Source organism: Lathamus discolor, chromosome 12 (assembly GCF_037157495.1).
Source record: "Lathamus discolor isolate bLatDis1 chromosome 12, bLatDis1.hap1, whole genome shotgun sequence".
Classification (NCBI taxonomy): domain Eukaryota; kingdom Metazoa; phylum Chordata; class Aves; order Psittaciformes; family Psittacidae; genus Lathamus; species Lathamus discolor.
Genome location: NC_088895.1, coordinates 10630977 through 10694204, shown reverse-complemented (window position 1 = coordinate 10694204; position 63228 = coordinate 10630977). Strand labels below are relative to the sequence as shown.

Genomic DNA, 63228 nt, shown 5'->3' with positions numbered 1-63228 from the left:
AGCCTGCTACATTTTTGGCAGGCCAGAGACATTCTGGGCCCCTCTGTTCAAGAAGGACAGGGAATTGCTTGAAGGAGTCCAGCGCAGAGCCACAAAGATGATTAAGGGAGTGGAACATCTCCCTTATGAGGAGAGGCTGAGGGAGCTGGGTCTCTTTAGCTTGGAGAAGACGAGACTGAGGGGTGACCTCATCAATGTTTACAAATATGTAAAGGGTAGGTGTCAGGATGATGGAGCTAGGCTTTTTTCAGTGATATCCAGTGATAGGACAAGGGGCAATGGGTGTAAACTGGAACATAGGAAGTTCCACGTTAACATCAGGAAGAACTTCTTTACTGTAAGAGTGACAGAGCACTGGAACAGGTTGCCCAGGGGGGTTGTGGAGTCTCCTACACTGGAGATATTCAAGGCCCGCCTGGACAAGTTCCTGTGTGATGTACTGTAGGTTACCCTGCTCTTGCAGGGGGGTTGGACTAGATGATCTTTTGAGGTCCCTTCCAACCCTTGGGATTCTGTGATTCTGTGATTCTGTGAGACTTTGAGGTGGAACTTAGCCTAAGCGAGAGTCAGTGACTTACCAAGCCACTTTGTGCCCAGTGTGAAACTATGACTTGCTCCACTGAGCATGACTGAACACAGCTTTAGTTAACATAAGTAGGTTTTAATAACCAGGAAGAGCAAAGGGGTGATCATCAAACACAGAAAGCAAAGATATTTATCTGAGACCATGAGGTGAAACATCAATTCAAAGTTACTCTTTTACTATCTTTTCCTGGCAATTACTAAATGCTTTAATATAACACATGCTTCTAGTAATTTAAGGTTAAAAGGAAGTTTTGCTGATGCATTATTTAAAACAAATAAATTTCTAAAGAATATTAAATACCAGAATTAGTTCTTGATTAAACTTTAATGGTTCCAAAACAAGCTTTCAGACTCTAGGAGATGTTTCTTCAGTTATATTAACTCAGGTACAATGAACACTGTATTTATTGATGACTTAAACACTTAGCATTAGGCAATATAAATGTCTTTTTCAATATAAAACTCAGAGGATGAACTGCTTTGTTGTCATGCTACCTATACTCTGGAGCCCTCCTTCAATCACAATTTATGCCACATGCAAGTCCTTTACTATACTCACTTCATGGATGTCTCTCCTTTGTCACAGACTGGGGCAGCACATATGTTATAAAATATATCAGCATGTATAACACAGGAAGCATTTGTTAAAGAAAACAAACAAAACCACAAACACAAGCTGACAGGCTTCCCACATAGCTTGAGCTACAGATTTGTCTTTTTCTTTTCCTTGATATAGAATTTCTGGAGAGCTCACAGAGACATCTTGTGCCTGGATAACATATAGCAAGTACAAAAGAGGGGTCATGGTCCTTCTCTTTGCTCCAGTCCTCTTGGGACACCAGAAACAGCCAGCTGGCACTTACCAGCATCATGGCTGGAAAGTGCAAAGTTGTAATCTCCCTTATCTTTAGGTGGATTGAGATAAGGTGGTGGTGGAAGCTCCTGCTGTTGTGAACCTAGATAGGCTATAGTAGCATCCAGCTGTTTTTCATCAGGTAATATCTACTGATATTTTTGAGTCCTCATGTCTTATTCAATACAATGTTTTATCTAATGGCTACGGGTAGGTATTGATTTTTGAATCAAACATCACTGTGTTACATGCTGGTAACTGCACTGAAGCAATCTTTGGACAATACTGCTGAGTTTTGAAACCTAACAGTCAGATTCCTACCTGAGTGCTCTTTTTTTTCTGTAGGAATTCTTGGGTTTAGTTACAAAACAGGAGTTATACAGCACACCAGTATTTGAGACAGTGTTTAAATGTTTCAGGTAGTGACAATGAGAAGAAGTGCAAGTGTTATGAGCCAACTGGAGCACCCTGAGAGTGGTTTAGCTGCAGGCAGCAAGAGGGGCTGTAGGCTACCTCAGAGACATCAGAACCAGACTTAGATTGTTTCCTGTACAACTAATTCCTCAGAGCATGAAAACATTTCCCATTTTGCCGTGTTAAACACCCATCTCCCACTCTAAATACTATTCTATAAAATATCTATACTATATTGGGAATTCAGGGTCAAATCATGCTGTCCCTTATTCTTCAACAAACCTTTTAGAAGATGGCCTGATTACACTCAAATAATTAAAGCATTTGCTGTTTCTCTAGGACACTCAACATAGTTGTAGCACTGGTATAACAGCATTCATCTAAGGAGTTAAAGAAAATGAGGTCTACGGGGAGAGTGCAGGATGTGACATACCCCAGGGCTGCTCCATACCAAGGGGCACTGTACGTACAATACTATAGAAAGCAGTGTGGGGGAATCAGCCCCAAGGACAAAATAGCGGCCTGCTGACATTACCGGCCTGTAAGAGCATGCTCAGACTGGTACAACTTCAGCTGGTTTCTCAGAGGACTTGTATATCCGAGCATGCTGGTTCCCAGAGGATCTTTTGAAGTATCCCTGCTGTTAGGGTAGGCACCAGGACTTTGTGCAACCTCCAACTACCCTGGAGCATCCTCTCCTAGTGCAGTTGATTGAAGGGCCATTGTGACTTACAGACTTTCATGAGCTACATTTTACTCCATTTTCTCTCTGGTTCATTATTTACTTCATGGCTACTCTAACAGATTATCATTTCCCTCTATCTATCTGTATTTTATTCACTTGCTGGGCAGTGAAGCTAAGCCATGTTCACTGCTGCTTCAATCCCTGGCTACCCACTTTGAGGAGATAAACAGCTTCACAGGGTACTTCGAGTCCTGCAGGTCTGCAGTTGAAGTCCATGCAAGATGCCTATTTTCCTCATGCAACCACCAGAACATACAGTACCCAAGAGCTGGACAGCCCATGTAACATGCAGTGGGGATGGATAGGAAGATTTCTTGTTCACATGTAGTACAATTCACAAATACTCCTTAAGAGAGCTCTTCCTGATGTCATTTGTAAAGGCGATCTATAAAGTTCTATTATTGTTTGCTTAACCACTAGCTGTGAAAGCAAAGTGACTAGTAGAGATGTGGCGTACAGTGTGCACCAATGAACATTACAACAGCTGTCATCACACAACCTCTCTTATTTCATGGCAATATTGCACCAAGGCTTAGAGGAGCTATTTTTGTTCTCAGTGTTACTGCCACACAGGATGATAATTAAGAAAAGCATACACTGGGCTGGAAGGAAACGTGTAAGAAGCTCTGGAAAAGTAGCCCTGAAGCTATACTAGCAATGGAAATGAAGTTCTGTTACTCAGAGCCAAAAGAATTTGACAACAGAAGATAAGCAGAATTTGCTTATCCTAAGCACTCTCACCACAGCAGGGTCCTCAGGATTACCGCTGTCTCAAAGGTACATTAATCTTTCAGAGATGAGAGAGGAATGAAAGTGACTGACTTTTGAGGTAGACATGTGAAGTACTCATTCAGTTTGTCTAGACAAGAAAATGCCACATGTGCTGTCCTTCTCTCTTTTGGAAAGAAAAAGGACAACACCAGCCTCTTCACTGAATGTGGCATGTGACGGTTCCAGAATGGCTCTTGACCCATCTGGTGAACTTGTCAGAGAAAAAAGTAGGAGAGATGCTGGATAAAAATGTCTGAGTTCCAATCTGGGGACTGGTGACAATGCAGCCAGCATTCAGGGGAGCAGTAACTGTTATGATGTAAAAGCAAAGAAAAAGAAAGAAAACATGAACTGGGAAACACTTGTGCATGGTTGGCATTTTGGACAGATGCAGAAGACAACAGGTTTAATTCCCATCTGTGTAACCACCTTCTCTGTAAACCCTTGGACAAACACATGAATTTCTTTGCACTTTACTCCCAAACCTCTGGAACAGGCACAGTGATATTTACCTTTCTGTGATCTAACCAAAAGCTCTTTAGAAAAAGAATTGTCTCCCACTACTGTCAATGGAGCAGATAAAAACATCTGCCAGCTTGTTTAGCTTATGACTTGATTTCAGAGTGCCACATGTTGAGCTGTTGCAGTCTTTTTTAGAAACTGTGGGTCAGCTTTGCACCTCAAGCAGCAGCCGAAAAACTGACTTATCCAGCTCACCTGATCCCCCTGGGGTAACACATAGGTATCTTTTCTCTTTCATGGAAGGGGAGGGATAGACGTAGCAGCAAGGATTCATAGCCGAGGCATCTTTACATTCCAGTTGGTTCCTACAGTAGCCAAACCCCATCATTTAGACAGAGTAACTATTGAAAGTTCAAGGTGGTATAAAAGAGCCTGGAGGATACCACTGTTCTGCATCAAACCCAGCTTAAAAAAAAAAAAAATAGGCAAAAAAAAAAAAAAACCCAAACCACCCCAACCCAAAAAACACTATACCCCTTCCTCACCGCCAAATAAACCCCAAACAAACCCTCCCCCAACCTCTAACATGAACAGTATTCCTCAACCAGTTCCTCTTCTATTAGTTGAGAACACCATCTTTACAGAAAAAGATGAGTGGTATAAGTCAGTATAACTTCAGGTGTTTGAGTAACTGTGCTTAGTTCCCAGTTGCCTTTTCAATGCTGCTCTGATGGCGATGCAGAAGCAGAGTCCTGTCTCTGGGATGCAGCCATTTTCATGTGTCCCTTTATATCTAGTGTCTTTTGCTAATGCAACAAGTAGGTATAGTTTAGTACTATGTTGCCACTGATGTGCAGCAGGATTGAACAATTTGCAAGCAGCAAGTACCCATCTCCTGCCAATTCCTGTGGTGAAAAAGGACCCTAGAGAGTCTATCAGCTTTGCTTAGTCCCTCTACTGAGATAGAGACTGCATTTGCTACATGGAAAAGATGGAGAGCAGATGAGAGGCGAGCAAGCATGGAATGGGGAGGACACAAGAACCTGACAGTTTGCAACCACAGATCACCTTTCTGTTGTCCTTGGGGCACCAAGAACATGCTTTGCCCACAAAACCAAAAAACTCTGAGCCAGCCTGGGGTATTCACCTTTCAGCACTTCATAGTAATCAAGTATTCTGTCTTTAAGTAACATGCCTAGCAATGACATGCCCAAATAGTCCACTCATGGTCACTGCATGTCTGCTTTTGTGGCTGGCTTATAAACCTCAAGGTGCTGGGCAGCAGATGAGTTTCAGCCACAGCTGCAGAAGCTGAAAAAAGTCCCATCCAGTGAGTACTTCTGTACTCTAAGTCAACACTAAGTCTGTGTTAGAAAAAACAGAGTTTAACTTCTCCCTGGGAAACAGTTCCCCCCCCCATCTCCTGCAAGTAGGGCAGTCTTGAAATATCTCTGAAGTTACATCCAGGCCAACTACAGAAGCTACAACAGATAAGTTGGGAAATTTGTAATATGATCAGAAACTGCTTTGAAACAAAGTATGTGAACGTTTAAGGCGAGTACTAGGGGTAGAGCCAAGTAAGAGCCCAGCAGTCTGCTGTTGTCAAGAGCAGTCCCACTTCCCCCACATGTAACCATGCCTGAGGTCTCCCATTTTTTTTCATCCCTCCTCGTATATGTACAGCATTTGCTGTTTTCTAGCACGCTGGAGCTTACAGAATGTGCCAACATATGCAAAACGATTTCTTTTCCCAGAAAAACAAAATTCCAAAATTTATAAATCCAAAAGACATTAATCCTGAGGATGGTGTAAAAGAGGTGGAAAACAAGTTATTTAACAACAGATCTTCTCTCTCTTTAACCCCCAAATTAAAGAGTTTTCAAGTTCCAGTCCTTTGCCTTTCCAATAGCAGCGACATTTGTGTCTCTCTGCTGTCTTTGGTGAAGAGTTTGCATCCAAAAAGCTCACCCATCTCACAGCACGCTGCAAGAAACTTGAGTAGACGGAAACAGCATTTGGATCAGTTGGTAATTTACTTTAGCATGAGAAGATTAAAAGCATTTCTCTTTTGCCTGCTTTTGTATATTCATCTATTTTGTAGTTCCCATGCTATACAGTTTCCACTTTGAGTAGAAATCTGCAAAACATAAACCTCTATGCAGAAAAAAACACTGCACTGACGAAATTAGACAGCTGGATACATGTAGATTCCCCAGCAGCCTCTCACGGTCCTTGGTACAGAATTCCTAAAACTCTATGACGTTGGAAGTATTTGAAAGGCACAGCGACCTCTGCAGCAAAAGCAGATGCATCTGACAAAGCATACCTCTTTCGGAATGAGTAGCTCAGTCCACACCTAAGCTGTTGGTCGGCAAGAGCTGTTTTATATCAACAGGATACCTAATTATGTTAGCAAATTTGTTTCAATAAATGCATCATATTGAATACCATTGTTCCTTAATTTAAATCCAGACTGTCTCATCACAAAATATATGCTGTGTAGCTTTGCCATTGGCATTTGCTCACAGCTCTAACTACCTCATTCCTCACCTGCATTAACTCCTGATGGGCCTTTTGCCCTCCTGCTTTAAAGAATCATTCCCAGCATCACACTGCATCCTTAGTAGCAAAATCCCAGCACATACACTGCATTTGGAAAAAGGTAAGTGAGCTAGCATGGCTAGACAAAGCTCAACTGACTCTAATTCAACTGCATAACACAGCTTGTGTGGCAGGGCAAGAGTCTCACCTTATTCCCTTTTGTTAATAGCCATGTACTGCTACATAACAGTTCAATAATGATAACGGACCTTAACTGTAAATGTTGCATCATGCCTAAGAAACTACCCCACAGAATTAAGGGGAAATTGGCAGGTACTCAATTAGCTGCCATTCTTGTTTATTCTGTGAACTCTACATTTGAAGCCATAGCTGACTGTAATATTCTGATGGTCAGTCCATGCTTCTCTACCATTTTCCATTTATTACACACTGAACAAAAGGCGAGAAAGTGCAGACATCAAGAGGAAAAATTCTAGTACCACTACAGTAGCTAAAGCTGTTTGCAATTGAAAGCAATGATAGGTAATCTATAAAATAACTTCAACAGCTCCACAGTAAGAGAATCCCACTATTAATAGTACCAGTGGCTGGAAGAGATTTTATTCAACAGTGAAAGTCAGTCCACTAGAAAAAAATTGATGCTTTTATAATATAAGCTACATTGTTTTATGATGTACAGACCAACATCTTCAGAAACTACTGTGGAGGAATTAAAGGAGTTTCAATCAAGATCAAAGTTTGGGTGATAACACAAGGTTAGATATGAAGAATGAAGCTTTCCACCAACAAAGGCACACTGTCTAAACTAAATTTAAACACACTTTGACAGTATGTTTTTGATAGTGTGTGTCCTGAGGACAAGGAGCCCAACTAACTTAACCCACTGCATTTAGAATAAAGTACGTTTTCAAGTCACCCTCCATAAAAAGTCAGATTTGTTTTTTTAAATTTTGTTTTCTCAAGCATAACCAGAAATTCAGAACTCAGTTCCTTGCCATCTTTTCCTTTTACCTTTTATCACCTATCTTATCACCTTTTTATGCTTGGTGATCAACCACAACAGAGATTAGGAACAAGTCCCTGTGGCTATTCTGGCAACCAGCAGAGGCACTACAGATGTGCATCTTCAGCACACCCCTTGTTCTTTCAGATCAGTGCAGGAAATGTTAGCTCTGTGATGCCCAGTTTCCTTATGGTAGCATATTCCTAGGTTGGAGGAGCTACACAGATCATTTATGATGCAGAGCCAATATAAAAGCTTTACACAGAACGCCAAACCCTGCCCTCTATTATTTAGTAAACTGGGATTTCTTCTGAATGCTGACACAATCTATGAAATTAAAGGACCTGCAACAGCCTTTATGGTAAAACTTGCAACAATATTTATGACCAAGCCTATTATTAGAGATTTTACAGTGAATTAAGGACTTGGCAGTGTTAGGTTTAGGGTTGGACTTGATGGGGTCTTTTCCAACCTATATCATCCCCCATATACTTTCCAGACAAGTATGACCATATAAAGTAGTAATTAATTATGTTATATGGTAGGGAATCAAAGCAAAGAGAAATAAGATTGAGTTTGAAAATGTCCTTTTGTCCTCTGAAGGATTCATTTGTTGGCCTACCACAGTGTTACCCACTATCATTAACACAATGTAACTATGAGTATTGTTACTGTGGCTGCCAAAACCTGGCTGCATCATTCCTGGGAAAATGGAAGAAGAATGAAAAGCGAATGAAGAAGCAATTCTAGCATACTTGTTTAGTTCTAAGAGACTCATGAGACTGGAAGGGTTGAAGTTGTGTTTTGTTATATAAGTAGATGGTATCTGGCAACTAGAAACTGAACCACACTCAAAGGAAAGCAAACAGAAAAACAATTGTGTAAGCAAGGCATGTAGAGAATGGAGCACCACCATGCTCTACATGATTAATTGTTCCACAGCTCTGTTCTCCCCAGGGCTCTGAGTCAAGATGGATTCAGAGGCTGACACAGAATTGGACTGGAGTTTTCTTCTGAAAACTTCTCCAGAACGACATATACAAGCTACCTACGTATCTGCTCAGCACACAGGTTGCCAGTTGGCAATGCATTTGCCTGTAAGCACTTGGCCATGAGTTTGCATGTCTAAACAGCATGCACAGTACTGTGTGGAGAGAGACAGCCAGGACCAGCTCTAAACAAGCCATGCGGTGCCTACCCAGCGCATCTCAGTGCCATACAGATGCACTGGCCTGAGCTGCAGAATGCAGGGAAAGGCACCCAGGCTGAGCTGACAGGACACTGATGGATTCCAAGTGGCTGCTTTCTGCTTTGACAGTTCTACAGAGCGCTGCATTACACTGCATAAACGTAGCCTGACACAGCGTTAAAGACTCTGGAGAAAAAGAATCACAAAGATTACCACAAGTTTTCATTTTAACTTTGCTTATTGAAAGAAGCTTTTTTTAACTGCAAAGAACATTTCTCTACTGCTCTAAATCAGGAACTAATGCTAAGTCAAATGAGTGAAGTGAGAAAGTTTGGTGTCAGATATTTCTGCCATGGCTTCCTATAAAGTCAGAAACACTTCCCTCTGGTTTTGTGCAACTAACTGAACAGTTATACTCCAAGAATTTCACATGGTAGGTATAAACGAGGCAGCCCTGTTAATCCAGGCTGATGTGAAATTGCCCTTTAAATAGTTTTAGAATTCTTTTAAATAACTTCTCACAGCTGTATTTCTATTCTTCAGTTAAACAGGCTGGGAAAGCATTAAAATAGAGGGTGGGTTTTTTCTAATAATGATCTCTTTTATCATCAGTCAAGATAGTTTCTGAAGGGTTTTATAAATGATTTTGCTCCAATTCCAAATAAATGCCCAATTTTGATATTACAATAGAGTGACTCATCATGCTAAGTGAAAATCACTTCCTACTTCTCTAACTCAGGACAAAGAAGAGGCCTGCAAGACCAAGGGAAGATAGAGCTCAAAAACGGACAGATTATCACAGCATGAAGTGCTTTAACTCCTGCCAGAGCCCATGTAACAAATCACATAGGTAAAGGCAGTAACAGCACAAAACTTGCCATTATTGTTTTGACTGCCATCCATTTGTACATTAGTCATTGGTACTATCAGCTTACACCCCTACAGCCAACTGTCCCCCTTTAACTGCTCCACAGACAACAGGAGCTCCAAACTGCAATACTGACTGAGTCCAGTATAGCCAGCCTGTCCAAAACAGAGCAGTGGAAGAGTTTGACTCTGTTCTCTCCTGCATGAGACTAACCACCAGGTAAAGCACAAGTTTCAGAGCTGAAGCAAGCTGTTCCTCATTTCTGGTTCTCTTGGCCTGCACGGAAGCTCTGGGCAGACAGATTAAAGTGACACAACCAGATACCAGCTGACAGGGAGGTGTGGTTGAACCTCCCATGTTGAACTTTTTCCATGGCCTCCCCCCTCCCATCTGCTTTCTTGTACATTGTTTCTTGCTCAGCTCTGGGCAGCCCAGATTTGGTGGGGCTTGAGAGAAGGGGAATTACAGAAAAGCAATGACACCACTGCAAATGTAATAAAGCATACAAAGACATTTCTGGCTATATATACTCCATTTACAGGGAAACAGCCAATTCAACAGCCAGTTCAATTTAGCAAACTGAGGAATCCAGCCCTCTGCTTCCCCATCTGAACCTCTGCAGAGTCAAACATTAAAAATGATTCAAGGCAGAGATAACACCATTTCAGTACTGGCAAAACCTCTTCAGCAGCTCATCTTTCGGATGCACTTTTTAATTCCTGAGCAGTATAGGAAGCAGCAGTAAAGCCTGTAGTTTATGCCTGGCCCAGTTACAAATAGAGACAAGCTATTACTTTCTCTTTCCAAGAATTCATTCAATTGAATCCAATTTTGAAAGCTTTGGAGAATAATTTGAACTATAAGGAATTTTTGGTTCCTTCTGAGCCTTCACAGTGCCCCGACACTGGCATTATTCATCCACCATTTGTCAGTGGCTTGGAGGCTATAAATTCAAGCAGAACTAATAGCAAAACAGCTTCTTTGATTACATTGTGAAAGTGTAGTTTGTGTAAGCAAGTATCTTGCAAACATTCCCACTTCTGTGAAGCTCTTACATACTTCAAGTGGAAGTATTTTTAGTATAATTGCCATTAAATGAAGTATAGGAATCCAATATAATTTTATAACTGATAAAAAATATTGCTACTTTGTATCATTAAAATGATTTTCAGAACTGCTGCAAATGATTTTCAGAACTGCTGCAATCACATTTTGCCAATACATTGTCTGTCAATGTATGTGAGATTCATAAAAACAGGCCAGTTTCATAGAACACTTGAAATACAGTTTATGTGCAGCCAGAGACATTTTATATCCCACAATATGTGATTTTCATTCTTCAGCGTGTGCTCATCGTACCATATACAACACATAGTGGGAATACAGAGCTTTTCCTTCTGCATTTACTGCAATGTCATTTACCAATGACATTGTGTCAGGTATCCAGGTCTTTAAACACGCCTTTCAGCCAAGACATGGTGTATACGTGGAGCTACTACAAAACCTTTGGAAGGTCAGCACGAAGTTACGCTGAGATGTTCTCTCCAGTAGCCCTTTATCTGGCACAGATCATTTTCTCTGTCAGAACCACCAATTCCTGTTTTCAGGGCAGACAGAGTAGAAACTCCACACACAGCCTGTCCTTGCCTTCCCACTCGCCACCTGCTTGCTTGATAGGGGACACAGCAGCCATGAGGAACTTGCTGCCACTGAGAAGCCGTCCCTTGTAATGAAGCTAATCAGGCCAGGGACTGACTTTTCTACCTTATTTCCCTGCAGAAATGCCAAATGCAAGTTACCCTCGCACCCAATACAATTAATTAGCAAACCAGTGAGTCTGAAAATCTATACACGACGACAGATGGTGGGGCTCCTAGAAGCAAGTAAATAGGACTTTCTTTCCTTTTTGTTTATTACTGGAAACAATATTACCAGCCTAATCACATCCCCAGAAGACATTACTCTACAGTTAAAAAGGTCTGTCTATAGCTGCTGCAATGAGTCCTCTCACAGGCTGGCACTTGCATGCTGGTAAGGGTCTGCATGGCAGACCACTTGTTCTACCCACATAGATGTTGGCTGCCTTTTGCAAGTAACAGCTCAGCAGTATGTAGGGAGAGCAACAGAAGGCAGCCTGGGAAGAGGAGGAGCTTAAGCAAAAGCAGACCCTTTCTGAATAATCAGGAGAAAGAAGTGGCAGTAAAAAAAACCCATAGTCTAACACCTACTGCTCTCTATCATCCAAGATGACCTATAAGTCTGTTCATAAACTGTGCAGAACTTATTTTCTTCAGTATTTTTAGACTGGTCATGTACTGTTGGCTCAATTTGACAGTTTTAATTCACAGGAGAAAAAGGAGGGGAAGAAATCATTCCAGAACACCAGTGAGTGCTGGGAGACATGGGATTTCCATGAGTGGCTCATTGTTGGTCTTGCCATGTTGGCAAAAGGGCAGTCTCAACAAACAAGCATAAACTGATTTGAGGCACTAAATGCAGCAAGAAAAATAAATTTGTGTTATTTTGCAGAATAAAAAGCTTAAAAGAATTAACTTTAATATCTAAGCTCAGCACAGCCGAGTTTGCATTTGTACTCTTCTGGTGGGGAGTAATCATCTCGCTTGAGCAGTCAGTGGAAGAAAAACAACTGACTACTGTCATTGCTTATGTAAATGACTCTAGCAAAGACTATAACAATTTAAAGATGTGGGACATCAGCAGGCAAAGAAGGGCCCAAGCCATGTCCATAGAATCAAAAGCCAAAAAAACCCACCCAAAAAACCCAAACAACAAAATCACCCAGTAACCTCCCCAAAAAACAAGCCCTGAGAATAAAAATAATGCATGTTTTTAAATCAAAAGACCTCTTCTCTGCTGATGATTTCCTCTTTGGCTCTTCAGTGATTCTATTATCAAGCTTCCCTAATGATAAAGAAAAATAAATTCTTGTTGGCCGTTCTTTACTTCAGATAATCTACTTTAATTGGGTGCTGAGCAACAGATTGTACTTCACTCGCTTTCCTGAACTTGAATGACAGGAGTGAAAAAGCACTAGCTAGTTAAGACTATGCTGTTATCCTAGTGTTAGGATGAAGACCACACTGGGCAAAGAATTCCTTTGCAGCATTTAAGCCCTATGCTGCGTAGTGAGAAATTCAATCTTGTCTTCGTCTTCTGCTCAGAACTGGAGCGATCCATTTTTAACAGCCACTTCTGGGTAGCTTTGGTGAAGCTGACATGATCACCCATAAGGATGACATCTCACACACAAGCATTTTAAACCAGATGTGGTTTTTCACATCCAAGAGAAGGTGGATGAGCTATTTATTGTAGCCATTGAAGAATGAACTCTTGCAAAAAATGTCAGGAAGCATAATGAAAACAAGAAGAGTGAAGAAATAGCTAAAGTCCAATAGAGTTTTGCTATATAATTTAAATAAAATACACATCACACCAAAGATGCCATATTTATGATTAAAGAGTTTACTATTTTAAAAGTTAGATTTAGCTTCTGATGCATCCTATTAGCCAAGCTGCAGCGCGTTAAGATAATGTGCAAAAGCATTTTTAATATTGGGTCTAGCTACAATTTACCATGGAATGAAATGGAGAGAAAAAGAAAGATATTGTAATATATGCCACCACAATTGACAGTTACAAAGTCTTTTGTAGCTCTCTTTCAATGGAAATATCAAGTCCACAAGTAAGCACCATAACTGTGGGTAAAAGAGCAATATATGATATCACATAAAGAACCAGAATAAGTTTCTTGGTCTCAGAGTCATCCCAATTTGTTCATGCACTGCGTAATGTAGTGTGGTAAATGATATTTGTCTCTCGTTGCTACCAGAAGCCAGCCAGCCAAGTTTTGCAAATGTCAATTTAAACATTTGCCTGAAACACACATGTAAAGCCCAATGTTTGGTTACATCTGCAGCTACAAGACCAAGCACAGCCCCCCTCCTCCCCCCCCTCCACGACTGGAGGATCAGAAATATAAAGGAAACTGAAAATCATACAGTAATCACAGAGCTGGTAAAACACTGGTGGCCAAAACTTCAGCTCTTGCAAATCTGTATTGCTATGGTGGCCAACTAGAATTACAGAAATGACACTAATTCTCTGACCATTGTCACACTTTGCAACCTTGATGTATAGAAACCCAGACCCTGGCTTACATTCCCAAGAACACCTCTAAGTCTTATTTAGGCACTTGATTTCTAAGAATTACTATGGAATTTTTACATACTTCATATTTTTTAAAAAAAATACTTAAAATAAAAAAGTTAACGTAGTTACCCATATCACATCTCAAATCTGATAACCCGTATCACATCCCAAAAGACAACAGCATAGACTAAGGCTGAACTAGCATTTGAATATTTCCTTGCACCTCTAGTGAGGAAAAATACTTTGCAGTTCAATTTGAACATACATAAAATCCATTTTGATGTGGAAAAAAAAAACCCAACAACCTTAACTCTGCATCAGATAAAGCAGAATATGAAGTTTCCCCTTCAGCTTAAAATAATTATAGAAAACTTATAAATACCTCTTATATTGCTCAAAGAATTCATGCATGTGGTGATGGCTCCACACAGTCAGTGCAATATTCCAGTCATTATATGGGGACAGGTTGGTTTGAAAGGCAAAGTTTAAAATATATTCATACAGTAAGACAGTGGGGTTTTGTCTTGGTTGCAGCGACAGCTACTGAGAGACTCAGAAAGGTTAAGTATTCTGTAAAATTTACTACACAGGGCTCAGCTTGGTGTACCTACCATTCTAATGACAAAGCTATGTTTTCATCTTCACCTTAGAGATTCAGTGTGTTGTCTATTATTCCACTGCTAGCTCTGGAATATTCTGGAACACAATAATCATTGTGGTTACAAGCAGGCTTAGAAGAAGCTAATGCCTCTCAGTACATATTTTGCATTACAAGGAAAGAATATTTGGTTTCTTTCATTTAGTCCATTTGCCTCAGGCTCTCTGGAAGTCCGAAGAAGGAAGGCATTTGCTTTCAAACTAGCAGATTTGAATGGTTAAATGGTATGGAAACTATTTACAGTATAATTTTACTTCTTTGTGCCTGTGTCTCCCGCCTGTTATTACTGGAATCTCTTTCAGACATGGACTGTATCTTATCATGGTGTCTACTGTGAAATACCAGAGGTAGAAAAGGCATGACACTTGCTACAGCAGCTCTCCAACAGATTCTCCACTTTCCCTGTTTTTCAAGTGTCCAGGGCAGCAAGTTCAGTGTCTCTAATAGATAGTAATTAAAGGTAGGCGTAAGGAGGAACAGAAACAGGAGACATTTTGCTCTAGAGAAAGGAAAGGACAATACCATCCCTTTTAAAGCAGGTGTATTAAAATGATACCTGCTCTGGCTTTATACCAAGCTGCTAACAGACTTATTTAAAAGGAGCAAGTAATTTTAATTAGCTCTCCCTGGACTCATGAACATGTGGGTCCCAGGTGGTGGGGGAGCAGGGAGAAATAAATGTATATAAACTTAAATGAAGAGCAGGCTGGCCTTGTTGCAAGCTATCTCAGCTCTGCCAGTAATCACTTTTAACAATATAAGTCCACAGTGACCTCTGTTGTTCCTTTCATATTGGAGATAAAAAGATGAAGCACTCGTACTGCAGCTGGTGAACATGCTGCGAGCTGGGAAATCAATGACTCTTTCAGACAGGTCTCTGTGCAAAAAAGGTTATCAGACATGAAATAATTAATTTTAATTCAACTGTTTAAAAATAGATGCTGCAAAAAGAAAAATGGCCTTTCCTGATAAACCCAAGGCTACCAGACCTTTTCAAAACTAGTATTTCCTTCATGACATCAGATGCCTCTCATTTTAGAATAGAACATGAATTATATTTTTTTCCACATTTCTTTCCTGTTTATGTACTGTAATGCATTAAATGTGCTTCTGGCAGAAGAATTTCAAGTAGTTCCCTACTCTGATGTTCTACAGTTTCTCAAGGGTAGCTATCTCTATCACCATACCACATAAAGCCTACGAGCAGTGGGTCTTCAGAGACAAGAATCTATCCAGAAAGGCAGATTCACGAGGTGGTAAAGTATTAGAACAGAACTGTCCCCAAATTAGTTCTGAAATGTTAAGCAACTATGTATTTCATCCTGGAATTTACCCTGTTACTTCTTCTAAAGACTGTTAGGAAAACATGCAGAATTTTCCTGTATTACAGATACTGTTCTCTCCTTTGAAAGACACTGCAAAGTTGGTGGTATAACACCCAAGAGTCCCATTTTCTGTAGGAGGCAATACATGGGTAGAGGGAGTTGAAAGCTTTCTTGCCTGTACATCAGGCTTACTAGTCATGCTATGAATGCAGTGTGCCGAGGTTGAACACTCATCTGCACAGATGTGAGACTGGTCTCTGCCATGTGAACCTCCCTTGGCATTTGGGTTGGAGTAATGTTTTTCCCATAGCCTAAGACCTTCTGTTCTGCTGAAGTTTTAAAGTCAATATCATCTGAACTTGGAACTGAACCAACATCATTTGAATGCTGTAGCCATGGTCTCTGAAAGGGGGACCTTTGAAGGCTTGCTTGCCTTCTATATTGTATCAAGCTGCTAAAGAGTGATAAGCAATTCAGCATGAAAAGAAGCTCAAGACAGCATTTATTTTTCCTTCATGTGTAACAATAAAAAACTGTATATTGATCCGTTTTTTTGGAAAATAGCCTCCATCTGTGATTTAGGAACAGCAGCCAGGTTAATTGCACCGTGCAGTTTGTTGTTTGACCTTCTTTTTTTATCTTTCCTGGCCATTTCTACAATTCCTCCAGAGAGCACAAAATGTTTTGAGTGAATGATGCGCCATAAAACTGGATAGAGAGGAAAAAACAGCAGTGAACTTCTGTGCACACTCAGAATAACTGAGCAATGTAAGAATTCACCAGCAGTCCCCAGGCTGCACCTCATATACCCCACATTGACAGAGCATAATTTCTTTGTTTAAACACAGAAACATTTACAAAGACCATTAATTAAGCAAAACGCAATAAATAAGCCACTGTACAAATAAAAATGATGCCAGACACAACCAGACACCAGGACCATGAGTGGGTTTCCTACTATCTACTTCTGTAGTGGAAAAGCAGTGTCTGTTTCATAATGCAAAGCCTGGAACTCTAACAGGACAGTTTATACAATGCATTACAGAAGAAGGTATCAACTGATTCAGCAGATGCTTCTAAAAAGAGTGTTCAATACTGAACCTTAGGACTTCAACCCAAGCATATTTGCCAGTTCAGTTCATCCCACTTTGAAATTACCCAAAGATTTTAATCTTCTCATGTACCTGCTCACTAGAGAGGTCTTCAACCTGTTGCTTATTTCTTGCAGCTTTTGCTGGTCTAGATGCGATGCTTGTTGCCTAACCCCCTCTCTGGGGCACAAACTGTGCTATGAATATGAGAAGAGAACCAATGCGACTTGGTAACTATTTGAGATCGTCTGGCATCAACTATTGCTCAAATCCAGTTATATAAGATTCTGAAGCATTTAGAATGTCTAAAAATTCCCCCTCCTCCAGCTGGTTCCTCTGTGAACCATTATCATCTGGCATAATAACAATGGTGGGGCAGAGGTTTTTCTCGGATATAGCCTGGGTGGAGGAGGAGTGGAGGGCTGTAGAAACCCGCTATATAGGGGGTTTATATACATATATATATAGGGGACATATATATATATATATATAGGGAACAGACCCACTCAGGAAACACAGAAACTCTGTAATGGGGTTAGCAGGTTGATTGGCAAATGAGGTCATTTAGACAAAGCTTATCTGTGTGCATGGCAAGGATTTGAACTCCTTTTAGGTGACAGAACACTCAAAATTACCACCTGGTCGCCAGTGTTACAACTCCTTTAGTAATTAATGATACTACATAGAGGGCTTGAAAGAATAGCAATCAAGATACAGCAGTCTCCAAGACAGTTAAAGTAATGAAAACATCCAGGAAAAGTATCATTGTTCAGCATTTCCCACCAATATTGCAGCCATACCCTTGGCCTGCTTGAGTCCTACCTTACTTTCATAGAAGTTAGACCTTTCCTCCTGTAGGCATACGTGTTCAGGTTCAACACCCAGCTCTACCAATGAATCATGCAATTCTAGGTGGACAGCTTCAGCTGTCCCTCTCCATGCTTTCACCTGGAAGACCACAACTTACTTAGAATGAGACCTTCATTTCACTCTGCACTTCACACAGCAACAAATATAGTTGGACAATCAAACTCAAGAGGAACTTCTAGGAATCGCCATCATACAAATGGAAATGGTGGCAAATGGCTAATACTATTGATTTTACAGCAAATGAAAAATTACACAGCATACAAAGCCAATTCATCAGTAATTCGCTATATGGGAGCCTTCCTTAGTTCCCATAATAGCTTTACAACATAACTACACTTACAAGCCATCAGGACCAACATTTGCCTGAATTTTATTCAGAATAATAGTCTGGGGCAAAAGCTGCAGCTGTAATGTGAACAGTTCAAATATTCACCCTCATGCAGAGCTCTGGGACAAAGCTTTATGCACAGACATCTCCTATTTTGAATATGAGCTGTGAGCAGGTCTATTCCACCCCAATGAATTGCACCCTTGGTGATCATTGAGAAGCGAGAAACTGTTTGATTACTTAAATGATGGGAACTGAAGAGGTATACTCAAAGTCAGGAAGAAATGCTTGTTCCTTTTGATATTAGTTTTATTTATTAATGAAAGTCATCATGATCTAATGTCTTCTAAATTAGCCTCAATTAATTTCTGAATTAATCAGGTGTGTTCCTGGTAATTTCTTTCTCCTATTACACTTTTCAAGAATCTTCAAATGATAAAAGGAATTTCAGTACAAGGAAATTGAGAGGTTTCTTTTTAACAGACATTCAAGATAGGAATAGAATAGATACAGAAGTCATGAGGGTGAATCTCATCAGACTGCTTTGAAACCATAGATTAGAAGTCAATTATTTTATCAAAGTCACCACAAATCATCAAATATCCTCATTAGCCACCATTTTAGTTTTGTTTTTAATTTTCAGAAGTGAGAAAGGCTAAAGCAATTTCAAGTTTTTCACTCAAACTCCAAACCATTCCTAGCAGCAAATCAGACAATCTGGACACTGAAAAGGAGATGTGGGGTAATCTCTCTCAAGACATTGTGTGTGCGCCTTGGCCTCAATTATAGAAGCCTTTGAAGACAAATTAAGTGTCTTCTAACTCTTGTTAAAACTTTATTTGCACCTGCAGAAGATCAGACCTATATGGATTGTTTTGTGCTGTTATATTGCATCAGAGTGGATTTGAGCAACCAACTTTACTTCAGTCACAACAGGAGCAAAACTAGTGGTGTTGAGCAACTTCAAGAAGCTACCCACAGGATGAGGGAGTGGTCACTGCTCAGGAAGATTCAAGGCAATGCATTTTATAGAGGAAGCAGTCCATGTCCCAGAGGCTGGGACGCACCCCTCGAAATCAGAATTCTTCATTGCTTTTCATCAGCACCAAGGCATCCAGCCCCACTTTCCTTTCTCCACTGCAATATTGTGTAGGAACCTGCTCCCAAGGCTTGAACTGCTGGGTTAGTGTCAAGGGCAGGAATCAAATTAGTATTTCTCTCTTCACCTTGTGAGAATTGCCCAGGAGGAGTCTTTGGGGCTGCAACTTACATACACAGTGAGAGTGTTTTATCTAAATCCCAGACTGGTTTGGGTTGGAAAGGACCATAAAGCTCACCCAGTTCCATCCCCCTGCCATGGGAAGGTGGCAGCCACAGCTTCTTGGGCACCCTGTGCCAGTCTTACCACCCTCTAAAAATTTATTCCTAATATCTAATCTAAACCTTCTCTCTGACAGCTTAAAGCCATTCCCTCTGAACTTGTTCTAACATGTCCTCGTCCTTACTGTGGGGGCCCAGAGCTGAACACAGTTCTCTACTCACAAGAACAGAGCAGAGGGGGAGAATCCCCTCTGTCAATCCTGCTGGCCACACTGCTTTTGATGCAACCCAGCATACAGTTAGCTTTCTGGCCTGTAAGTGCACATTGCTAGGTGATGTTAAGCTTCTTGTCAACCCCAAGTCTTTTTCAGGGCTGATCAACTTGCTACAGTATATTACACATTCCTTACCATTACTTTGATGTTTCCAAAAATACAGTTATGAAGCTGCATAATGTGATATGAAATTACAGCTTTACAAAAGGAAGAGTGATGCCACTGACATGTTCGAGAACACATGATCTTTTTTGATAGCACATTATATTTACAATGCCTGTCTTCAGGCAGGCTGTGCTAAAAAGAATTTGGAATCAGAAGGCATGTGGTCAGGCTAACTGCGAATAACTCTGGTACTTTTCTTTCCAGCAGTACAGAAATGACACAGAACATAAAGGATCCAAAGCATGTATCCAAATATATATGCTCAGAATTTAATTAGAGTGAATTATTCTTGTCCACCTAGGATAATTGCAACATTATGCTTTGATGGTTGTTAGCATCACATACACTTACAGATTAATAGTGTTTCTTCCATGTCTCCTTTTGATTTAATCAGGCCATCACTCATTACAACCATGCATGGCCGGTTCTACAAGATGAGAATGTATAAAAGACAACTTGCATTTCAACAAGCAGGCTTTGAGCTACATGTCTCTGACATGCTGCTTAACTGTTTTTGGTGCTCAACTGCAACAGTGAAATCAAAGCCACTGCCCAAATCCATACCCAATCTGAAAATATGCATCAAGAGAGGGTTCAGTTAGGCGTGCTGATTCCAAAGCATTTCTGGCTTTACCTACACTGAATCTCCAAATCTCCTGGTGCCTCCTTTACTCTAGGACTCTGATCCCACTGAAGGCAGTGAATGTCTCATTCATGCAAAGTTCTTCGGAACATAGCTCCTGAAAGGGTCACTGAACATACACGTGGATGGCCTTGGAAGGAAATCACAAATGACTGGGTATTTGTCAACACACAGCCAAGCCACGGCCATGGGTGTGTTTCTTGAGTAAGCCCTTCTCAATACTTGGTCAGCCAAATGGTCTGACACCTGATCATTTCTGTGCTGGGAACAGTTCTAGATTTTTGTGGTCCATATATATCTGTATATATACACATATATCTGTATATATACACATATATATGTATAAAATATATATTTTATATATAGATATAAAAGCACAAGTATGTGACTCCTTTTAAGCATAGGAGTGGTCAGAGTGGGACTAGTTTTATGTATAAAATTAGACATAGATTTAAGCCACCAGAACAGAGACAGTATCTATGCTTGATAAAAACACTGGAAGTCCTGATCACAATGGAGCAATTCATAATGGTATTTTTAAGAACAATAACAATGAGAGATATATCACTAAATTAAAGATTCCCATACAATTCTTCAAACTGTACAATATCATCAAGGCATTGACCTGATAACCAGTCTCAACGCACATCAAGTAAGCAGATACAGATCTAGCAGATCACCACAAACCCCATCAAAAGTCCAGGGGATTACATAGCAATGACATTTGTAACCCAATTTTCATATGACAGATGCAGCAGCAACAATTGCCATGGATTTCTAAATGAATAAAATAATGGGGCTTGGGCTAGTAGCTAATTCACAAACACTGGTTGATTAAGCTTGTCTTAAGCTCCACACTCTGTATTGTTTGGGGATAGTATGCAATTGTGGAACTTGCTTCTCTCTCTTCCCTTCTCTTCTCCTTCCTTCGTTCTACAGAAATGTAATCCCTCCATAATTAAGCATCAAAGCCCAAGACACACATTTTTCAATACAATCCAGGGGCCACAATCATACCCTTAGAAACAAGCAATCCCTAACACAAAATACACTCAGTGCCTGAATGCTAATGCAGCAATTAATCATTTTGATATCCTTGTTCTCTCTCCTGCTCATTTTCTCTCGATTTTTTTGATGTCAGAACCAACTCAGTATAACACTATACCTTTAAAAAATCATCTTTCAAGCAGCAACATTAAATACTTCACAGTGGAAAACAAACAAATCAATACATATTATAGCACTCATGGCATAGCAAGCACTATAGTTACGGTTGCAAAGACACTTGTGTGCTAAGCTCTTTTTTTCACTCCCTCTGAAAGAAACAAAACCAACCTGAAACACAAGAGCAGCTTTCTTCACAGAACCTGCTGCTCAGCTGAGCTGCCAGGGGAAAAGGCTGTTAGATCTTCCTGGCACGAAGAACAACCACCACTGTAACTGTGCAACTACACACAGATATTTGGAGAGAAACAACCCCTCTGCAATCCTCCAAAAGCACCACATGATCACAAAGGGTGAGCTGTGCGAGGCAAGGCTCTCCCATTAGCCCAGACTGGCACAAAAAGTACCACTGAGGAGGCCAAAAGCAGCTACGAAGCAAGAGAAAAACATGATCTTTTTAGGTCCCTTCCAACCCTTGGGATTCTGTGATTCTGTGATTCTGTGAAGGGCAAGAACAATGTCCATCAATGATAAGTATTTTTGAGGGGTCTATGCAAGTTTTTGCTGCTTATCTATGGAAGCATTATTCATTTTCCCTTATCCATGGAAGCATAACAGGAGCACAACACAGAGCAAAACCCCTCCTTCTGCAGCAGACAACAAGAACCTGTTCTACCATGTTCCAGCATCCCTCCCCAACACCTGTGAAGCTAATGAAAACCGTCTCACTAGCTCCACATGGGGAAGGCTGCTCTGCCTGCATGGCCTGCGGCTGTGCAGCAGGTGCACAGCTTACACGTGGTGCTTGCTTGCACACGGGGTGCACTGCTACTATGTGAGGCACGCTTGCACATGGGCTGTGCAAGGGTGTGCCTTGCCTGCACAGCTTGGACATGGGGCACCCTTGCATGTGGGGTACATTGCTTGCATGTGGGGTGCATTGCTTGCATGTGGGGTATATTTATACATGGGGTGCACTCGTGCGGGGTGCACTCGTGCATGGGGTACAAGGCTCACACGTGGGGCAAGCTAGCATGTGGGTACACCACTGGCAGCAGTGCCACCCCAAGAGATGGTGAGAGTGCTTGGAGTTGCTAAGTGACAGTGTCCTACCCTTGGGGTACGTTCAGCCAGTGAAGATGAAAAATTCCCACCTAATATTTTAATACATTCAGCATGTAGATACACACATGGCAATTAACATTCATTTATAAGAACAATGAAATGATTAATCAGCTGGGATTGCAAATGACATACTGCCTCACTTGAGGTTCATTTCTGTTTTGCATTGTGCATGGTATTTAGCCAAATCTATGATTAAAGGCCAACTTCTGAGGTTCTGAAGAATAAAATTCTGCTTTGATGTTGCTGATAAAAACAGGATTTTTCACAGATTTAGATTTTGTGGGGGAGTAAAAAGAAATAAAGGGTTTTTTGCCTTTTTTTTTTCCCCAGTGATTATGAAATCCACAAGCATTTTTAATTCAATGGAGATTTGTCTCTTCAATCACAGTGCTTCAATGCAGGGAACAGTATTTATTTAGCAGAGGAGGGAAGAGGAAGAACATAGGGCAAGATTACTGGAATGTAGAAATCACAGCTACAGGAAAACAGAGTGTTTTGCTATTTTGAGTTTAAGGAGATTATGCACTGTAGTACTGATGCAGTGTATCCAGAGAATACCATGCATATGCCATACTAGGTATGGAAGCAATGAACATAAATCATCTCACATTACTTAGTACTTGTTTCTAATTACATTTATCACTGTTTTATTATCACGGATCTCTGATTTTTGAACAAACAGTTTATATTGATTTATGGACAAGAAATAAGCCAAAAATAGAAAGACTCCAGTGGACCTGGCTGGACTTTGAGGGCAGCCCACCTGCGGTAGTTGTGCATACTCATCTTCAGTCACCTCCTATAATCTTCCTTCCCTGGTGCTTCTCCCTATACAATTTGCTGCCTCACCTCTTTGAGCAAGCCTGATACTCTCTGCCATGCCTTTGATTATTTCCCCGTGTTACTGCTGAGTCATTCTGTTACCTTTTGCCATCCAAAGTGCTATGTAACCAAATACCAGCAGTCGCTGGTGTGATTTACACTCCTGAGTACAGCAGTTGCAGAGGAATCCTTGGTATTCAGGTCATAACTTGGAGCCACAATATACTGACTGCAAAAGAGGCAATACTGTCTTTGGATGACTAAGGGTAAGTAAATAAAACAATTCCTTAACTGAAGTGGTATTAAGCTACAGCAATAAAGCAGAAAGACCAGGGTTCTCATCAAGGTTTCCTTCCATTACCTTAGGTCTATCATTATGTTTATTAGCTTGAATCTGTTGCTTATACCTAGGGAATCAGCATTTGTCACCAACAATGTGATCAAGAATGAAATTCCTCTGCCAGTGCAGAAAGCAAAACCAGATCCATGATCACTTCTATCTTTCCTTCACACACTGTTGATATCACCTCACTGTACCATTATCATGCTTTTCCTGGCAGTCCTGCAAAGCCATTTCCACATGAGTTTTTATTCTGTCAGAGTATGTTAAATTGGCAAGATTTATTCCCAAAAAGATTTTTAATGGGAAAATGATAACGTTCACAACAGCTATTATTTGCATGAGATCACTGAACTAACCTGCATGACATTTGCTTTGTCAACCATCAGTTTGTGGATGAGCAGCAACTAACAGTCAAGGACTTCATACTTCAGTCTGAGCCTTGCTAAGAATAGTTCTCCTGATAATTAAACACTAATGTTCTTTCATGAGTACATTATAATGAAATAAATTGCTTCAAGGGAACAATAAACTACAGGCAGCATCTGAAGCATTTTAACAGCACAGAGCATTTGGCTGCTGCAAGATTCACTTGAAGAGGAGAAAGGTAATAACATCTCAGAAACAATTTAGAAAACAATCTTCTGCACTTTCAGTGTTTCTAATCACAAACTGGGACACTTCAGGGTGTGATTTTACTCATTCTCAATCACTCAGTGCCACCTGGAATGGAAACACATACATGATACGACTGTGCAAACCGCTGCACTGCTCCCGCAGACCCCAAAGCTTTGAGATGCAGTGCTTCTTTCCTGAATGCAAACACTCGGTTCTTTATAAGATTAAACTTAATCCGTGTGATGCTTGCTACTTAGAACTGGAAGGAGTTGTTCACAAAATTCAGCATATTTTTACATGACTGCAGTTTGCAGATTGAGGCCTGACTGACTCTGAAGGAGTAGGTGTTGAGAATCCCAGTGCTGTCAGTGAGCCTGCCTGGCCAGGAAGGCTCTGTGCAACTGTCGAGCACTTCATGGTGTCTCTCAGGAGACGGCTCACATGAACTTCAATACAAGAGACGGGCTCTGCACACAGCAACATTTACTTGTCTTCTTAAGCAGAATAAATGAAATGATCATTGTAGCTTCCTAATACTGAAAGTGTGTTGTAGAAATATTTATAAAGGACTGAGAAAGTGTATTGCCTGTATGTTTCCAATGAAATGAAATTGTGCATGTACCATCGAATTTAAGATATTATCACGCCATCTTAATACATACTAGATGTAAGCAGTGAGCAGTTAAAAAATTTTATCTGCCTGTTCTCTTGCTGCAGGGCAAGAGTAAAGGATTTGTCTTTCTATCTTGGCTATTTCAACATTTAATGCTGGTGGAAAATACATATTTCTATCATGCTGCTTTTTTAGAGTAACTGGGTAGAGTTCTCTCTGCTTGAAAATTGTTAGCTGCTACAAACACGTTACACTATGCATGTTTTAAAAGTATAAAACATATTCATCTTTTTATAGTGCAAATTCCAAGCAGTGATAAACATTCTTGCTAAAGTATCGTATAGTGATGTGAACGTAAGCTGTTCATGTTAAAGACTATCTGGCATCCTATTCAGAAAAGCTATTGTGACTGTTGCTAGTAATATAAAAGCATACAGAGATCATGTTGAGTCATGTGGAACATGGAAAAGAAATCTTTTTCCTACTGCTCTTTGAAAGTGGCACAATTGCTTGCGCATTGGCCTTTATCCAAGACAGATGGATTACCACTAGAACAAATTTCAATAAACCCTCCTTGCATTTACATGTAGAGTTTCTAACATTTAACCAATTAAAAGAATTGGTGCTTATAGCTTTAAAGAACTCATATGTTAATTATGACTGTCTTTGTGAACGTGATGGAAGTGATAAAATAAAGCTCTTTGGTAGTTAAGGAACCTGCTCACTAGTTTACACTACATGGAGACAGCTACTTGGCTGAAGGAACTTTTTTGCGTGAGGAAGAATCCAGGTTGCCCAGGGGGGTTGTGGAGTCTCCTACACTGGAGATATTCAAGGCCCGCCTGGACAAGTTCCTGTGTGATGTACTGTAGGTTACCCTGCTCTTGCAGGGGGGTTGGACTAGATGATCTTTTTAGGTCCCTTCCAACCCTTGGGATTCTGTGATTCTGGGATTCTGTGATGATCTTAAAGGTCTTTTCCAACCTAGTTGATTCTGTGATTCTATATGGGCTGAAGTTCAGTTTGCTTTTAACACATAAATCCCTATCAAATATTCTATCTACACAAATCCCACAATATTCTGTCAGTGGAAGTCTTGCAGAATGAGACTGATTATCTAAAGTTATGAGGATACTGTTTTGTTTCATACAAAGAAGCTCAATAAAGTGTTTATTGACTGTATTCTAGATTTGAATTGTTTAATCAAACTCTGGCATGTCCTTACACTTCAGATAGACAGAGGTTCTTTGCAGGAATCTTCAAACCCTTGCAGAACAGAAATTCTGATTTAACCAGTATCACATAGAACATCATATTGAATCCTTGGCTAAATATGTACTGTTTCTAGAAAGGTAACACCCCATGGAAATGGCAAGAAGCATTTAATAGGATGGCATTCCCTGAAGCTGTAGGTATGGGAGGGGACAAGAGTACCACTGAATGTAAAGGTTAAGCAATAGACAAACACAACTCTCTTTCTCATACGCCAGCAAAAACAATGGCAAAGCTGTGATTTGGCTGAAGTACTGTAACTCAGTATAGAATAAGCTGAGAAAGTACTTAAAAACTATTTTAATTACTTTTTTTCCCCTTCTCACTGTGTCTCATTTCATTTTGAAGACACTTTTTCTTTCTATGGTAAAAAAGCCATTAAAACTGAAGAGTGAGTGAGTTCTGGCACACATTGTTCAAATATAATGAAAAAATACAGCAGACAACTAAATTGTATCACAGAGAAGCTTCAGTGGATTCTACTGTTTATACTGAATCAGGGTTATGACAAAAGCCTGCAAAATTTAACTCATAGTTTGCACTACTATAGCAGTATTCCAGTTGTCACCCACTAATATCTAGAGCAACTCTTGCTGTGCTAGGTGCAGTACAAAGATCAAGTAGGTAGTTAATAGTAATAAAAGTAACCAAAAAAAGAAATCATATCAGGGAAAAAAAAAAAGTGCGTGTGTGTTATGATTTATCAGCTGATTTATCCAAGGACGTTCAGAAAGTCTCCAACTCGAGCATGCGTTTAAATTCCAAGCTCTGTAGTTCTATTATTTTAGTCAGAGAATCATAGAATAGCTGCGGTTGGAAAGGAACTTAAGATCATCTAGTTCCAACCCTACTGCCATGGGCAGGGACACCTCACACTAAACCATGTCGCCCAAGGCTCTGTCCAACCTGGCCTTGAACACCACCAGGGATGGAGCATTCACAACTTCCTTGGGCAACCCATTCCAGTGCCTCACCACCCTCACAGGAAAGAATTTCTTCCTTATAGCCAATCTAAATTTCCCCTGTTTAAGTTTTAACCCATTACCCCTTGTCCTGTCACTACAGTCCCTGATGAAGAGTCCCTCCCCAGCATCCCTATAGGCCCCCTTCAGATACTGGAAGGCTGCTATGAGGTCTCCATGCAGCCTTCTCTTCTCCAGGCTGAACAGCCCCAACATTCTTAGCCTGTCTTCAAGCAACCTCCTGTCTACCCAACTTTGTTACTTTAAACTACAAGATTTTTTTTCTAACCAGAGAAGTTATGCAAAACATTTAGAGGACACTTTGTTTTTGTATGTAAAAAACAAGTATAAACTAACTTTAAAGCTCCATCTTTTGATTTCTCTACACAAGATCAAATTTAAGACAATATTAGGCAAAATAAAAGTAATCTTTTTTTCTAACCAATCCAACTCTGTTTACTTTCTTTTTTCCCCCTCCTTTTCTATTTTGTTCTGTTATATAAAAATAGGCCTCCTGGTAAGTAATACCAGTTAACAGTAATTACTTAGAGTGTATTTTGTTTAATAGAGAAGCAAAATCATCCTTGATTTCTTGTCACGTTCTGTAATGCACATCATATGGATGGCTCCATAACTCTTTCTAATGTCTAATAAAATATGCTACTGTATAGCATACTCATTACAAATTAAACTGAGAATTCTGTTGTACAAGCACTGGTGTATGATTTGAAAACAATAAAACCAGCATGGAGTTATGAATTATAATAAGGTTTCTGCTTTTCTGATTCATAAAAATACATTTTTATGCTGTCTCCTTAGCAAGCAGTTGAACTTTTCCTCTAGCCTGTGCCAAATGAACACAATCAAAACATACTGTCTGTATTTACTGGTACATAAGAAAATGTCTGTTTCTAAATCTGGCCCCATGCACATGTTCAGGAGGCTGTTCTTATTTCTTATTTTGTTTTGCTCTTCAGGTCAGAGCTCAAAAAATTCTAATTGCTTCCTTTAAGCGCCTCTGAATTACTTATTGCTTCCCTGTGTCCTGTTTGGGTATTCCAAATACATAAATTTGGATTTTACATGTATTTGTGTTTGTCTTGATATTCCCACTCCTCTCCCTCTCTTTTCATTTTCTTAGAAGAGATGCTTACATATGGAACAGTCTATTTAGGAATAAACACAGCAACCACGCTCTTTAAAAACTCTATTCTTTTCCATGATTTCAACATTCTTTGAATCTCTAGAAGCACAAGATATCTACATACAAATAATTCTCTTTCTGCCCTAAAGAATGTAATCTGTAAAAGGACCATAACAATAGTAACTTTAGCATTGTATTGTGAAAGGGGAAAGTACTTGTACAATTGACGTCATCTAATGGAGTGTTAAAAAGCAAAATTATTAGCATTTATTGTCACCACTCAGCATTGTTAATCCAGATTAACAGTCAATAGGCTCAACACATGGAGAAAGAATAACAAAGAGGCAGTTTCTGCTGAATGGCTTGTGATATGAAAGGGAATTAGCTCACAATGCTGTTATCAGCACTGCAGCTACTTACTGGGCTTGGCAATCACAGAAGAGATTGATAGTACTTGGTAGTGAACTAATTGCTTTATTGGCATGTGTCTGATAAATACACACTAATCCATTAAATCAATGTCACAATTGATTCTTAGGTAGAATGCAGAGGAAAATCCAGGTACTAATCACCACTAACTATTGTAAAGAAAACACAATGGCTTATTAATGAATTCCATTATGATGGGATAAATTTAGCTAATGCCATCAAATCTATTATATACAGAATGCTACTCCTAAATATCATAGCGTTGGAAGGAAACAATTCAGCATGTGTCTCTGCTGATTTCTCTGTGCTAGATTTCTACAGACTCAAAGCTCAGCAGCTATTTCAGTTTGAATGACTTTGACATGAACAAAAGCAAAAAAAGAGAGAACAAAAATGGGATTTTCCTGCCAGCATTGCCTGCAGGTGGGTGTCTCTGCCCCAGGCTGTGCTGAACTGAAACACCCATGCATCTCTGGAGACAGCAGAGCCTTTCAGAGTGTAAAGGTGCATTACACAAAAAATAAAGGCAAACAGCTATAAAAATAAGTGCAGAAGAGTTTGTTGGAATAAGGCATTCTATACATCTTCTTAATAGTCTCCAAGGAAGTCTAAAAGAGCCAAACCTTATGACTTCTCTTTGCAGAACAAGAAATCCTGGATTTCTTATTTAATAACGTTCCTGATGGCTTCTGCTAGTCCATAGGTACAAGCGAGTATCACTGATTTTTAGGTCTTACCCCATATGATGATTGACACAAGAATGATTTTTACTACTTTGCAGTTGTATTTTTCTTGCAGGAGAGATTAAATGAAAGGTTATTGATGAGGAAGAGATATTTTCAAGGTCAGTACCTCATTGGTACTCTTGTCCTCAGATGTAAGATAGATCATGCACATCCATTTTCTGTAACACGTGTTCTAGTATTATTTTAAGTCAATTCAGTAACTTACACATCATCAAGAGAAGCTGTTGTAAGGGATTGCAATAGGCTACTGAGTTCCACAATAACTCGTAACTAGACTAACACAGGTCAATCAACTCCCATTGACTTCCTGAGCTCTTGGTGGGACCTTATCAAGAATGGAAACAAAGATGCAACTTTGACACTGACATCCTGCCCGGAATTTATGGCAGTGGCACCCAGTTCATGTAATTGTGTCCTTCCATCTACCATCCAGTTGAGAGGAGTATTGGAAAAAATTCTGATGAGAAAGAATATGAAATAATCTGTTATGTGGAAAGCTCCTCACTAGCTGTAATAGGAGCTGATGCATTTCCTTTTCAAAATGCTAATTTTTTTATATGATAGAGGATACAGGGATTCGAGGAGGAGGCTAAGAAAAGGTTAATATAAAGCAAGAATAATAAAAAAAATCTAATTGTGTAAAATAAATATTTCAGGTTGACTCAAAATTAAATTTGTGGGATTTATATTTCAGCAATAAACCAAAACCTATTCTACTTTAGATTAATATAAGCTAATTTATTTTAATACAATTTTTCATTTCAGACAAAATGAAAAATGCACTGTTCATCCAGCTCCATTGGAACATACTTCACTCCGGCTTTGAAATGAACCTTGAAAGTAGAGCTTTTAAAAATTCAGATTTTCATTACTACGCTATGTGTGGCCATGTAACAAGACTACTTGAATATGTGCTGTAAAGTACTGAAGGTTGTATAAGAATGGAAATCCCATGTTACACTTCTGCTGGCCTCTATTAGAGCTGAAAACTCCATTCTTCAGAATGAACACTCGGTGCAACGTAGGCTGATGCCTCCCAGAGAGTCTCCAGCAACAGTCCTGTGGCTGGAGATCCCTCAGGCTGCCTGCAAAAACTTCATCAGATCTCACAGGCACCACAGCAAAATATTTTGCTGCAAGGAAATGATGCAGCCAATGTTCTCTACTATAAGGACAAGATCCATCAGCTCAGCAAGTCAGCCTACACCAGACTGCCAGGAGGCCATGCCAGCTCTTACCCTGCAGTAAACTGAGGTCTAACATGGTAGCTTATGTCTCAAAATAAGTAACAAGGGGTAACATGCTTCATTTTAGCTTTGCAACAGGGTACGACTATGCACCTAGTCAGTGAATGATTACAGCTGAGCTGGTGGTGCACAGTAACAAAGTCATTAGCTTGAAGACCAAATCAACTTCCCCAGCATTGAAAGAGGTCTGTGGCACAGCCAGAAGCAGGGCCAGTTTTCCTCAGCCTTGTCCATCTTGTAATCATCTCTTTGACAGTTTTTCATCTTCTCCAATTTAAAGAGCACGATAACTAAAGGAAACTTAGTTATTTTAGAAAACTTGAACTAATTAACAAAAAAGGAGATTCCTTACAGCATTAAAATAGGTCCAATATTACTTTTTGGGGGGCTATTTCAAGGCAAGACAAAAGGTAGGTTAAGCTTTTTAGCTGAAAAGATGGAATCACTTCAGATTTTCCAACCACTGTCCATTAACCTAAGTCCACCTCAAACACCATAGTGGTAACAGTGTAGGATGATCAGTGCTCAGCCTAAAGCAAACATGAAGTTTGTGATGGTAAAGTACATACAAATCTAGTTTTGCAAGTACAGGTTTTAAAACATCTCTTAGAGCCCAATGACACACATTTCTGTCAGGACCTGTGATTTTAAATGAAAAGGTATCATTGTGCTACTCAGATAATAAAAAATATATTAACATCAGGAACAGCGGTTGAAATACAAGATACTTATCCTAGGATTTTTTTACTTCATGGAGGATCCAATTTTTCTTCTCAACTATACTGATGTAGATCAGGAAAAGTTTTGCTGAACTGAATAAAGTTTGCCATTTAATGCTCATAAAAGCAAGAAAGAAATAGACTTGTAATCTTGTAAATAAAAAGTGCATAAATAATTTACGCAACCTGAAATTATCTAGCACCACAGATAGGAAAAAGGAGATAGAAAGGTTTACTGTTACAGGAGGTTGGATCCAAATGATGTGATATTTTACAAAATACATCTGCAAATACTTAGAGGACCTAAGAAATATACAAAGTGGCATCTCACAGACCATTTCAGTCTGGAGCTGAATGTTAAGCACATCTGATTTAAAGCAAGGCCTGGAGTTGGTGACAGCCTGAAGGCCCCTGCATGCTAACAGGTGCTGGAACTCCCTGGATAATAAATGAAAGCACTGGGTAGTGGCATGTTTGTCACAAGGGCCCAAGGGCTTACAATTCACCATTCCTATTTGTCTAGCAGAGCTTGATTTGTTAACCTCGTAGTGGCCTGTCTTTTCTTCCATGTTGTACATGCAGTAATTACAGGTTTCACGCTACAATAGGCTGCCAGGGGACTTTTCCAGAGCTTGAAGCAATGATTCAGACATGAAATTACAGACAGATGCCTGCAGTTGTGATGGCTACATTAATTTGCTGCTTTCACAGGTCACAACGTTGGGTGCTTTATTACCCAGACTCTGCTCAGCAGGGGTAGGCTCACTGGGAATCATTTGCTGGAGTTCCCTCCTACAGACTGATATTAGTAGAAACCCATTTTCAGTGCTAAAGGATTACTTGGCATGGCAGATCCTAACAGGAAGGTTTTGTATTTTCTTATGTGCTAATCTGCATTGCTGTCCTTGCATCTGATAGGAAGAACTCAAACTAGGTGCAACTGTACAATTTGGAGGAGTAGGTTTAAGCATAAATCAGTGCTCCCACCTCTGCTGAAGCTCATCTGCTAAGGTGATTTTTAGACTGCAGTTGGAAGCAACAGACAGGCAGCACAGTCAGAGCAAGCGACAGTTGTAAGAGTGCCTCAGGAGTTCAGGGGCCAGGTCTTTAGAACACTGTGTCCTAAACATGCCAGGTTGCTTTTGAAAATGGAAAGTACAAGTGCTAAGTTATAGCCTGTATAAAAACCCCTCTCTATAAATTTTGTCTCTCCTGCTTAATGCAGTGGCCAATGAGGTCAAACTGAGTCCAGTATCAAACACCTGCGTTAAAAGTCTGTGGTCAGTCAGTGGAATCTTCATCTATTCTTGCTGTCTCTGAAGTAAAAGCAGTACTCACAGTGACTGAGGTGTTTCAATGTATTATCAAGTCTGTAGCTCAGCCCACAGGCTATAGTTTTAACTTCACAATACTTCTGAAAGGAAAACAAGCTGGCAGAATCACAGTCTAAGAAAAAAAGGTTTCCAGGATCTTGAAATCAAGCAGCTTGGATATTTCTAAGAATTGTCTTAATTTTTATAGGCACAGAGGAATTCTGTCACAACACCATAAAAAGTCAGATCATTAAATGAGCAAGCAGGACCATACATGCAGTTATGGGAACTTCATCTAGAAAGTATCTCCCCAACTTCTGGAATGAGACACTTTTATTGCAGCACTATCTCCTCACTGTTAAACATGAACAAGTGAAAACAGTACCCCTGAACTACTCCTACATTTTGGTTTCATCTAAGCATGATGCTGCTCACACTATTTATGCAGTTCAACTTTCTTGATTTTACAACATGGCTGTGGCTTCTGACAAACAGCTATGTACAAAAGACAAGAATCAAGCCCTATCATTTTGTACTAAGAATAAAAATGCATGATATTGCATCTTCTGTATTGAAAGGATGAATACATGAGTGTCTATTATAACTGGAATATAATGGCTTATTGCAACTAATTGACATTTTGACCAAATATGTAATGTGGATTCAAAGAGAAGTGCAATACAGCCAATATGCTCAGTATAAAAATATTATACAAAATAGAAACAACAAGAAATCACTACACATTCTGCTCTTCTTCTCACAACTCTTAACAGAGCACTGTAAAGCCTGGAGAAGGCTGGCAATTGCTCTAGTAACTTTCCATAGAAAACTGCTCTAGGCAGACACTAAGCACACGACCTTTATGTCCCATTGGTTCATATTCACTTAAAATTTAAAGGGCTGAAAAAAGAACTCAGAACTGGAGGCTCTTGGCAAACATTAGAATAGTTGCCACTGTTATCCCTATCTATTCTGGTTTTCTCTATGGACAAGATTTCCCTAATAAAAATCTGGAAGAAAAATTCTGAAGTCAGTTTCATATTTAATATGATTGCAGAAAGCTGAAAAGCAGGTTTATTCAACTCATTGAAGAGCCTTGACATTAGGTGAGACTCAGAGAAAGTATCTTTCCTTTTAAGCACAGCCAGTTAGTTCTGTGTGATTTAATGAAATTCATGCATCAATCAGTTTTTGTTTAAATATGAATGTATATAGAATCTAAGAATTAGAATTTAGGTTTGTCTGGCTTCTGATTTGACTCAGAATATGTGATGAAAACGGGTGGACTAATTTAACTTACCTAGGGTAAAACTGCATACAAGATTGTAATAAAAATCATAGGGGTCACATAGGACTAGCAAAGCTCTGAGCATATGTTGGTATGCTTGAGCATACCAACATAGAGAATATATTGCACTATTCACTGAGGTACATGGTGTACTATTTCGGCATCCAGGCACATCTTAATCTTGAAAGAGAGCTGAACACATCACAGGGAAATCAGCTGTGACTCTGGTGATTTGCCATTATGTGAAATCAATTCAGATCAAAATTTCTTGACCTGGAAAATACTGAAACAAAGCAAGTAAATGCCTGAATGCCATAAATAAAAAGTTAGCAGCACTTACTGGCTAGATTTATAGCCTCTTGCTGGTGCTAAGAGTCTCATTATATTGGTGGAGGCATTTAAATAATTATATTTATGATAATATCTACAGCTCCCAAATGCTATTAGACTACCATAGTTACTGTCCACACAATCTTTCCTTAAAGACCTTACAAACAAGGACACAAAACATGGGAGATAAGAGTAGTGTTATGGGAGTTGGATGACAGCCAAAATTGCTGTTGAAAACAACAGTACTGTAGGAAACAGCAAAAATGTTATTTTCCTATTTCCATCTGAAAATAAAATGAACGAGACATTTCCTGGAAAACCTAATGCAAAACTACAATTAACCCCTGCACATATTTTGATTATTTGTAACACTAAATTTTAATTAATCTGAAAATGAAAAGCATAATTAAACCAAATATTAAAATATCCTGTTAAGAAAAAGGTCAAAATAGAATACTTCATTTTATTTTACAGTGGAGTTATCTGACACGGATGTAGTCAGACAGAGCCTATAGCTTTTTTTTCCCCATAAAGTTAAGATTTCTGATGGAAACAGTGATCCATCACACAATGTTTAACCTGCTTGGATTATGAGTCCTGACTAATAAATACTCAGCTAGAGCAGAATGAAATTCTCAGAATCACAAAGAAAGCATGAAAGAGAAATTCAGAGACTGAATCCTGCTTGTTTAGAGCTGCAGGACCGAGACGTGGCAGCTCTCCCCAGGCTCTGCAGTGGGTGCTGGCATTACAGCTGACACTGCTCGTGATTCAGTTTCTCAGCGTAAAAAAGTAAAGATGTCTGAAAGTTAGAATTGAAGTTCATCATAGGATTTTCAGGATTAACAGCAGTTTTCATCTCCCAGCTCTTCAGTCTTGCTTCAGTTAGTTAGAAGAAAACTGGCTAGAATTTATGGAAGAATTAGCATCTTGCCTGGGATCACTTTGGGTTTAAACTCACTTTGCTTTACAAGGTTTTTCAGCAGTGAGATTCTTGGTTACTAAAGGAAAAATTATGTAGAAGCTTGCTAAACAGCAAGTCATCTCACTTGTGCACATTATTTTCGCTCCAGTGGAAGATGAGAGATAGAAGTGGTTGAGTGAATGCTGTCCACCAGCAGGGAGGGAAGGAAAGAGGACTGTGGTAGCAGTCTGGAGCTGTCCTACATGTTATGTTAGAGGATTCAAGAGCCATTAAGCTCCAGACAAGAAGGCAAAGAGCCAGTGATAACCACATCCGATATGGGAGGTGTGAAGGGCCACAGTATCCCTTTCAGTGGCAAATTAGCTCTGTAGATCTCCATGAAGCTGGGATGCCTGGCATAATTAGTGACATGTCTGAATAGTTATTGAGTCAGATACACCTTGGGGTGGATTTTTCTATCATCACTGGCAAACAAAAGCTGCTTCAATGATATTAACAAACTCCTACTAGAGGCTGCAAGCAAAGATTCATGATCAAGTTTTTTGAAATGCAAGAATTTTGATCATTTGCACTATTCAGTTATTTCAGCTACTGCAAAATCTGAAGTAAGAACACTGAAAAGTCTTTTCCCTTGAATAAGCTGCAGGTAGAATCATTCTAAGAGGAAGGACAGGAATGGAGAACCTCCACTTACAAAGTTCAATGTTTTCTGATTAAATGCAGAAAAACAATGAAGAATAAAGTTGGAACTTTATTTCCTTTCTAATAGACAGGCTTCATTTCTAATCTTGGTTTAGTCTTCGGGTACAAACTTGAAGAATTGTTGCCCACATTTATTTCAGGCTTTTGATGTTATTTCCTCCTTATCCACCTGCCACAGACTTCTCTTCCCTAGTAAGCTTTTTCAGGATTTGTTCTTATAAATGAGCTTCTGGTCAGCTCATGGTTTAGGATGTTTGAGACATCAGATGGTGTTTTGTAGGCATCAGAAGGACTGACACATTGGGGTCTCTGTTTTCCATTATCACCTTGTAATTCAAATCAAGGTATTTATTAACACCTTTGTGCAACAAAGGAGAGATATTGTCTTGTTTATGTAAGTGAAATAGTGTATTGTGGCAGAATTCTAGCAGGGACAGTGCTGCAGTAGGATGATTGCGTAATAGTGTGAGCCCAAAAAGGGAAGGTGGAAAGCTATAGAAATACAAAACTTCTGGTATGTTTGGCTGCAGGTGTAGACAAGGAGGTGGCTCTTCTTCCTACACCCAGCTACTGCCTGATGCAGCACACAGACCCCTCACGATCAACCTGTATCCACTCTGATATATTACCCGAACCCAGACTATCTCTAGAGGATGAATTTAGATCCTGTCACAGAGACATCCAATTTTAAAGATCATGATACCAGTTTTGTAATGATGCAAAACACTTGTGGGAATATTAAAGAGATTTAAACAAACAAAAAAAAAAAAAGACTGTTTTTAAAGCTTTATAACATGTAAATACGTCAGTCCAGAACTTCAGACTAAATTAGCTGCATTAGCATCCCAGCATCTGAGTGGAGTGTCTGAGTGGAGAGCAGCACGCTGAGCAACTGTTAACTGCAGCTGGAGTTCAGCTCCATGGAAAAAAGCCCCTCTCAGAGCTCTGGGAAAACAAGCCTGATACCAACTTACAACAGAAATGTAAAGTAGCCAAGAATAAACATGCTTCACACCAGAGACAAGCACAGCAATAGTCTCTCAGCTCGTGTCACGTGTATCCTGAGTGTCCTGAGTAGACTGCAGATGGGCAGTGAGAGGAGGCCAAAATCAATATTGCTAAAGTTACAATTGGATAAACTTATTTTTCCACCTTTATGCTTCTTTATGAGAGTGGCTATTGTAAATCAGCATGCCTGCACTGATGCTGACAGAACTGTGCCAGTTTTTTTAGCTAAATGTAATGTAATCCAAGACCTTGGGAGTAAAGTTGAGCCTGGAAGGGAGAAGAGAGGGGAAGGTGTTTTGACATTTGATTTTATGTTCTCATTACCCTACTCTGAATTGATTGCAAGAAACTGAATTAATTTTCCCAAAGTTGAGTCTGTTTTGCCCATGGTGGCAAGTGCTGAATGATCTCCCTGTCCTTATCTCAATGCATGAGCCTTTGTTGCATTTCCTCTCCCCTGTCCAGCTGAGGATGGCAGTGATAGTGGTTTTGGTGGGTATCAGCCAGTGTCAATCCACCACAACCTTCTAGCAAAAACCTTCATTCCTGCTGCCTTGATAACAAAACCTCTGAGAGGTTTTCAGAAATACTCCACTGTTTCTTCAATGGCTTCTTCAGTTTTGCCACGTAAACTGTTACCACTGGATAATCCGTACAGTATTTGGTTAAAAATATTGAAATTAACTTGTGTTTCTAGCAATTGGAAGCAATATTTTTCTCTGCACGATCTGAGTTATATCTTGTGGAAGCTCAGGGCTCCTTTTAATCAGCATTCCAGACCACAAAATTGTCTTGAGGTTATTCTGTTACTTTGAAATGAATCAGTATGGGTGACTAAGGAAGGATGCAGAAAACCCTCATTTGATCTTTTAACTTGAAGATACAAAATACGTGTTCTCTCCACTGGTGGTCTGCTACCTGCAGCTTATCTATTAGCTCACATAGGTTCAAGCATTTAAATGTTAGGGTGCAAGCACGAACATATGTTTCCAAGCAGGGGAAAGAAGCTTAAATCTTTCATGTTTTAAATATGGGCTTTTCTTGCATGAAGACAGTTCAGCCAAATGACCTTTTCTGAAGCTCACACAGTGATTGATTTCCTGCCCTCAGAGGTGTGGTTACAAGATTATCAGTAAAAAAAATCCTCTGATTTCGTGGGGTTTTTTTGTGGGTTGATGGGTTTTTTTGTGTGGGTGTGAGGGGGGGTGGGGTTTTCTTAGGAAGGCTGATCAGCTCTTTCTTTGACATACGACATTTTCTTTATTAACTATCTTTTGCTTCTGAGAGAACTCTTTTCTCAAATGTTATACACCACTTTAGACTTCAGTGATTACTTAAGTAACTGCAGTTGTAGCTTTTAGGCTCGTCATTCAACTTATTTCAGTGCACTTTGTTGTTATTATTGTAAAAAGGCAAAAATCTGCACTTGACAAGGAAAATGTCAAATGTTCATTATTCGTATGAATATTAATATTCATAATCTGAATATCATGGCCATTCATATTATTCTTGCAAACTCAAAAGTGTTATTGAGAAAGTTCTATTTTCATTGCTTTGCTTTATAATATAGCATCATGATTTTAATGCAAAACTACACATAAGGTTAAGACCTTCCATGAAATGTAGCTAATAATTTGAAATGTTTGGGCAAAAATACATGACCATTAAGATTTTCTTAATCACTGTCACTCATTCAGGTTGGTAACAAACTTCAAAAGCCAAGATGGTTTGAGTTTATTTTGAGTTTAATTGCAAACTTCCCACAGAGGTCTCAGTACACTCTTTATAACACAACCTTTGATGACTTGGCCATTCAAAGGATTTGAAGTTTTTGAAGCTAACGCATGGATTATCACTGTAAAGAACTAGCAAGGCATAAAATGGAGTCTCTAGATTTGTTTAGATTAATGCCCATCATCCAGGCTTGATATTTTTAAGGCAGGTTTCTAATTACTATGCCTTTTATACTGGAGCTGTGCACCAGAGATATGTACAAGCATCAGGGACAATGTTTATTGAAATGTGTGTGATATAAGACTGTTGGCAACTTCTAAAAGAGCTATCTACTCCGTTTGTAATGCTCCTGAGTGCTCACCAATCTAACATGTACTCTACTACCTGTCTCCCACCATTATTACTAACTTATGAGCTTCTCCAGGCTAGATAGAGGCTATATAAATTGTAGATATGAATTTCCCAAAGGGACAGGGAACACGGAAATAAAACCAGCTCACATTCAGCCACACTTTGAGATGGCAGGGGAAACTTACCCAAGAAAACATTGACCAGTGCCTCTGAACAACTTCACATCAGCACTTCATAATTTGAGATCATTTTTTCTTTTTAACTACTGCTGTAAACACTCATTGCAAGTCAGCTCCTACACTGATAAAGTTCTGCTGCCTGCAGTTTTGACTTATATGAGCAACTCAAAAACATAAATAGTCCAGCTGAAATCAGCAGTTACACCCAGTGTTGCTACTCAGTAGGTGAATCTGTTGACAGATTATTTGTGTAAAGCCCTTACCTACTCTGAAACTTCATGAAAACTCATAAAAGAAAACATGTGCAAATGAAGAGCTACAGCGAGGCACAGAAATCATGTGGGCTGCAGGATTAGGGCAATTTTAGACATGTATGTCAAGAGAATGAGAACTGAGATAAATGGGACTCTCCAGCTTCTTCAGGATGGATATTGAGGTAACTTTCACTTTGTCACCACCAGGACCTTGGCTGTCACATTCAAGAATAGAAAGTAGTTCAGATGCAGCTAAAATTCTTTGCACCTTTTAACTTTTCAACAGTTCTTTCTGTTCGTATCTTCTTTCTACCACCTCTGTCCTCAGCCTTTCAATTTTTCTTGCCTTTTTTCTTTTCCCACCTGGAGAGTCTGTGTGTAACCTGTAGTCATAAAACCCTACAGAACTTACAAGGTCTATGTGCTGGCAATACCTACCCAAAAGACCATGGCTTGAGAGGCATATGGAAGTTTTCAGAGGAGATTCCAAGCATAGATTCCAACCCTTTTCCCACAGAGGTCGATAAGTCTCTCAGCCCTCACATTATCCATATTGACATATACTATTTTTGATACACTTTTTAACCTTTCTGTTTCCAATCCCAAGGTATAGGGTTTTCTCTCCTTTGTTTGTAACTTGGGTAGCTTATATAGTTACCTACCCTGGCTTGTGGGAACCTTGCTGACCCTCCCTGGCCTGCTCTGGATAAAATTATGGAGATTGTGCAAAAGTTAGGCTTCAATTAACAATCACTAAGAATTACTAAAGGTAGAAAAACAATGACTTTACAATAAAATTGAATCCTTAGTATTTGGTACAGGTTTACAGAGACTGAACAGAGACAGGGTACACTTTATGGGAGAAAAGAGGATCTAAAAGATGAATGTAACATCACTCAGATCAAGTTAAGAGCTACTTGACCAGAGAAGGTCAGCAAAACCTTCAAAAGTTTTGGAGAGAGGAAACTGCAGCTTTCTCAGCTGGGGATGACTGAAAACTCATAGTTCAACTTTCACCTCACATCTGAGAGTCTTACACCTGTAAAACACAGAGACGACTAAGGAATATTAGAAAAGAGAGCTTACGAAGATGACAGGAAGATCTCTGTGTTGGGCTGTTGTTGATTGTTAAAACATTCACAGCTTCTAACCAAAAAGTTTCATTTCAGAAAAGTCTCTTACAAGGTCAGTCATCCTTGAAGAAACTTTGTGACTGAAAATGAATTTAACAGGATAAAGTGGAAATACTAAATATTACGCGGAAGTGCAGCTTTACAACTGCTCCACTTGCAAAAAAAAAAAAAAAATCTCAGATAAGCCTCAGCATCTTTTTTTCATTTTTTTTGTTTGCTTTTATTATTTTTTTATTGTTTGTTTGTTTGTTTTGTCTTCTTATAAGCTTCCACATTCCTAAATTTATTCCGCCACTCCCCCTGTTCCAATGCCTGGCCACCTTTTTAGTGAAGAAATTGTTCCTAATATCCAAAATCATCATGTGGTTGATTCTGCTGCATAAAAAGCTGCTTTCTGTGAGAGAAAGAAAACCAACCAACCAACCAACCAAAGAAACACACAAAAAGAAGGTTTGTTTCAAGAGACTCAGAAGAGGCAGAGAACAGTGTGTTCATTGTGTTTGTGGGCATTTACTCATCACTTATTATCTGAAAATAAGTCAAGAAAACTATGAGGAGAAATATGAAAAGGTGTAATTTTTTCAGTAAGACATTAAGATATTTTCCCTTCTTTTGTAACCATTTGTGTAGCCTTGAAGGAAGCAAATAAGCATTGAAAGGAGATTATTAGGGTACTTTAGCATAGGATTTTAGTTTTGGGTGATGCTGAGTGATGCTAGAAATGTCTCACGCATATGCTGAGTGATCAGTACCAGAAATCCTTCCCATTCTGACTAATTTTGCATGTGGCAGTTTACTACTTTAGAAAAGAGATGGAGGCTGTAGCGAAGATTGTATAAAACTCTGTGGAGTCAATATTTCTCCCTTCACAGAAATGTTTGTGGAACTATCTAGAAAAGTTAACATTACTATCAGATATCACTGTAATATAAGTAATGAATTTGCAATACTAATAAATGGCAAAGGCTGATTGAAATCTCTTACTATAATAGAGTTCCATTAATTTAAACAGATAAGTGAACTCATAAACTCAGTTTTCCTTTGCAGATGTAATGCTACCTTCCAATCCATGCATTGCAAATCTGAAACCACAATATCAAAATGTAATTTCAAACTATGTGATTATGAGCACTGACAAAGCAGGCAGAGGGTTAGGTTCTTGAGGATAGCAGGAAGTTTGCCTCATTCTGAAGTCTGAAAATACTGATTTCCATTCTCCGAGAAGGTCATAGGCTAAACAAAAACTTCTTTGAAAACGTACCTGCTGGATACATACCTGGTACGGAGAAAAGCAAGTTCAAAATTACCCGATACTGATATTATTGTACATTCTGTTCCAGAAATGGAACAACTGAAAACCTTTCTGTATCTTATCTGCATCCTAAGTTTTAGGTGCAATACTGCGGTACTATAATATGGATCATGATGCTTAAAGCAATTTTCGTCTTGAAGAAAGACTCAAAAATTGATTCACTTTAAGTTCTTCCCATTCTGAAATTCATGGAACTTCTCAGGATACATTCAGAACTATGCTTCAACTCAAGCACATGCACACCATCCTCTGCACAAGATAAACATGGCAAATCACTTTGGAAATTGCAGAGGTATTTCCCTTGAAATGGATAATCCTTATTCTCGCCTTTACTCTGAAAGTGATTTTTGCTATTTCCCTGGCATTCTTTCTTATGATTAATGATCTGAATGCTGGATATGAGCTAGGTTACCTTTAATTTAGCTGCGTCAAACTGTTTGCCAGGGAAACAACAATATATAGGTCAGGTGGGCAACTAACATCTATAAAAAGCAGCTCTGAGGCCAGAATGCCATTTCAAAGCCCTATTCAATTAGCATTCACTTTCTATGTCTTAGGTCATTAAGCATCTGCAAAGTGCTCTGCTCCCATACAGGCTATTATGATTCTATACAAAATGTGCATTATTGTTGTCAAGGGAGCTCAATTTGGAGCAGGATCCAAGCCCTCTTAGCACCTAAGAGCCTTCAAATGTTTCTCCCCAACTCCCAGGTAAAAACAATCTGCTTTTTTGCTGGGGTTTTATTTTTTGGTTCTTTGTTGGTTGGGTTTTATTTTTGCTTTAGTAGTATGAGCATGACAACATCAGGCATCATGCAGTCCACTCAGATGATGTGAATGATATGTACACACTGACAGTTACGGAAGTTACTTTGCCATTATGACATTACCTGTATTACAGCTGCCTGCTCCTATCAGAACTGCATTGAACTCACTTGCACTCAGTAATGGATAGTAGTATGCTCCAAGATTTCACACTCAAAATCCGACAAATGACGGAATATTTAAAGAAAGCATTATAAAGCCCTGACCTCTGATACGTGAGCAACTACTGGACAAGAAGATGTATTAAACTTTGAGTCAGAACTCCAGCTTGAAAGCCAAATGAACTATCTGCTTCAGTGTTACAGGTAAACCCTGAACTAAGCCTGGGAATAAAACATGAAGTTGAATTCAGTATATGCATGCGCATTTCATGGTGGTGCACATTATCAGGACACCAAAGACTGATTCTGAGCTTATGTAGCAGTTCAGATATTACTGGGCTAATTGAACAATGCATGAGATCTTCTAATTTGGACTACAGAACTGCATTTATGATTGCCTTCCCAGTTCCCGCAGGACCCTCTCCCAGTACCTACATTCAAACATTCTGAATGTCATCTTGCATAAGCATTCTGAAATACAGAATGGTAATTGCACATTATTGAAATTTTGCTGAGATTTGGCAACTATTTAACTGTGCTTTCCATATTTTCCCCTGAATTTTTTATCATCCCAATCAATTCAGGCTAAGATGTAATGTTCAGAGCTTAATAAGGCTGTAAGCATTTATTTCCTTTATAATTTTCTATTAATTACAGAGCAGCTAATGCATTTTAAGAGTCAGCTATTAATTCATTTACATTGGTTGTCTTTTTAATTGCCTGTTAAGTACCTGTACTCATTTGAGAGATTTACACAGAACTGTTGCCAAAAACGTCTTGTGCAATTGTACCCGATTCTTTTTCTGCCTGAGTTCTCTATTGTTTCATGCCACATTTATCATGGTTACTTTCCTTTTACACAGTTAGCCTTTTAGCAGCTTAGATCTAAAAGCATTTAGAACAATTATCCTATGTAATTATCTTCCTCCATTTCTCTGACTTCTTTCTAATATGAAATGAAAACAAATCAACCAAAAAAAATCAGAGAAAAACACCCCAGACAAAACAGGTTTTGGTCCCTCATCCATAACAAAAATTCCCAGCTTAGCCTATAGCCAGTTTTCAGACAGAACACCTCTTAAACAGAAGAACCACTTCACTAAACTAAGCATGTCTCCAGGTCCACTGCTCTCTACCCAGTTCTTATGTCAAGAAGTTCAGTAACACATAAGAGAAAAAATATGGAACAACCGGCCTGAGGAAGTTTCAAACTCAGATTCTGAAGCTGAAAGATGAAATTCATGTTCCAAGTAAAATCTCAACATTGTAAAAATTCAGCAATTCCATGTTGGGAAGAAAATAAGGCATTTTTAGCATCTCAAATTGTGTAGAATGTTTTCCTAGTCATTGCATGTAGCAATATGAATGAGGTTTGCCACCTCAAACAGATTAGACAACAGCCCATTCTACAACACATCATCCAAGTCATCCAAGTTCCCCAACTCCCAGTCCTGAATAAGTTGCCAAGAAACTCGATAAGCAAGTTTTGAAGCAGAACGCATTAGAAGGTTGTGACATGGACGCATCACTGCGCAATACTTGCACTTTATAAAAAGGCATTTTTCAGGGGAAGAATATTCCACTGGAAAATTTCTGTCTGTCTCTATCAGTAAGTGGCTGATGCCCTGAAGCAGAAGTGCTTATATCTTTTTTCCCCTTCTGTAATCTTATCTAACATAGCTGTGGATGTTCTTATTATCCATACAAATGTCTAATCCCTTTTGAATCCCACTAAGTGCTTATCTGTCCCACTGGGTAAATTTTCTTTGTGTAGGAAATCTGATTCCTTTTAGCCTCTTCAAAATCTGTAAGTGATCCATCTCACTTGTCCTTGTATTATTTGAAAGGGTAAATAAGAGTTTCCTTTGCATCCTATGTATTATTTTGCATACCTCTTACACATTCTTATTTTATAATGTTCTCCGTTAGGATAACATTCTTAATCCTTTTCAACATCATTTCGTAAGGAAGCTGTTTGTTTAAATAGGATCTTTTATTCCCTTTGGATGGAGAAGGGAATAAAATTATGAGATCTGAAATGTATCATTTGATTCATCAGAACTGTAATTGTATGCAAGTATAATTCTATTGAAATCAGCATCTCCTAATGTGTAACGCTTGTCTCTGTTCCGTCTGTGTCTATAATGGCACCATATCATTTTCTGTCCTCTTCTGCATATCAGCTAGTATTTTTTGTCCTTTTTTTTTTAACCACAGCTGTACACTGAGTAGAAGGCTTCCTGCAACTATCCAAAACAATTCCCAAGTCTTTATGTGACCTGGTTCCAAATCATTTGGACACATACAGCATGACCCAGCAAAAAGCTCATGGAGAGACAATCTCTGGGCTGATTTCTGTTGCTGATTTCTCTGCTTGAAATGTGCTTGGCAAGAAAACAAGGATGGATAGGGGAGGAGCAAGAAACCACATGTGGCTATTTATTTTCAGACATGTAAATTGTTGGCAATACCTTTGTTCTATAACACTTTATCCCAGCAGTTGAATCTTATTAATAGATCAAGTTATATTATATTTTGATGACACCCAGAGACCCCATCTTAACTTGCGTAAAGTGCACTTAACACAGATGTCTTATCTACATAAAGCTGGTAGCATGAGTAGTGTGGATAAAAGGAAGATTATTATCCCTGCTGTACAGACAAGTCAGTGAGAGAAAGGAAGAATAAATGTTTTGCCCAGAGTCTCATTAGACATTCATTATGAAGGTGGAAATTGAATCTGAAGTTCCCAAGTCAGTCTGGAACTTTAAACACTCCTCTTCCTTATTCCTTAGGGAAAGAAAAGGCAAGCTAAGAGAAGCCGAACTTCCTTAGTTTTCTTGCACATTGTTTCATCCTCCTATGTTCATCCAATTCCATTATTTGGAGATTTAAAAACAGTTTGTTTAGCTTCCTATTTCAAACTTGGAACCTTTGGGGGACTGGCACACTAGAGAGGTGTTTAACACAGAGCTAATCCACTCATAATGGCAAGCAAATCTTAAGGAAGGCAAAATGCTTGCATGCACTAAGACTGGATTCTGAATAGTAATTAATGAACACGTATGAGGCTTTTCAGTAATGCTCAGCCCCACAAAAGAAGCAGAAGCAACAGAGATGATAAGACAGCTCTTTTTTCAGCAGCACTGCTGATAATTAAGTGACCTTGTCAGGAATTATAGATGTTTACTGATTCAGCAGAGAATACTTGAGGAGGGAAAAGACAAAATTGCCTTTATATGTCAAACCAACTATAAAAAATCCTGGCTTAAGATAGAAGAAGAAGAAAAAATGTCACCTAAATCTTCATTTTCAAAAGCCAGTATATAATGGGGCTAACATGACAAAAGCTTCAAGAATACCTTTGTGCATTTTTGCATCTTTATATATGTAAATCACATAAATGTAGGGCTTTGGGCTGCTTATTTAACAGCTGTACAATAGGAGCATTAATGTGGTTTGGCTTGAGAGATGCATATTTCAGGCAAAAGGAAGTATTTGTATCAATATTACTACATAGAGAATAGGGAAATGTAAAAGAAGAATGATAAAATAGTGGTGAGCAATTTCTTTCTGTTTAAATAAATGGGGAAAAAACCTCACCTGATGACTACAATTAATTCATTACTGTGTTACAAATTACAGAACTCGGTGGCTGTACATCTTAATGACTAAGTAGGGCAGTAAGTGATAAAGTGCATTGGTGTGGCTATTTTTGACTCATGTCATGAATTTGAATCCTTGTTCCTTGCATGAGCAAGCACCTGTATTCAATGCACTGCGCTTTCTTCTAATGAAAAGGACAGCTTACTCACCTACTTATGAAGCCTTTCTGAAGCTGATGGAGTGGGGAACCAGGCAGACATAGAAAGTGCTGCCCTATTCTGAGGATGAAGCTAGGAGTTCTGCTCATTTCAAAGATAATTTTTTAACATTCCTCATGCTGAGTCAGAAATGTGAATGACCAGTGCACAGACTGTCCTTTCCCCAGGTCCAGAATAGAACTGGATGAGTGCGCACAGTAAATTATTTGTCAGTTTACATTGTTCAGCATGTGAAAAGCCCAAAGTCCAGGCTCCATGTGCTTTCTGGCACATGAATAATGACAGTGAGTTTGTTCTACGTCCTAATTGCTGTGATGATCCTGTGCTAGCTCCACTGCAGGTCAGTAAATCCTAGGACCTTCTTAAGAGATGCCAACTGGTCCAAAAGATTTTGACACCAGAACATGGTCTGATTACGCCCTTGTGGCAGAGCCAGGTTGGAAACAATGCCATAGGCCATCATCTCTGCACCAGCTGAAAGCTCTCTTCTTTTGATGCTGTTTCAGCTATTCCAACTGGACTGCATGATGCTCCCTTCTACAGACAAGGTATAGACACATCACAAAGTACTGGGCTTTGTGTAGTCCTTGACATTACTCTTCTACCTCCTTAGAAGTCACAGGACCATGATCCATAGACCACCAGTTAGACCATCTACTCTAAAGGGCAGAACTTACCCTCTGCTTATACAACATCCATTCACTTCCCAGCAGGTTCACTAGCCAGTTTGTACTGATCCAGAACAGACATACAAACATTTCCAAGATGTGAAAAAGAGATATGGTAATGGAAATATCAAAAATACATTAAAATATGAAAAAATTGGTATTGGGATCAGATATTGGCTATTGCCCAGGTAAGCCTTCTCTATATACTAACACTGTTCTGCAGTTTGTCCTGTTCTGTTGAAAAAGAAAGGAGAATTTGCATTGCTTGATATGTCTGCTGATGGTCAAGTTCCACTGTCTATAATCACTCTTTGGTAATCAGAAACATAAATAATCAGTCTTAAAAAGCTTGCCTAGCTTCACATTTATGCAGGTACATTTGCACTTAACACCTTCATTTCTATCTGCACATGGTTTGGGCTTTTTCTAATATTGATTTTCAGAAAGTAGTCATTCAAACCATGAGGCTAATGGCACTCACTGCAGTGACTCAGACCCCATCAATCTACTGCATCAACCTCCTCAATCGCTGGGTTAGGAAAGAAAAACCCAAGTGAAACACACCAACAACCCAGCCTCCAAACCACAGCTCAACCCAAAAACCTACACTAAATACTGTGAAGATGCAAAGTTGTAACTGTTTTTGATCTTCTGAGTGTATTCGTATAACTGAGCTCTTTTTCCACTAATAACACCACTTTTTTAAACTATTAATTGCACCAGCTAGCCAAATCTCATATCTTTGTCAAGTTATCGCCATAATGAAGTGCCAGAACTGAGATCTTTAGGAACAGGAAACATTTCTGGTTTTTATGTTAATTAAAATGGCACTTCAATTCATAAAGTAATTATGGCATTTACTTGATCATATACTCCAGAAGCAAGTATCATAAATTTCAAGTATACTTTTTCAATGAAGTGATTACATCTCTGCTTTACATAAAAAACTGGTATCACACTATGCCAGCCTCTGGAATAACAAAGTTTTACCGCTTGTAAGTTACCTACATGCTATTGCAGAGTACTAAATAAGCTACCTTACAGCTGTTGCTGTTTGTGTGATTCCTATAGGAAGTTCCTGTAACCTAGCAAAGGAGCTAAGGGAATTACATGCAGCCCAGAGCCCTGTATTGTATTCCAGCCAGCCACCAGCTATTCCCAGCTCGCTGTTGTGCCAAAGGTATCTTCAGCATTACTTAAACCCATCAATACTTCCCCACCCTGCAGAATGTTTTAGCAGAGCAACTTGTTGGGAATGGCAGTACTTGCACCTTCCCAAATGTGATAGCTGTAAAACATACCTGGTAAATTAATAATAGTATGAATTTTAAATCATGCACCAGCTCTCTATGAGATTAAATCAATGTGGCATAATTAGCACTGTTCCCTCCCAGACAAAGGTCTTCTGTGCTGTCAAAATTCTTTAATATACTTCAGTCTGAATAGAATTATTTTTTGGCAATAGATATCAGTTGGCAGGAAATATTCCCCATGACCTTTTCACTTATACAAATAATTCAGGCTTTTTGTTCAAAGTCTTCACACTGCATCTTTCACAATAAGTGGCAAAAACATAATGGAAATAATTCTCGTTTATCATTCAGTGCTGGGTGGTTGTGTTCATGCAGAAAAAAATCCCATTATGTGCTCTTTATTTTTTAGGGCTATAGTCCAAGAGAATCAGAATTGCATTTTCAGACCATGCAAATTATTAGGTAGCACATGTGCCATTGATACTTGTTATATTTGGTGTATTCTTGTTAGATTCTGAGCATTCTAGCAAATTATAAGCACCCATATTCTAACATGCAGCAGCTGTGTATATTTTGTCCCTCAGGAAGCATGGACAGGGCAAGAAGAAATACTGATTAATGTCCCCACTAGATACATATTGGTGCCACAATACTGTGCTATGGAATTGCCTGTCTGGATTTTGTAGAGTTCTGTATAAGCAAGCTGGGAGAAGGATTAAGAGCAGAGGAGTCAGTCTCAGAAATTCTGGTTAGTTAGAAATTCTGCTTCTGATGCAATAGATCTCATGCTATTTAATGCCAGTGAGCCAGAGATGGAGAGCAGATGTTCCCTTCAAGATCCAGATGTGCTTGTGGAAGAGGTTACTGCCCTTAAGTGCTCAGCAATGACCCTCTTGATCTGCTGGGAATGGAGTTCTTGTCAATCACTTCATTTGTTTAAGGCCAAAAAGACCAGACTCTCAGATTTCCTATTTATCTGAACTGAAACCTTGCACAGGTTTGCTAAATTATTGTAGAGCGTAAACTTCTGCACAGAAAATAAAAGGCAAGCAGCTTTAGGCAGTAATCTCTGTGCATTAAGGCAGAACCGAAAAAGCATTGCTTTACATCCTCAATTTTGTATGTCTGTGCATATACAAAGGCTGAAACAGGTCAGTCTGAAACATTGACCCAGCAGCTTGTTATACACCTTGATATATTAACATGCAGAAAAGGTTTTTATTCTCTAGATAGTTTCAGACTCTGCTCTATCAGTGTCGATGGCAATGAAATGTGCATGGCATTTGCTGCCACTCTTGGTTATTCCTGATAGATTTGAAATGCAATTTACAAAATATTTACTGTTGCCAATATTCATTGGTTATTATACTCCTTAGAGAGAAGGCTAAAGTTGAAAATAAGGGTTAAAATTAATTTTATATAAAATTTTTGGGTTAAATATATTTAAATGTGAGTATTTTGTCCAAGTTAACATTTGGCAAAGTAAGCAAAAGCTAACATTCACAGGAGAAAAGGATGTGTCTTTTTTGCTGACATCATGTGTTAACAAGAACAGAATAGAGCTGTCAAGAAACGTTATTTTTCAGTATGTGTGGTCAAGAACAAGCCAAGATTACCATCAGTTCAGAAACGCAGGGTTCAGCACCACAACTGTTTTCTGCTGGCTGGTTTTGTAGTTCAAACACGTTCATCCTTAGTTCAGTTGTACCACTGGTGTCATCAATGGGTAATTTTCACAGTATATACAAGGGTTATGGAAATTGCAAGAAATACAACAGCAGCAATTAGTGCCAGTTAGAGGTGGCTGAAAACCACACAGCAAAACAGAATTACTCAACATTCAAAGTACTTTGCATTCATTAAGAATGCAGAGTGGGGGCATTTTTGCATGGAGAAAACACAAAAGATTTAGATATTTGTATGGACAGTGAATTCTTGGAGACACGCAAAAAGTTTGTTAATAGAAAACAGATCTATTTTTCTTACATATATCAGCATATTTTAGGCAGAAATAACCAAATCAGAGTCATTTTGTTTTTGTATTAGGAATGTTCTGTCATGCAAAAAAACCCACAAACCAACCCACACTTTTGGCTTTCACCTGGAGTGAAACATCTTGTCAAAATCTCAATAAAATCTGAGTTCTGCAGAAACGTAGGTGACAAAGATTTTTGTTTCAAAACTCTACACCCACACCCCTCCCAACAAGGCAATCTTGTCCAGCTTGGCTGGTTGGGTTTATATAACAAGGGAAGAGGTCTTACAGTTAATTACTCTTCTAAAATACATTCCCTGCTTTTGCTATCTGCTGAATGAACAATTTACCACTCATTAGTATATTTTTCAGGTTAATTAAGTTTTGCAGTAGCCGGAACACTGAACAACACTGCTCAAATGTAGGTAAGTAAGCAAGCCTGACACATTCAATTTATGCTGTACCATTACCACTGGATGGCATTAGTTAGTTGCGCTGCAAGAATGGATGTGAAAGGGAGCAATTAAATCTGTATAGCTTTTACCAGTAAGTATTAAAGCATTCAGCTATGAGTTATCATCATGTTATTAGGTAAGGGCAATTGATAGTGCATTTGCTTCACCATGCTAAGCCAGTTTTCATGAACACAGACTCTAATAGAGAAAGTACTGTGTCATCTTGTTTACATATGAAAGGAGAAATAACCTTGTCATGTCAGTAATAGGCACAGATACAATAACACTCCAGTTGACTTTTCTGTCACATATTAGCACTTCAACTACTGTTATGATAAGCTTCATAGCATAGACATTCCAGTCCCAGCAATGGAAACCAGCACAGGTCAAAGCCTTAATGCTGGCAACCAAGCTTCAGAACATTTCCAAAATCCAAAGGCAGTTTAAACTGAGTGTCCCAAAATAAGCCAGCTCCTGGATTTCTTTCTCTAACAGTGTGTGTTCAAGAGTCACACAAAACCCACAACAATGCAACTGACAAACACACACAAACACATCCCATGCATGCAGAGTCCACCCATCCTCACTAGCTTCAATAAAATCACACAGTGCTGGTCAGTGGTGTTTGGAGCCTGGCCTCAGTGCTCCATACATTCTCAGTTCTTTTCAATCCACAAGTATGAATCTGACAATAACCTCAGAATGGCATTTTTAAGGCTGTCAGTGTGTCAGCCCTGCCTGCATTGCTGCCAAAGGTGCTGAGGGTTGAAGCCCCTTTTCCTACTCATCTTTCCATTTTTCATCTCACATACATCACCAGAGAGCCAGACGGCAACAAAGTTTTCCTTGTAGGCAACCTGGGGTAGACATAAAGAGCCAGCCTCCAGACAAAAGCCTCTGCTCTGTTAGAGGCCTGCTGCATTTGAACAAGGTAACCCCTGAACTCTTCTGGCTTTTTGGTTGGTTCGTTACGGTTTTTTCAGATTGTGGAATGAAATGATATTCAAGCAGGAGTCCTGTGAACTCCTCCCAGGTATCCAGAATACAGGTTGTGGGAACCTGAAAAGCACTGAAAAACTGGGAAAGACGGAGAGAGAATCTCTCAGCAAGGCTTTCTGCAGACAGCAAAGCCATGTTACAGTCCTGCTGTCTATAATATGCACTTGGAAACCCAGGAGCCTTTATATTTAAAGGGCAAATACAGCAGATGGATAAATCACAACATTAAAGTGATTCATCCATGATCATACCTCTGGTTTATGTCAGAGGTGTCGGTACATCCCCTAAAAGCTCCCTGGACATCTTTCCTTTCCTTCACACTTGCTTTACCTCACATCCGAACAAAAGAGAAAACATAGTAGCAAATATCTCCTCTCCTATAAGAGGATCTAAATGTAATGTATTTATGAATCACATTAATAATGGAATAAGGAATAAGAATGAAAACATTTACATAGCAAAAAGAAGCTGCTTTTACTATAAATTATTAATAGCCTAATAATGACAATATGAAATAATAATTAACAAAGGCACAGCTATTATCACCCAAACAAGAAATAACTTGACTTAACAAAGATTCCTATATAGCAGATATGCTAATCTGATTTTCCAGTTTCTAGAAACACTTTCTGTTACTTTTCAAAAACTCATTATCAAAGTCACACGTAGGAAACTACTCGAGCATTGTGGTATTTTGATTGTAAAACAATTTGATAGTTATTATAAAGTTTTTCTCATCTCTCTGTGGGAGAACAGGATGAATTCATTTATGCAAGAGTAATTTCTTCCACAGTCATTTTGTGAGATGATTTATTTGTAGAGGGGGACAAACAATAATAAAGTCTCAGATTTAAATAGCGCCTTTCATCCCAAAGGATCCTAAAGTGCTTTACAAGATATATCTCTACACAGGAATAACATCACCCACCTCTGAAGTGATAGATGGCACCTGTTTAGCAGCATACACAGAAATGCTCCATAACAGTTTAAAGCAGGCAGTGAAGAATACCAGAGCCAGCAGAAACCACAGGAGGGATTAGAATATACTCCTAATAAGTACATCAAAACTTTTCCAAAGTATCACAGCAAACACACTTTTCAAGAATTAACACGTGTGTTAAGTCTCTGAACCTTTATACCTCTGCTGCTCCTGGTATATAATTTACAGAAGCTCCCAACTCAGCAGGACACACATTTTCTATTTTTAAGATTCCTTAAGGCTCAACAATACTCTTGGAAATGTTCCCACTTGCGCAGAATTGATTCTTTCAGCAGTACACCACACCATACTCCTCCACCCATGCAGAAGAACCCACCTGCACATATCTGGGAGGTAGTCCCCCATTACAAACCCCCAGTTCCATGTACTCAAAAGATTTGGAAAAAGCACTTTCAACTGCCTTGTCCAGGCAGCTAATCCCCACCACCCTTTTCTTTTGCAATAAACTCCAAAACAGGTCATGGCATGGAAATACAAGTAATCAAAATCCCACCAAACCCATTAAACAGCAATTCATTGCTGAAACAGCAGGTGACCAACATTTTCTCAGTAATCCTCATGCTAATAAAATGGGGCGCTAAATAATAGCCATGCATAGTAACATTCACCACTTCTCACACTTTGGTCTTATCCAAACTTACTGCAGTCAGCCAAAAGGCTTCCACTGTCTCCAGTGCCTTTGGGCCACATGTTGTTTTCTTTCTCAAGTTAGTTGGAAAAGAGACACCTCTTTTCACTTTTACTTCTTCCATTTTATCATATAATACTTGAACACTTGAATCTACTTTTTTTGGCCAGTGGTTGCTCCAGTCACCCCAAAGGACATATTATTAAGCACCCACAGCTACAAACAGCAGAAGAGAACCAGAGATGGGATTGTTGCAAGCAAAGTCTGGTGATGACACCAGTTTAAAACTTGATGGTGGCCAACTTATGCTACACTTGAGAAACATTTTCAACAGTGTATAAGTAGTAGGTGCTGTGGTCTTTCCAAAAGAAGAAAGTAAACAAGGATTTCACACACTGAGTTTCTAGAGCACTGAGGTTTCCATTGAACAACTATTTAGGTCACAAGAATTACAGACAGGGAATCTAAGCACGGATTAATAAAAAAGCAATTTCCACTATCAGTGTTTTTCAGTATGGTCGATAATCCTTTGCTTTTTATGAGATATAACTACCCTCACCCTCGGGTCAATACCCAAATGGTTTGTATAATGTGTATGGAGGATAATAAATTGGGTTCACCATCTTCTGATCTTCATTTAGTCCTAAAGCAATCTCTAACATGAAGGTCCTGTGCCTTCTTACAATATCAGCTTCAGTTTATTTTACAATATCTTGGAAATTCTTGTTCAGAAACAGCAAATACATTTTGGGGGGTGGGGTTCCTTTGTTTTATTCTTTAAACATGGCTCATTTTTAGCTATACATTCTGCAATTATAATGTCCTTTTCAAGTCATGGTGGGGTGTACCTATATCTGAACTAAGAGAGTGATTTAACTATAGGGGTGTGGAGCAAACCACAAGAGCTGTCCTAACAAAAAAGCATTAACATCAAACTTGTGCATATGCTTGAGTTTCATTCCTAGGACTCTCTTCTTATATATACAGCAAAGTGCAGTAGAAACAAAGCACCTTTATGTAGTTACAGGACATGTTTCAAAAGGTATGCATTTTTTATTTTCCATAGCTATGTCCAGAGAACAACAACTCAATTTCTCAGCAACTTCTTGCTGCTTCTAAATATGCTTCCATCCCATGGTAACAACCAAATAGCTTCAAGACATTCGTAGGAGACAAAATCACCCTACACGATGTGTATGTAGGTTGAAAATTTGAGCTTTGCTCCAAACTTCTCTTTCTCCCTCCAAATCTAAATAAAGCAAGGATGTGCAAAAGGTTTGTGCAATGGATTGTCAAAGCCCTATGTATGTAAGAGGAAGTCTAAAACCTGCTTGCAACAGCTGATTTATGAGGATTTATTAAGGTCAGGTTTGAAACTTATGTTAACTGGCCATCACTAAATGGTAAAAAGTTGCCATATTTGAGTGATTCTGCACAATTGGTGTATTTTTTCCGGACAAATCATAAACAACAGCAGCAGACTTTTGCAAGGACACAGAGACATTTCCATTCACAGGATTTTTAAGACAATTGATTGGCACTTCCGGACAACAGTGCATCATAAATATATAAATATAAATACACTTATTTGTCCATCATATTTGTGCAAAACCAGGACTTCTATGTATTTTTTTTCAATTATCTGCATGAAGTGAGGCTGTGGTTTTCCAGCATACAAAAATACCATGCGCTATAGTTTAGAAAACAGAAGAGAAGCATACAACGTGTAACAGAAAAAAGGAGAAGTTCCTTTAGGAACCTATTGCTATTGATATCTCAGGCCTATTGGCACCTCTTGGGAAAATGACATTCCTTGTGGCTTGTCACGGAAAATTTAATTATCCTGAGATGGAAACATCTCATCCAAAAAACTAGGAACTCCAGCACTAATAAGCTCTTAAAATGTATGGAGATACTCTTTAAAAAATGATTTAGAATGTAACTCAGTAAAAAAGAAATGAAATTATACAATGCTATTAAATGTAGAGCATCAGTGTAAATGTCTTGATTCCAGCCACTTGCTACTATGATGAGAACAACAGAAGATAATTAATTCTTTTTCTGTAGTGATGAGTTTCTTGTGTGAAATTACAGAATGAAATCCAAGCAGGCTCAAAGAAACATGCTATCAATCATGTGAACTATCACAGGTGTCTGGAATTGTCTACCCGACAAAGTTGTTGAGGCAAAAACATTGGGGTCATTAAAAATCATGATAGCATCTTGTGGTTAATGGAGTAATACAGAAAAAGGAAATGAGCCTTGAGAAGCTGAATGCCCTTTACTCAATCCCCAAACATTATTTCTTCTTGTCCTTATGTTCTAAATTAATATCTTGTTTTCCAACCAGTGTAGCATTTCCATTACAATCACATGCCACTTTGGTTTAGCAGAATCATTAACCAAGCTATTTACATCAATTACCAGGCAACCCATTTTCCTAGTATTGCTACTAATTCCCTTGTCTGAAAGGTCTTGCTATAAGGAAACATGGAATGTCAGCAATATCCAGGACGTGCTATTGATACTATTGCTGCCTAACCACTAATCAGTGTACCCCGAGAGCTGCAGATGATAATGGTATGTAGTCACACACTTGTATTAAATGTGAGATTTTCAGCTAACCACATACAAGTAGTCGGAGCAATAGAGCACATAGATAGAGTCTATAAAGAGCAGAAATAAAGTCAGCTCTGAGACAGAATGAGACAAGAAGCTGGCAGGGTCTCTACAGTCCCATAGATACCTGTATCTATCAGCCTGTGCTGGAGTAGTACATTCCTCAGCAAATGCCACATGGTAGCTGACATTCAGGTGATGACAGCACTGTGGTTATATCAGAACTCATTTTGAGGCATGGATTCTTCCCAGATGTTTTTCCTGGTAGTCACACGGGCTTGTTCAGCAGATAAACAAGAAAGCAGCCATTCTTGCAGTTATTATAGAGTCACAGAATCATAGAATAGTTAGGGTTGGAAAGGACGTCAAGATCATCTAGTTCCAACCCCACTGCCATGGGCAGGGACACCTCACACTAAACCATGTCGCCCAAGGCTTCATCCAACCTGGCCTTGAACACTGCCAGGGATGGAGCACTCACAACCTCCCTGGGCAACCTATTCCAGTGCCTCAGCACCCTAACAGGAAAGAATTTCCTCCTTAGATCCAATCTAAACTTCCCCTGTTTAAGTTCTAACCCGTTACCCCTTGTCCTGTCACTACAGTCCCTGACGAAGAGTCCCTCCCCAGCATCCCTATAGGCCCCCTTCAGGTACTGGAAGGCTGCTATTAGGTCCCCACGCAGCCTTCTCTTCTCCAGGCTGAACAGCCCCAACTTCCTCAGCCTGTCTTCATACGGGAGGTGCTCCAGTCCTCTGATCAGTCTCGTGGCTCTCCTCTGGACTTGTTCCAGCAGTTCCATGTCCTTTTTATGTTGAGGACACCAGAACTACACACAATACTCCAGGTGAGGTCTCACGAGAGCAGAGTAGAGGGGCAGGATCACCTCCTTGGACCTGCTGTTCACGCTCCTTTTGATGCAGCCCAGGATACAGTTGGCTTTCTGGGCTGTGAGCGCACACTGCCGGCTCATGTTCATTTTCTCATCAACCAGCACCCCCAAGTCCTTCCCCGCAAGGCCGCTCTGAATCTCTTCTCTGCCCAATCTGTAGCCATGCCCCAACACACATAGCGATAAAATGATTTTCAGAACAGCAAATCTCACACACTATAACTTGATTCTATGGCAATTTCAGAAGAACTCAACATGTGATGTAAGCACCATTGGGAAACACTCATCAGCTTCTAGCACTGTGTATATTGCTAGCAGCAGTCACTGATTACTGAGAAAAGCATTTACTGTCTTCAAGTTTCCTAGAGCTACTTGTTTGTCAGGGGAGGCTGGTAGGGGAGTGACAGAGGTGGACATGATGTTTCATAACCAAGCTGCAAAACTGGCACCATGACCTTTGTCAGGATCTGTTTTCAGATATTACATATTAAATCAATGTAAGATTTATTTCTACAGCCAATTTTTTAATAGAAGAAATGTCCCAGCTACATATAAAACACTATTTATTATATATTATTCAGACAAAATGATAAAAGTGGAGACAGAATTAATTCTTGAATAGCAAGAATGCTACAGATAGGCAAGGACTAACAGAAAAAACCTAGCTATTTCAGCAGCTCATAGAGCACAGGTAAGAAATGCCAATGCAGCCATCAGTTGGAGGACTTAAAGATCATGTGAATTTACCCATTTCACAGGGGACTGGAATTGTATAAACTCCCTGGTGCGCTGCAGCCTGAAGTTCAGGAGTACATTGATTGAAGAAAGAAGAGAAGGCAGCATGACTACAGTGCATGACAAGGGTCATAATTCTCTATTCACAGGTACAGAATTTGACCATATTTTCACAGATAAGAAAGCCAGAAGAAACCACTGTGACTATTTGTTTTGTTAAAAATAGAACGAAGGCTTCAGGGCTTCCCTTAGGGTTTTTTATCTGATTTTTGTCTGTTTCTGTGGCTTTCTTACTGCACCAAGCCTTCTACCAAAAAAACCACCCCAAATCTAAAAGCACGTTCATTTGTCTGGGGGAGAATGAACCACGGTCCTTGGTCAATTTTTTTAATTACTTGCAGGGGAAGGGGAAAGCTTTATCAGTCAGAGATGTAAAACACCCGCTGTAACATAACTTATCAGATTACTTTGGTGAGATCTACTTTCCACAAACCTTTGCTCAGTGACATTAATTACTCTCATTTATTAATCATACTAATAGAAAATATTAATTAAATATCATAGAATTCTTCATTCTGTGTCTCACTAAACTTACTAAATACTGGCATGCTGTTAGTTCACTTTCATTTCTCTAAACCTTTCTTGATGTTCCAAGGCTTACTGAAAACCAATAGCAATGGCCCTGAGTCCCTCCAACCCCTTAGAAGTCCAGGATCCAGCCTAATCTGATTCGCCAATTTAAATATGACATTTTGGTGCCTGCTGTTTAGCATTTTCCATAATTATTGCCATTATAGGAAATATTTTATGATTATATGAGAATTTCTCATCTGGAAATAATTCTGCACAGCATCTAGTAAAATATTCTTACACAGTCTCCAATTATTCAAATTCTTCAGCCTTAATTCTTTCTCTAAATCAATGTGACTCATAATTATTTTAAGCTTTATGAAATTAGCTCTTTTAAAAGCACTGCTATACATCCATGACAGATTTGGGCTTTATTCCGTTTGCATATCAAAAATATAATGCAGCTATAATCATCTACTCCTAAAATACCACGATTTTGCAGTCCTTTCATATGTCAGTCTTTTGTGCCCAGCATCCTAATTTTGATTCAAATTGTGCACTTGCTTTTCACCATTTTCACTTTGTTTGTTATCAAGTGTAGTTTTGTATGAAGCTGTGTCCTCTGTGATACCCTGCGAGGTGTCCTGCAGTATCATTAAATTGTGTGCTCTTCCTTCCCAATGTCTGCTCTTCTGCTAATTTTAAGAAGTAACTGTAGAAGCACAGTTTATCCCTTAGCTACAAGGATCTAGCACACTGGCACACTGCCTATTGCTTCCTTGTGTACGTCTTCCCATTTTTCTCAAGTTGTGGTCCGTACTGAGAACTGTCTATGTTCTTCGGATAAGATGGTGAATTCTATTGAAATTTGCTTGACTTCCTTACCAGCTGTTTAATTCACATTGTTTGGTCATGTCTAATTTCTTTTGATCTTCAGAGGCAACTCCTGAATCTTTCATATGTGATACATGTATCCTATGGGCTTTGAGACAGAGTACCTTCAGTGGTACTTAAGAGACTCTAAGAGGATCCCTTAAACTGGGTATTTCACTTTCACACCTGGAAAGCACTGTAGAAAGTAAGTAGCTTTTGTGCACATGCTATAGTGTGCCAGGTAAGTAGAATTTGAAGCAGAAGGCTAAATGCATACCTACGAAATATCACAGGTTAAATGAGAGCCTGAATGTGCTTTGCCATTTGGGGAGATCCCATAAGCACGATGCATTAAGAACAGAAATGTGTTGATTTTAAGCTGAACAATGCTGTGCAAAGAAGATAGGATAGCTCTTAAAGAGTGCAATTTGCTTCTGCTCCAAGTGGATGAGCACAGCAAACAACGGTCCAGTATTCCCAGAGAAGAAATGCAGCTTCTCTCTCATGCCAGAAGAGTTTCATCAGAAGGGTGGTATTACATCAACGTTAATGTGCTCTCAAGAAGAGGAAAATACTATTACATGGCATGTGCTTCAGCATATTTTTCAAAGTACATAGCTCGTTCGCACATTTAAGTACCGTTGGATTCAAAGTTACATCAAAATGATGTTTTGAGGCATATACTGACAAACAGAAAGGGAGAGAATATGCTAGAAGACTGCAAGAGAGGAAGGAAAGTGGTCACAATTTAGTACCTGTTATGAACTGACAGATTTGTCTGACAAATGTAAAGATAATGGGAAAGAAAACCACCTGGATAATTTTGTGAACACAAAATCTGCATGCAGACCTCACTTATCCTTCAGTCAGAAGGGCATTGTAACCGAAGGGGTGGACAAGAAGGTATTAAAACCACAAGTAAATAAGAATATGCATCCCTTGACATTTTGAAAAAAAACCAGCAGATGTCATGTCTATGTAATTATTGTGCTTCAAAATGGACCATGCTGCAAATGGAAATGAGAAATGGCATTTACTTACTCATAGTTTTAATAACATATGCAGATATTGTATAATGCGTGTCAAGTGCCATTTAGCTCAGCAGAATCTAATTAATCTTAGTGCTTTCCACCATATCTTCTGTTATGCATATTGACAAATATGTGTATGCTAAATGTTCTGCAGCTGTCACAGTTAAGCGAGGAATCTTTACTTTCTAATGTTTTAATAATCCTAGTTATCATAAGGCCTTTTTCAAGGTGACCATCAACAGGCACCTCTCTAACTAATCTTATACCAAAATTGCAGTTACCAGTATGACAGGAGGATAGGACAGACAGGACAGACCTACCATCGACTTCAGGGAATAGATGAAGTGCTCAGAATCTCATTCGACTGGGCTCTAATGGAAGAAAAAGAAACATTTTCTAATGGAAAATGTTATTTTCTTTTCCAGGACTGCTCTACAGAGAGCCCAGCTGCCTAAACCAAACTAAGTTACAGACATGCATGACACGATTTCATTTACCAGCAGAGAGGCATTGTTAGCATCTTGCTGGAATCCTGGGCTCACAGTCAAGACAACAAGGATGTGGTTCCATTTCTCTTGAGTAACCTTCTGCAAGTCACTTCACTAGTTCTTTGGCTTCTGCATAAAGGCTGTATCTTTCAAAAGCATCTCATGACTTAGGGATCCACATTCAATACTATTGGGGCTCCTAATTCACCTCACCACATTTCAAAAATGTAACCCACTGTCACTTACCATTCTTTGTAAAGATCTTTGATAACTGTGGCTCACAGATCTTTGATATCTGTGGACTATGGAAGAGTTAAATATATATCAAACTACAATAAGCTGTTAGAAATGTGATAGTCTTAAATAATCAGTAAAAAGGAACTTCTGAATTTGTTACTTCTCTTTATTAACTCGTTCTATTATATTAAACGATTGAAAAGGATTTTAGAGCGGAGCACAATCCTATGCACTGTAATATATTGTTAAATGAATGCTCACAATGAGGTGAAAAACTAGTGGGGGCCAGTCTTTGAATCTCTCTGCTTTTGTCAGTTTAAGTCAAAACATGGGAGTTATTTTATGTTTAATGTATCTTTTCAATTCATTTCCACCAGGCACTTTTTTTTGAACCCTTATGTAAAATGAAAAACCTATTACCATTATTCTGTATTCAACCCCTGCATACACAATGCTGTAACTATCCAGCTGATATATAAGGAGCTTACCAGCTGTTTCGTATTTTCTCATCCTTACTTTCCTTCATTTTAAGGACTTTAAATCAGGTCTAAATATATATATGTGGGTATCAGGAAACCAGCATAACAGGTCAACAGTAACAATTTGTCTTGCTATCTCCTCACACTGTCACACATTTTCTTTTGATAATCTAATAGGAATCCTAAAATATTTACACCTATAAATTCTACAGTGTGACATAGGGTTCAAAGATGTGGCTAATCAAAGTGTATTCAGATTGGGAATATGTGATAGAAGTGCTGGTCGTCTACTCTGGTCTTTGGGAATTTTACATTTGTGATACAGTGATGCACGAGAACTTTGACTAACAGTACCTAAAATAGAGACCCAGAAAAAAAGCGAGTAATCTGGATGGAGAGGCAGCATACAGTGTTTTTCATCACTTCCACTTGGCATCAAAATAGTTCAGATAATTACATCAACTTCAATGAACTTGGGAGCAATAAATCATGCTACAGATAATTTACTTGGGATTTTCTCCAGTTAATTTTTATATTATACTTTAGGCAAACAGAAGCATTTAGTTGAAAGGCTTATGAATGTCATATCATATAATTTTTATTGCAATCCTCTTTTAAAAGAAATAGCAGTGCTTCACTTGTATTAAATTACATTTAAGAAAAAAGGTTAAGTTAAAGTAACAGTATTCACCACAATAACTTATGGTAGTGATAAATGCCAGGCTTGCTGCAAATCCTCAAAATACAGACGTGGGTTCTTTACTAGGTGTGAGGGCTAGGAAGGATTTTTTGTACAGCTTTAAGAGAATTCCACAATTATTAACTTGTCTCTATGATCCAGCTTTTAATGATTGAGAAGGTTAAACTGTCATCAGATATCATTGATTTTGAAATGCCTGATTTCCATTCATACTAAGAATTCAAATTCACCCTGAAAATACAAATCTTCACCCCTCCTGCTTTAAGCTAATACAGTCCCTACTATCAGGTCACAGACAGGCTTCCAGAAGCAGATGACAAATGGTGAACTCTGAGAACCTTTATATTGCCCAAGTGCCACAATCCTAGAACATGTCACTAATAGCTGCTGTATTTAGAGCCGATTTTATTTGCCTTTACCTCTCACAGCTACCCTACCTCTCTACTTAGATATGAGGACAGGAGGATAAAGAGATTTTAATACTAAAGAGAAAGGTAAAATAATTGCAATGAAATGCATTCTCCTGGCAAAAACTGTACCTGAACTGAACTGACAGTCCTCCACGGAAAGATTCTACTTTTTATCCTGAAATCGTTTTCTCTCTGTCAGTGTCACACAGCTTGAATGTAAGGAGCCATGAAGCACTTGAAAAGAAGTGTGCCCAGCTTTAGAAAAAAGAGATTTGGAAAAAAAGAAAAATCATCTCTTTTTCTTAAAGAACACTTGAAAAATAACTGCTGACAAATCACAACAGCATTCTACAAACCCCCCAGTGCTTAGCAGTCGCTGCTGCTCTGTGACGAGGGACAATAAAAAAGACATTTTTGAAAGGAGATTGCTGTAACTCAG

At 39.1% G+C, this 63228-nt stretch overlaps 1 long non-coding RNA gene across 1 annotated transcript; it reads right to left on the bottom strand.

Moving 5' to 3' along the window:
* Positions 1–16122: 16122 nt before the first annotated feature.
* Positions 16123–21864, bottom strand: LOC136021219 (uncharacterized). Its single transcript, XR_010615701.1, has 3 exons — positions 21633–21864; positions 17519–17644; positions 16123–16313 (listed from the first exon to the last, which is right to left on the bottom strand). It is a non-coding gene; the product is annotated as an uncharacterized LOC136021219 (long non-coding RNA).
* Positions 21865–63228: the final 41364 nt, after the last annotated feature.